General features: G+C 35.5%; 6 protein-coding genes and 1 pseudogene across 14 annotated transcripts in view; 6 read left to right on the top strand and 1 right to left on the bottom strand.

The window, feature by feature from the left end:
• Window positions 1-13,309: 13,309 nt before the first annotated feature.
• LOC103335176 (Dof-type zinc finger DNA-binding family protein) lies at window positions 13,310-16,585 on the top strand. The gene is made up of 2 exons (XM_008238189.3): window positions 13,310-15,088; window positions 15,940-16,585. Exon 1 carries the CDS (start codon window positions 13,875-13,877, stop codon window positions 15,075-15,077), a length of 1,203 nt encoding a protein of 400 aa, XP_008236411.2. The 5' UTR covers window positions 13,310-13,874; the 3' UTR covers window positions 15,078-15,088; window positions 15,940-16,585.
• A 3,123-nt stretch (window positions 16,586-19,708) lies between these two features.
• On the bottom strand, window positions 19,709-26,683 carry LOC103335167 (Di-glucose binding protein with Kinesin motor domain-containing protein). 2 transcript variants are annotated; one of them, XM_089043896.1, is made up of 20 exons: window positions 26,342-26,683; window positions 25,563-25,864; window positions 25,271-25,442; window positions 25,100-25,170; window positions 24,833-25,016; window positions 24,220-24,329; window positions 24,018-24,117; window positions 23,823-23,909; window positions 23,547-23,723; window positions 23,161-23,434; window positions 22,830-22,991; window positions 22,503-22,718; window positions 22,377-22,414; window positions 21,995-22,158; window positions 21,639-21,890; window positions 21,491-21,562; window positions 21,261-21,335; window positions 21,100-21,168; window positions 20,857-20,925; window positions 19,709-20,440 (listed from the first exon to the last, which is right to left on the bottom strand). In XM_089043896.1, the coding sequence occupies exons 1-20, from the start codon at window positions 26,544-26,546 to the stop codon at window positions 20,000-20,002; spliced, it is 3,240 nt and encodes a 1,079-aa protein (XP_088900022.1). In that variant the 5' UTR covers window positions 26,547-26,683; the 3' UTR covers window positions 19,709-19,999. The 2 variants fall into 2 exon arrangements, with proteins under 2 accessions (XP_088900022.1, XP_008236400.2); XM_008238178.3 differs by having other exon boundaries at window positions 25,563-25,861; window positions 26,342-26,667.
• Window positions 26,684-28,667: 1,984 nt separating this feature from the next.
• Window positions 28,668-40,511, top strand: LOC103335150 (methylmalonate-semialdehyde dehydrogenase [acylating], mitochondrial-like). Of its 6 annotated transcripts, XM_089055876.1 has the most exons (22): window positions 28,787-28,924; window positions 29,119-29,199; window positions 30,060-30,097; window positions 30,267-30,823; window positions 31,656-31,750; window positions 31,868-31,942; window positions 32,041-32,202; window positions 32,302-32,380; window positions 32,472-32,626; window positions 32,952-33,015; window positions 33,866-33,945; window positions 34,275-34,340; window positions 35,101-35,151; window positions 35,277-35,428; window positions 36,185-36,275; window positions 36,890-36,970; window positions 37,857-37,934; window positions 38,071-38,106; window positions 38,234-38,277; window positions 38,530-38,608; window positions 38,951-39,041; window positions 39,183-40,511. In XM_089055876.1, exons 4-22 carry the CDS (start codon window positions 30,289-30,291, stop codon window positions 40,421-40,423), a joined length of 3,255 nt encoding a protein of 1,084 aa, XP_088912002.1. In that variant the 5' UTR covers window positions 28,787-28,924; window positions 29,119-29,199; window positions 30,060-30,097; window positions 30,267-30,288; the 3' UTR covers window positions 40,424-40,511. The 6 variants fall into 6 exon arrangements, with proteins under 6 accessions (XP_088911992.1, XP_088912002.1, XP_008236387.2 ...); XM_089055866.1 differs by lacking the exon at window positions 30,060-30,097 and having other exon boundaries at window positions 28,668-28,829; window positions 29,119-29,198; XM_008238165.3 differs by lacking the exon at window positions 30,060-30,097 and having other exon boundaries at window positions 29,119-29,198.
• A 2,871-nt stretch (window positions 40,512-43,382) lies between these two features.
• On the top strand, window positions 43,383-49,482 carry LOC148920986 (uncharacterized; annotated as a pseudogene).
• A 1,130-nt stretch (window positions 49,483-50,612) lies between these two features.
• Window positions 50,613-53,276, top strand: LOC103335141 (tRNA/rRNA methyltransferase (SpoU) family protein). Its single transcript, XM_008238146.3, has 4 exons — window positions 50,613-51,061; window positions 51,411-51,708; window positions 52,460-52,510; window positions 52,848-53,276. The coding sequence occupies exons 1-4, from the start codon at window positions 50,784-50,786 to the stop codon at window positions 53,250-53,252; spliced, it is 1,032 nt and encodes a 343-aa protein (XP_008236368.2). The 5' UTR covers window positions 50,613-50,783; the 3' UTR covers window positions 53,253-53,276.
• A 1,144-nt stretch (window positions 53,277-54,420) lies between these two features.
• On the top strand, window positions 54,421-58,155 carry LOC103335134 (Exostosin family protein). The gene is made up of 5 exons (XM_008238139.2): window positions 54,421-55,023; window positions 55,541-55,827; window positions 56,067-56,299; window positions 57,401-57,558; window positions 57,751-58,155. The coding sequence occupies exons 1-5, from the start codon at window positions 54,589-54,591 to the stop codon at window positions 57,850-57,852; spliced, it is 1,215 nt and encodes a 404-aa protein (XP_008236361.2). The 5' UTR covers window positions 54,421-54,588; the 3' UTR covers window positions 57,853-58,155.
• Window positions 58,156-67,527: 9,372 nt separating this feature from the next.
• Window positions 67,528-70,194, top strand: part of LOC103335117 (1-deoxy-D-xylulose-5-phosphate synthase 2, chloroplastic) — a 3,561-nt gene continuing 894 nt past the window's right edge. The window contains exons 1-8 of one of the 3 annotated variants that reach the window (XM_008238123.3): window positions 67,528-67,698; window positions 67,953-68,120; window positions 68,210-68,374; window positions 68,491-68,641; window positions 68,744-69,015; window positions 69,107-69,380; window positions 69,454-69,761; window positions 69,858-70,139. In XM_008238123.3, coding sequence (XP_008236345.2) covers window positions 67,603-67,698; window positions 67,953-68,120; window positions 68,210-68,374; window positions 68,491-68,641; window positions 68,744-69,015; window positions 69,107-69,380; window positions 69,454-69,761; window positions 69,858-70,139 — 1,716 coding nt within the window. In that variant the 5' untranslated portion in view covers window positions 67,528-67,602. The remainder of the gene's footprint in view (window positions 67,699-67,952; window positions 68,121-68,209; window positions 68,375-68,490; window positions 68,642-68,743; window positions 69,016-69,106; window positions 69,381-69,453; window positions 69,762-69,857; window positions 70,140-70,194) is intronic. The other 2 variants (XM_008238129.3, XM_016797343.2) reach the window with 2 other exon arrangements.

Below are 70,194 nucleotides of genomic sequence, written 5' to 3'. Positions count from 1 at the left end.
CTATTGAGGGTTTAGTGGGACCTACATAGGGTCTCCTCAAATAAACTTTTTTGAGGATCCATCAGTCAAGTGCTCTGTATATATGTGGGTCATATCTAACTATAGGGAAAGTCTTGAATTGGGCAAGTGAGAAATTGGAGAGAGAGAGAGAGAGAGAGGAATCAACTGAGCCGACGTGATTGAAGACTAGGCTTAATTCTCAAAAGTCAACTGAGCTTTATATATTTGTAGCATTTGTAACAACGTAATTAAGCTCAATTAATTCCTTAAAAATACCATATATATTTTGAACGTAATTATATATTTATGACTATATATTTTGACTCTCTATATAAATCACACATCGTCTCAACTTTTTAGCAGAACAAGTGAAGTGAATTCTATAAAAAACGATGGCTAAGTTTACAATCCCTTGTTTCGTCCTCATTTTGGTGCTCTTGTCAACCACCAATGGTTTGTTTCAATGATCTTCAATCATATATATTTTATTTTTTTCCTGCTAGTTAGGCTTTTCAATTAAGTATTACCAATGTCCTATGCATATATGCTCAAACAGATGTCCATGCATGCAAACTATTTGGTTTTTTTCTTTTCCTTGTTGGTTGATCATATCAATGTCTGAGTCGATAGAAAACCCAAATTGGATCAATTTTAATTACTTTTAATTTAAGAATCTAGAGTTTGTTCAAGTGCTTAAACTCACGTCTACACTCGTTTTTTCCGTAAATATTTTGTAATATTGCAGAGTTTGTTCAAGAGGCTTTTGTTTTTTAATTTTTGGTTCATATCACATTAAGACTATAATCTTTCTGGAGAATTAATTAATTGTCTTTTTTATTTATTTTTTTTCTTATATTTCAGTTTGGAAGATTGCAACTGTTGAAGGGTCTAAGTGTTGTACTGATCATCCCGAACTTGGAAAGTGTGTCCCTGGTGCGGATGACAACCCAGACGGGGGAAAATGCTGGACATTTTGCACTTCAGATTGTGAGAAGGGAGGCATCTGCAAACTATTTGGCGACCATCATCATTGCCATTGCTTATGTTGATTTTCTTTCAACCCTATTCCATAATATTATTAATTAGTTAACTGTTTTGTCTAAGATCCTTAAGTTGGCTAGGAAGGGGGGCTCCTCCCCTACTAGACTAGATTGTCATTTCCAATTTCAAGCTTATGTACCCTTTTTTAGTTGAATAAAATTATCTTGGCTTTTTGTCATTTCTGTGTGCTCAGGTTTCCCGTTGCAATGTGCCATCTTGGGTTCTTCATATAGATGTCTTTACAACTTTTATATACTAGACATAAACTCACATAATTTTAACCGTCTAACTAAAACCTAAACTGGTAAGATATATATGCTCTATTATTATTAACAAAATTACAATATGTGCAATCTACCTTCATGTTTTGTATTTAACTTATTTTCAAGCATGTCATAAACTCCCTGATTTCCTATTGATACTCCCTGATTTCTAGCACATTAATGACTCCAATTTTTTAAAAGGAAAGTATCATACCAGGAATAACTAGCATGCATCTTAAAGGAAAGATAATTGATTTCGAAATAGTAATAAAATCCCCAAAAAAGATTAAGACTGGGTTAATTCTCAAACGTTTCAGTAGTCAGCTAAAAAGACTATATATATTTTATATTTTACTGTTTCAACTCCCCATATAAACCGCACATCACCGCAACTTTTTTTGGCAAAAAAAGTGACGTAAGAAGTGAATTACGTAAACTCATGTTCTACTTATCATTACACTATAGAATTTCGCTTTGAAGAATCTATACCCTTCCTTCTTGAAAAAAATCTCTATGTTGGGGTTGATATATATGGACCTAGAATATTGCAAAAGAATATAGGCCACTAAACCCATCTTCTCAACCACCTGGGACCTTCATTGGATTTTTTTCTATTTATGTTGGATCATAACCCAATCATTCATCAGAGTATTAGGGTTGAGTGTTTTAGCAAGTTGAACTCAAAACGTATCATATTAATTCCAGGTATTGTAGATATTGCCTCATTTCCACCCCCGAGCAATTTTGTTAATTTCTCATTTCAAGACAAAAATCCCACTATTTGCCTAAAAATACCATATATATTTTGAACGTAATTATATATTTATGACTATATATTTTAACTATCTATATAAATTGCACATCGTCTCAACTTTTTAGCAGAACAAGTGAAGTGAATTCTAGAAAGAAAAAAAAAACAATGGCTAAGTTTACAATCCCTTGTTTCGTCCTCATTTTGGTGCTCTTGTCAACCCCCAATGGTTTGTTTCAATGATCTTCAGTCATATATATTTTATTCTTTTCCTGTTAGTTAGGCTTTTCAATTAAGTATTTACAATCTCCTATATATGTGGTCAAACAGATGTCTGCATGCAAACTATAAGTTTTTTTTTTCTTTGTCCTTTTTGGTTGATCATATCAGTGTCTGAGTCAATACAAAACCCAAATTGGATCAATTTTAATTACTATTAATCTAATAATCTAAAGTTTGTTCAAGTGTGTAAACCCATATCTACACTTGTTTTTTTTGTAAATATCTTGTAATAGAATTTTATATATTGCAGAAGGCCATGTTACTATATTGGTTACCATTTTCCGCTTAAGAGGATTTTTATTTTTTTATTTTTGGTTGATGTCGAGTTAGGACTATAATCTTTTTGAAGAATTAATTAATAGTTTTTTTTATTTTTTAAATGTAGTTTGGAAGATAGCAACTGTTGAAGGTTCAAGTGTTGTACTGATCATCCTGAACTTGGAAAGTGTATTCCTGGTGCGGATGACAACCCAGACAGTGGAAAATGCTGGAAATTTTGCACTTCAGATTGTGAGAAAGGAGGCATCTGCAAGCTATTTGGCGACCGTCATCATTGCCATTGCTTATGTTGATTTTCTTTCAACCTTATTCCATAATATGATTAATTAGTTAACATTTTTATCTAAGATCCTTAAGTTGGCTGGGTAGGGGGGCTCCTCCCCAACTATCCTAGATCGTCATCTCCAATTTCAAGCATATGTACCCTTCTTTAGTTGAATAAAATTATCTTGGCTTTTTGTGTGCTCAGGCTTCCCATTACAATGTGCCGTCTTGGGTTCTTCACATAGATGTCCTTGTAACTTTTATATCCTAGACATAAACTCACATAATTTTAAACATCTAACTAAAACCCAAACTTGTAAGATAGATATGCCCTATTATTATTAACTAAATTACAATACATGAGATCTACCTTCATGTTTTGTATTTAATTTATTTTAAAGTATTTCATTAAGTCCCTGATTTTTAGCAGACTCCAATTTTTTGTTTGGTGTTCCCTCTAATCCCTAAAATTTCAAGAAAATAAAAACCCTTGAATTTCGACCAAAAAAAATTGCTACAAATTTGACCAAAAAATATCCTTAAATCATTTGATTTAAACATAGTTACATTATTTCTTTTTCTTTTTCTAACCAAGGTACATTATTTCTACATATATATATATATATATATATATAAGAATAATAATAAGTGCGTTACTTTGAAAAAACTATTTACACTTGTTATAAATTAAAGACATGTACATAATATTTTGAATACTACAGATGCTATTTTTATTAACTCACAAGAATAGGTAAATTATAATTCATAAAAGATATATAATAGGTAGATTATTATTGATAAAATTTTATAGATACAATAAATATTTAATAAGTATATTATCATTCGTTAAAAAGAAAATAAATTAATATAAAATATGGACACTATTATTCTCATATTGAAAAAATCATTTAAACAAATGACTTTTTCCTATTTTGAATTTGACAACAAAAAAGGAAGAAATAGAACCTTTCTGGCCAAAACATAGGAATTTTCTTAACAGATAAAACCTAGGGTGTTAAAATGCCAACGAAAATTGTCCTAACAAAGAAAACAATTTGCTTAACAAATTCACACACACTTCCGCGCCTGCGAGAGGTATTTTTTAAAAAAAAATAAATATATTTTAGAATTAAAAAAGAAAATGGGTAGATGTATTCCACAAAAATATGATCCATTATCTTATTTTTCTTTTAATTTTAATTTTTTTAATATGAAAAAGTGTGAATTTACCATATTATCCCTATTTAATTAATAATTTCAATTCTTAATGTTTGCATTAACTAATGGTATTTTTTAGAATTTTGAATGTTTTACCATTCTTTGCCGTTTGCTTTATATATATACTAGCCTTTCTGCAAGCGCTTCCGGGCTTGCAAGAGGCTTTTATTTATTTATTTATTATTTTTTAAATTAAAAAAGATAATGGGTAGTTGTGTTCTATAAAAATAGGATTTTTTCTTCTAATTTTAATTTTTTTAATATGAAAAAGTGTGAATTTACTATATTATCCTCATTTAATTAATAATTTCAATTCTTAATATTTGTATTAACCAAGGGCATTTTTTGGTATTTTGAATGTTTTACCATTATCTGCCTTTTGCTTTATATATATAGATATATACATATATATATATATATATTTCCCCTATTTGAAATTACAACACTATTAAAATGATAGATAATAATGACAATTTCTTAAAGATCACTTAATTCACCTCATATAACACACTATGGGAAACGACCCGACCCAAATTCCACTTTGAAATTCGGGTCGAGTCCTGCTTAAATCGACGCTCCTAACTCGTGATGCCTGATAATCGTAGGTGCCTACGCACTTTGAGGATCAAGCCACACGTAGTTCTTTTCTCTGTTCTTGACCTGAACTAGTTTGTTTTACTATAAACCTTACTCTAGGGCTGACATTTCTGGAGTATCCGGGACTCCGTTTTACGATCCGTCAAATGTTATACGATCCTGAAATTACCTAGATCAACATACTTGAAATTGATGCGATCCAACTGTTCAAACGTATCGAACCCGGAAATCACACACTAGGCGAGATCTGTTCGGGGTTCAAACGTTATCCGAATTAAGATCCGTGAAATCCTACCCGCTCGTGGGGACTAGAAGATTATTCTAGGACTGACTGTGGTGCCCATCCTTGCTCAAGCGCGCAGCGCGCGTGGTGCCTAAGCGATAACGCTTCGCCGGAAAATCTCAACATCTCGGCTCAAGACTCCTATCCTAGGTAAAACACCCTATTTGGAACCACTTTTGTTCCACCTACCCCAAAAACTAGCCGGAAGTAACAGTGACCCAAAGTATGCTGAAACCTAACTTAAAAATCGAACGATCTACGCTTGAAATCTCTGAAATCCTACCCAACCAACAGCTAGAGCATGAAAAATAGCTAGAAATCCATACCTCACTCGACTGATTTGGTGGTCGAAGGGGAGAGAAACGGCCGGTGAAAGTTTAAGAAAAATCTATCCAACAATGCCTGTTTTGTAGCTGATTCCGGCGACCACACCGGCAGATCACGGCTGGGATGGGTTGATACTGAAAGAGGGGAGTGAGGTGGTTCGTTTGGCACTGATCTTGCTCAATTTGGTGGTCGGAGCTGAGAGAAACCCTCTCCTAAAGTCGGCTGGTCGAACTGGAGGAGGAGGAAGAAAACTGGGTTTTAAAAACTGAAGTTTGAAGTATTTACGGTTATGCCACTGAACTTCTTTTGATCGTAACTCCTTCGTTACAACTCCGATTTAAGTCCACTACATGTCTATGGACTCCTTTCATCGCGCTCTACATAAAGGTGCAACTGAAATCTCCAAATTCCTTCCCGATCAAAAAGTCAACTTTTGACCTAATAAAAATTCTAAGGGTATTTTAGTATTTTTCTCAAATAAATTAATAATTAAATATTAATTTTGGGTTTGGGTTATTACAATGTGTTTTACCACATTGGTCAATTTAGTCCTTGTGTTTTTAAATTGGCCAATTCAGTCCTAATGTTTAGCACCGTTAGTCAATATTGACTATTCTGTTAAATTTGTTGTTAAATACACATAATTTACATCTTTGTTCTTTTAAAACCTATAAAACTTTTTTAAATTAATCTAAAAATATTGAAGACAAAAAATGTTGTAGGGGAGGGGAGGGTTTGCCCAGCGAATGGAAAGGTGGGAAGGAGAGTGACGAGCGGAGGGCCAAGACCAAGTGGGAGAGAGACATTAATGAAACTAGAAACTAATACAAGGAAACCCCACAGGGCACTACATACTAAAACATTCAAAAACATGAAGGTAAGGATTGTTCTTGAGAAAGAAAGAAGAAAGAAGGGTGGTGAACGGTGGCTAGGATTAGAGATGATGGCTAGTGGGTGGGATTGAAGGTGGTGGCGGCGGTTGGGATTAGAGTTGGGGGTCTTTCTTTTTTTGATTTTTTTAGTTTCAGATTTTGATTTTTTTTTAGTTTTGGTCTTATTTGTTTAACTTTAAATTGTATTCAAATAGTTATTTTTTTAAAATTTATATTTATGTTTTTTTAAAATGGACAATATTGGCTAACAATACTAAACATAGGGACCGGATTGGCCAAATAGAAAACACAGGCTAAATTGGCCAATGTGGTAAAACACAGGGACCATTTTTGTATTTAAGCCTAAAATGTAATTAGGGGTACATTTGGAATTTGAAAAGTATAATAAATCATATTTTAAGTTTGATTAGGTAACTTAATAAGTTGGATCCTAAGGTTTTACTTAAAAAATCGTGTTTTATTTATAGAAATATAAGGTTAGGGATCCATTGCTTATATATGTTGATTTTCTTTCAACCCTATTCCATAATATTATTAATTAGTTGACAGTTTTGTCTAAGATCCTTAAGTTGGCTAGGTAGGGGGGCTTCTCCCCTACTAGACTAGATCGTCATTTCCAATTTCAAGCTTATATACCCTTCTTTAGTTGAATAAAATTATCTTGGTTTTTTGTCATTTCTGTGTCCTTAGGCTTCCTGTTGCAATCTGCCGTCTTGGGTTCTTCACATAGATGTCTTTACAACTTTTATATCCTAGACATCAACTCACATAATTTTAACCATCTAACTAAAACCTAAACTGGTAAGATATATATGCTCTATTATTATTAACTAAATTACAATATATGTGATCTACCTTCATGTTTTGTATTTAATTTATTTTAAAGAATGTCATAAACTCCTTGATTTCTTATTGATACTCCCTAATTTCTAGCACATCAATGACTCTAATTTTTTAAAAGGAAAGTATCATACGAGGAATAACTAGAATGCATCTTTAGAGGAAAGATAATTGATTTCGAAATAATAATAAAAACCCCATAAAAGATTAAGATTGGGTTAATTCTCAAACGTTTCAATAGTCAACTTAGCTTTATATATTGGTAGCGTTTGTAACAACGTAATTAAGGTCAACTAATTCCCTAAAAAGACCATATATATTTTATATTTTACTGTTTCGAATCTCCATATAAACCGCACATCACCGCAACTTTTTTTGGCAGAAGAAGTGACGTAAGAAGTGAAGTACGTAAACTCGTCTTCTACTTATCATTAGTCACCATAAAATTGCGCTTTGAAGCATCTACACCCTTCTTTACTGGAATAAAAATCTCTATGTTAGGGTTGATCTATATGGGCTTAGAATATTGCAAAAGAATATAGGCCTCTAAACCCATCTTCTCAACCACCTGGGATCTTTATTGGATTTGTTTCTATTGATGTTGGTTAGTTTCAAGTGTGAAAGATCATAACCCAATCATTCATCAGAGTATTAGGGTTCGGTGTTTTAGCAAGTTGAACTCGAAACATATCTGATTAAATCCAGGTATTGTAGATATTGCCTAATTTCCACCCCCAAACAATTTTTTTAATGTCCCATTTCAAGACAAAAATCCCACTATTTGACTAAAAATACCATATATATTTTGAACGTAATTATATATTTATGACTATATATTTTAACTCTTTATATAAATTGCACATCATCTCAACTTTTTAGCAGAACAAGTGAAGTGAATTCTAGAAAAAAAAAAATCCATGGCTAAGTTTACAATCCCTTGTTTCGTCCTCATTTTGGTGCTCTTGTCAGCCACCAATGGTTTGTTTCAATGATCTTCAATCATATATATTTTATTGTTTTCCTGTTAGTTAGGCTTTTCAATTAAGTGTAATCTCCTATATATATGGTCAAACTGATGTCTGCATGCAAACTAGAAGTTTTTTTTTTCTTTTTCCTTTTTGGTTGATCATATCAGTGTATGAATCGTTAGAAACCCAAATTGGATTAATTTTAATTACTATTAATCTAATAATCTAAAGTTTGTTCAAGTGTGTAAACCCATATCTACACTTGTTTTTTTTTTCATAAATATCTTGTAATATAATTTTATATATTGGCTACCATTTTTCGCTTAAGAGGCTTTTTGTTTTTTAATTTTTGGTTGATGTCGCGTTAGAACTATAATCTTTTTGAAGAATTAATTATTAGATTTTATTTTTTAAATGTAGTTTGGAAGATAGTAACTGTTGAAGGTTCGAAGTGTTGTACTGATCATCCTGAACTTGGAAAGTGTGTCCTGGTGCGGATGACAACCCAAACAGTGGAAAATGCTGGAAATTTTGCACTTCAGATTGTGAGAAAGGAGGCATCTGCAAGCTATTTGGCGACCGTCATCATTGCCATTGCTTATGTTGATTTTCTTTCAACCCTATTCCATAATATTATTAATTAGTTAACATTTTTATCTAAGATCCTTAAGTTGGCTGGGTAGGGGGGGCTCCTCCCCTACTAGCCTGGATCGTCATCTCCAATTTCAAGCATATGTACCCTTCTTTAGTTGAATAAAATTATCTTGGCTTTTTGTGTGCTCAGGCTTCCCATTACAATGTGCCGTCTTAGGTTCTTCGCATAGATGTCCATGCAACTTTTATATCCTAGACATACACTCACATAATTTTAAACATCTAACTAAAACCCAAACTTGTAAGATAGATATGCCCTATTATTATTAACTAACTTACAATATATGAGATATACCTTCATGTTTCGTATTTAATTTATTTTAAAGTATTTCATTAACTCCATGATTTTTAGCAGACTCCAATTTTTTGTGTGGTGTTCCCTCTAATCCCTAAAATTTCGAGAAAATAAAAACTGTTGAATTTTGACCCAAAAAAATCCCTACAAATTCGTCCAAAAAAATCCTTAAATCATTTGATTTAAAACATAGTTACATTATTTCTTTTTATTTTTTTACCCGTGGTACGTTATTTCTACATATATATATATATATATATATAAGAATAAAAATAAGTGCGTTACTTTGAAAAAATTATGTACACTTGTTATAAATTAAAGACATGTACATAATATTTTGAATAGTATAGATACTATTTTTATTAACTCACAGTAATAGGTAAATTATAATTCCTAAAAGATAATAGGTAGATTGCAAAAGAAAATCTCTATGTTGGGTTGATATATATGGGCCTAGAATATTGCAAAAGAATATAGGCCTCTAAACCCAACTTCTCAACCACCTGGGATATCTTTATTGGATTTGTTTCTATTTATGTTGGGTCAGTTTCAAGTGTGAAAGATCATAACCTAATCATTCATCAGAGTATAAGAGCATCCACAATGAGAGGTGTAAATTCGAGGATGTAAAGCTATTTTTACATTCCCTTTACACTCCGGGTGTAAATATGTTTTTGCTCTAATAAGAGGGTGTAAATTCGGGGTGTAGTCGTGGGTCCCAGCCTTTTATGTTGACTTTTCTTCATTTTTTTTCTCTTTTCTCGGGTGGGTTTGCATGCAAGGGATGTAAAAATATATGTAAATATACATTTTATTTTACATCCCCATGATGGTGATGTATATTTACATCTATTTACATCTCCCCATTGGAGACGATTCCGGTGACTCGGGGTGAGGGTGTATATTTAACATACACCCCCATATACACCTCTCCACTGTGGATGCTCTAAGGGTTGGGTGTTTTAGCAAGTTGAACTCAGAACATATCTGATTAAATCCAGGTTATTGTAGATATTGCCTCATTTCCACCCCCAAGCAATTTTTTTAATTTCTCATTTCAAGACAAAAATTTCACTATTTGCTCATTCTTCATCGAATCATATGGATCGATCTAGCAATGATGGAATTTATATTCTGTTTATAACTGAATCACATGAAATTTTACCTAACCCCATATAATATATGTAATGTTTGAAATACATATGAATGGAGGAATAAAGAGAAATTTTGTACTCAAATTGAAATTTGCAACATATGGAATGGAACTGATAAATTCTACTTAGACTTATGCAATTTTGTATAGAATATCAAAACGAAAAGCGAGTCAATTTCTACCATTATTATGGTATTCTGTATTCCAAAAATATTTTTGTTTACTGCTTTAATCTAAGGTGTATCATCATCACCTTTCTTAATACTTGACACGTGTCCATAGACATAACAATGATTAACTTTTTACTTCGTATTTATGGAACAATTGTTATGTATGGACATGTGTCAAATGTTGAAAATGGTGGCGATGATACACTTGAATTAAAATAGTGAGCAAAACCTAATTTAGAGTGTTTTGCCACGTGACATGTTTATGATGCAGTTTGCAGGGCATGTTTATTGATATAAAATATAAAATATAATTATGACTTAAAATTAAAAATTAATTTGCCCCAAAAATCAATACGCGAGCATGTCATGCAGTGAAGCTTTGTAGCAGTGAAGTACTAAAAGTCAAACCTTTGAAAGTCGTGACTAATTGAGATTAGGGACTAGAGAGCGACTTCACAGTTCCAAAATATGTGAAATGACCAGAACACCCTGCATGGTCCATGGAGCAGAACAGAGCAGGAGCAGAGTGAAAGCACGCTGATGGAGATATAGGACAAAAATCATATCCTGATTTATTAATTAATAATTTTTACAATCAGTTCATCTGATGTTGTGGATGTTCGCTATTGCATATGTGAGTTAGGTCAGTTGACTAAAACAGTGAGTTCGTTCTCTTGTACTCAAATTTGATCACTCTCTCCGGATATTAGAGTAGTTCGTTTTGTCAAAAAAAAAAAAAAAGTATAACATTATTCTCTAGTAGCCATTCTTGTCATATTTTCGCTATATTTTAAAACATGTGGATGGGTAACATCATGTAGCCATATAGTACTACAAGAATAATTTCTCTTAAAAAAACAAAGAGTAGTTCACATATTTCCTTGTTAGGAAGTCATTTGATTAAGAAAGAAACTTTTGATAATCGTTAAATATGCCATGTCAATCATCTGTCAAGTGTAAACAAAATCAAACATTATCTTAATTGACATTTAAACTAGAGCGCTTTCCGCCATTCTTGAAGGCTTTACGATGATCTGACAAATAACCATCATTACCATATGAAAAACAACACTAATTAATAATTAAGAAAAAAAAAACACAAAACAAATATGGATATAATAAAATGATGGATGGAACTTGGAAGTGGTTAGATGATGGCTATTTGTGGGGGGATGGATGGAAGGCCCGTGAGATATAATTGTAACGTTTGGGTCGTACGTAATAGTGGCAGGGCAGATGGAAACATTGGTTTTATGTGTTGATTTGGGAGGTTATGGACTTAGCTTGGCTTCTGGTTTGGTCTCTCACGGGAATCTGGCCACCTCTATCACGTGTTTCTCTCTCTCTCTCTCTCTCTCTAAATGTGGACATTTTTGGCTTAGCTAGACTAGTTTTACGGCGGTCCACGTTTCTCCACCACCATTTCCTTCCTTAACGTCTTTGGTCGGTAGTGCCTTGCCTGGCTCTATGTCTAAATCAGTAGTACTACTATTAATTTCTATAGCCACACACTGTCAATTTTAACCTAGCTTGCTTGACTTCAACAACACTATGATACTAAATCTTGAACAGCACTATCTACGATTTTGTTAGACAACCGTGCCGGAAGGAGTCAACAATATATGTCCAGCTCTCCACTGGACTCCATCATGCAAGTGGAGAGATACAAATATACGGTAGTGCAGCCTCATCCTACATTAAATAATTAAAAATATGTTGGGACGAAACTTTCATTATCGCGTGTGACCAATTAAATTGCGTGTAAACGATGATCATATTCGTTAGCTTAATTTTTGCTTTTGGATGAGGAACAATATTCGAATGCCAATTATTTACATCTCGCACATCATGTAAGTGATTAGAATGACAAAAGTTTTTGTAACCCTTACAGATATGCAAACAAGCGTTGCTCTTTTCCAACATAGAAGCATTTGTAAGTAATGTGAAGATGGGGAGGTTCAAAACTCAGAGGATTCCTGACTTTACTTTGTGCAAGAAAATCAATGCTCAAGATTTTTCATACTGAGATGGAAAAGTAGCATGAAAATGATATATATTCAATCTCTCTCTCTCTCTCTCTCTCTCTCTCTCTCTCTGTGAGAGTTGTACATCTCTCTTGGTTCCCAGCAGAAAGTAATAAAATTCATCAATATCCAGACCAAGAAGAAGACAAATTTCGAAAGAGAAAAAAAATGTGATCGCGACCGTTAAATTCCTGAGTTATACAGAGAGAGAGAAAGAAAGTCTTTATAAAACTGGCGAGATGGGTATATCTCTGACTCATAATCCCTACAAGCTGGGTCAAGGCCTAGCTAGAGCTAGTTCCAGACAACAAACAAGTTATTATTTAGAGAATGTTAATAATGGACTGATCATCTTTTTAACCTTGTCTTGTGTCTGTTCATAAATGGCCCATAAAATTTGCATAATTGAAAGAAACCCTTCTGTTTTTGGTAGGTTACGGTGCCGAAAAGTTTGCTCTGTGCTTTGAATTAATTTCATAGGTAGAGCAAAAAATAATTGAGAATACTGTTTAGTAGTTTTAACCAAGATAATTAATGGTTAATTATGCTAGAAGCTATAGGTAATTATAATTAGACAGAAAAGGGAACTATGCATGCATGCCTTTTAAACTGATGTATGGTTTTGTTTGGTGTTGAAAAGGGACATTTCATGGGAAAGAATAGACAAAGCTGCTGTGAGTGAGAGAGAGAGACCCCCACTCTTACTGTTGGTGCTGCTGCTGCTGCCTAACTGACTCAGCCTTTAGATGACTTCATCATCCTTGATTTTTTTTAAGAATTATAAACAATTTAATTACTGTTACTAATCACGTTTTAAATTACTTTTTTACTGATCAATAAAAGCGCAAACACGTGTACACACAGCTCCTCCAAAGATTAAAGGGTTTTGATTTTCAGTGCTGCTGGGTATAAGAGTAATCTCACTCAGTATGGCCACATTTTCCATCTCCTCAACCATCAAAGAACTGATTCCATCCAAATTGTTTTGTAGTTGTTTTTGTTGTTTTTGTTGTTGTTGTTGTGAATGCCAATTACCTATGGATCTCTTTGTTCTGCCAGCTGCTGATCGTTTTCAGATCATCTAGTTTACTAGTCTCTTCTCCCTCTTTTTCTCTGTCCTCTTCCTCTCTCTCACTCTAACTCTTTCCCTCTCTCTCTATATATATATATAAACCGACATTTTTTTCTAGTGATCTCTCTCTATCTCTCTCTCTCTCTCTCTCTCTCTCTCTCTCTCTCTCTCTCTCACACACACACACATATTTCAGCTTTATTTATTCTATCAGATCTAAGTTCTAAAACCATCTTATTACTTTTATCACTATTTTTTTTTCTTTCTTCTTTTTTCTGAATAAAATCCCTATTCCCCTCTCTTTGATGAAGATCACAAGCACCCATCGACCTTCAACAACCCTCCTTCCCCTCCTCTCTCTCTTTCCATCCCATGCATGAAACTAATGAATTGACTACATCTTTGCCTCTCCAAAAGGAAACCCAAGCACCACACCACCCCACAAAACTAATCAATCGATTATTCAAGCACCCTCTCCTGCGGCAAAGCAAAACATAAACATGATGTCCTCCGACAACACACCGCCAGGGAAGCCTCCGCCAGGCACAAAAGGCGGTGATAGCCTAGCAGCAGGAGGAGGTGGAGGAGGGGGAGCAAGCAGCCGGGCGAAGCCCACGTCATCATCATCCTCAGGAGCAAAGCAGCAGCATCCGCCACCGGAGCAATCCCTCAAGTGCCCGAGATGCGACTCGCCCAACACCAAATTCTGCTACTACAACAACTACAGCCTCACGCAGCCACGTCACTTCTGCAAGACCTGCCGGAGATACTGGACCAAAGGCGGCGCCTTACGCAATGTCCCCATCGGCGGAGGCTGCCGGAAGAACAAGAGAGTGCGGTCGTCGTCCTCGAATTCCAGGCTCTCCTGCAGCCTCGACTCGAAAGACTCCGCGGGCTCTTCCTCCTCGGAGAATATGATGCTGGGCGGCTTAAAGTTCTTCCATGGCATTTCTCCTGCCATGGATTTTCAGCTCGGCGGCCTATCATCTTTGCCTAGCAGGCTCCACCATAACCCTTCACCTGGAATCAGTTATAATAACAACAACAACCAGTTTTCGGCTTTTGGAGACGTTTCGGGTACTTCTGGATTGACTATAAGCACTCCTCTTGACACATCAGCCTCTTGTAATTCTTTTCTGGGTTTCAATTATCCTCTCACTTTGGGCGGCGGAGGGGGCGGTGGAGCAGGCGGTGGCGGTGATGGGTTTAGTGCTACTCAGAATATGATGAGCTCTATGAATGTTCATAGTAGCCTTGCGTCGTCGATTGAGTCTTTGAGCTCCATTAACCAAGACCTTCACTGGAAATTGCAACAGCAGAGGCTGGCCATGTTGTTTGGGAGTGGCAATGATCATGATCAGTCAACTCAGACAACGCAGTCTCAGCTAGAACAGCAGCAGAAAACGCAGCAGATTGCACCCATAAGCTTGTTTCAGAATCTGGAGGTTTCATCAAAAGCTGATCATCAGCATCAACATCAAGTTGTTGGCACTCATGGAAGAAGAGAAGGTGCAAGTGCGAGCGGAGATACAGCGACGGAGTGGTTCTTTGGGAATTCTTATGCGCCCCCAGTGACTCCAACTCCAACCAACAGCGGAGGTGGAAACGGTGGCGGCGGCGGCAATGAAAACACAAGCAACTGGCAGCATGGAATTCAAGCGTGGAGTAGCCATGATTTGCAGCAATATAATGCTTTGCCCTAGATGATCATGAGGTAGACACAAATCCAAAAGGCATAGGGTGATCATGAAAAAGTGGGGAAGTTATATTATTGTTTATTTTAAGAAATTGTCCAAGACTAAAGACCCATTTTGGCATATGTTTTGTTGTTGGTTTTGTTGGGTTCATATGCAAAAATGTAAAAGTTTAATTGGTAACAAAAAGTAAAGTACTTTTTGCCCTAAATTTATGTTTATATTTTAGTACTATTCAGTAATATGTTGATCAATAGTACTCTCATCTGTTTAATTAGATAACTTGTTGCATTGCTTTTTTACATGATGTTCTTCTTTTTTGTGTGCAGTGTTTTGTATTGATGTTCATCAGTTCATGTAGTTTTCCCCATTTCTTATGCATGTAGATTCAGGAAAAAGTTTGCTGGTTATGGTAGCAAAAAATACACTAGCTTTTCATGAAGTGAAATAATATCCTTGCACCAAAATGCAAGAACATCTCTCTCTCTCTCTCTCTCTCTCTCTCTCTCTCTCTCTCTCTCTCTCCAAAAAGAAATCATTTTGTGGGTATCCAAGTTTCTTCGAGTAGTTAAGAATCTATAACATTGGATTGAATGTAGCAAGTATGATGCTAGTTAAACAATGTAGCATTTAAATCTCAGATCACTACTTAATTCATTCATTCATTCATTCTAGTTTCTTCCCTTGTCTCAAATAAAAATCCCATAGGGATCTGTGTATATAGATTTTGGGCTGTTATTAAATGGGGACTTAATACCATATCTTTGATTTGTTTTATGTTCAGTCAGTATCTACAACTCTCACTGTCTACTAATTAGTGTGTCTTTGTCTCCCCTCTGATCTCTTTCTCTTTCTATACATCTCTATCAAGGAACTGAGTCTCAGGCTCCATCTCTCCTCCTCGGCCTCTGATCACAATGTCATTGTATGAAACAGAAACACACCACAGTAGCTCAGTAGCTCAGTAGCAGTAATGGCCAGCTACTTAAAGCCTCCGTAGCCCTGCAATAGTTGCAATGTTGAGCCAGCCTAGCTAGCCTCTGATCACCCTCAGCTCTCTCTCTCTCTCTCTCTCTCTCTCTCTCTCTCTCTCTCTCTCTCTGTGGCTTGGGCTGTCTTCGTAATAATTAGTGGCAGTGTGGTGTGTACATGATTTGGTGCTGTCTGAAAAAGTGGTGGTTTGAAAGTGTATTGAATGAAGGACTGTCAACATTTGAATCAATGAGAGAGAGAGAGAGAGAGAGAGAGAGAGAAACAAAAATGTGGCATCTTAAAGCTTAGGGTTCGTTTTTTGGTGTATCAAAAAAATGTTGTGTGTTTAGCTTTTTAGAGTCTTGGAGAGCGAGCCCTCCTCCCTCCGTGCTAATTGCTACCACTGAAAACATCTCTCATTGTGATTCTGTTTCATGACAAGTGAGAGGGAAAAGCAAACCCTTTCTCTCCCTCTGCCTTGCCCTACTTTATTCTTTACTTTGCCTGTTTATGTTAAACTAAACAGACCCCACAATAACTTTCAAAAAACACATTAGCAGAAATAATATTGCATAAAGCTCCTCCTATATTTCCCTTTATGTCCATGTATATATATATATAATCAACTATATGTATCCAAAAAGCATGCTTGCCATTAATTCTTTACATAATACACGAATGGCTTGCTTGTCCTTCAATTCTTAAGCAAATCTTCGCATGCATATTAATATCAGTGAATTCTTACTCTTTGCATCAGCAAAACCTCTCTCTCTTAGAGAGAGAGAGAGAGAGAGAGAGAGAGAGAGAGAGCTATCCACTTATTTACTTTGTGTACTGCATAATAAGACCAATCCGTTCTGTCTTTACCTTTGTTTCAATTTGGGCTACATCAAGGCAAAAAGGCTGTATATCTACCAGGTGAGTAAGAAATTACATGTGCCAGGCTTCCTTCCATGAAACCAATTTTTTGGTGTTGCAGGCCTCTACTGGTGCAACATTCTTTTAGGCTTCTATGAATCCAAATATATATATAGTAGGGCACTGTAACACCACCAACTCCCTGCCATGACATGCCAGCCCCCCCCCCAACATCCTTCATAAACATGTTGCAGCTTTTTCATACCATCTCAGACGGATGTACTCAATAAAAACCTATAACCAAATCAATAAATTAATATATATATAATTATATAATTATGCCAGCGGGTCCATAATTCAGTGATAAGAGCATTTATCGACAGATTAATAATCCCAAGTTCGAACCTCAATGGTCCCTCCGTTCTAAACTATGACAACAACAAAAGAACTATTATATATACACCATGCATGCATGTATAATTGTTAATTAACATTTGGCTTTAGAGACAGAGACAGATGAGTGGCTCAACAACGGAAGAACACGAAGAACTGCGAGATTATCGTGAAGGACTGAGTGGGAGAACACTTTTTTTTTTTTTTTTTGTTAGACTGTTTCTGTGCGTTGTATCAACTGTCATTTTACAAGTTACAACCCATATAGATATAGCTGCAAGAAGCTCATGACTTGTTGTTGAGAAACAATCTAGTGTTTCTCATCTTCACCTGGCCTTATCCTGCAGCCCAGCTCTGGCCCCACCACATACTGTCTCTGTGTGTGTGTGTTGCTTGGTAATTTTGTTGGCTTCATCATCATCCACCGTCCAATCATGTATGTGTGGACCCTTCCAAGAAAGAGCACGAAGGTCATGCTTACAAGTAGCCAGACATTTCTTTAATTATTCAACCGCACGTTATTTCAGAAGGGCAATGCTTCATGATGACATGAATCAAAAGGTTTTAGATAATTACCTCTTTTATGCATAATGGGTTTGACTGAGATTATAGCCTCCTCCTTGCTTTTTGCCTAATCCATATAAATATCAAGGCATACTTTTTTAATGCAAAAATGACTTTACATATCTTACCGACATAGGAAAATATTGTGTTGTCCGTTATTAAATTCTTTATCCGAATCGCTAATCATGTAGATTCTTATTTAGATATGTATAATTCAAATTTACAACAACATGTCAAACTAATTGAAAGAATTGCACAAAATTCATATGCAAACTTGGATTTCTTTCTTGTTGCTAGCGCTATCTTTTTCTTTTTTTTTTTTGGTCAATCTAATAGAAAAGAAAAGAAAAGATAGATTGTTTCTCTCCATACAGCAAAGCAAAACAGAGAGATGTGGCAATTAAGCAATCAAACATGTCATCATCATCACATAATAACGTTCGGGGATTTTGTTTTGTTGTGTCTGTGATGACCTGTTGGACAATGGGGACCCCCTTTAGAACGAGAAAATCGCTTTCATATATCGTCACCCTTTTTGGCATTTTCTTTAGGGGTCGGAAAACAACACCGCCCTCACACACCTTCCTTCCTCCCACCAAGCCAACCCTCATCATTTCATCGTTTTTGTCTTCAAATAAGTGCATTTAGCTTCTTCTGTTAGACTGGTTTTTAACTACAAATTCCCCCCTTCTTTCACAATCTGTATCTTTGACTGCAATATTCAAACCAAAGTGCTTGTGTGTGTAATTTTTTTTAGAGAGATTTATGGTTTTCTAAGATTAACTAATGAACACTGCTTCCCTTCTCCTCTAGAAGGAGTTTCGTTAATTAATTGTGAGGAGTGGAGCTAGAGGGTTTCAATATTGGATTTTGTGTGTTTTTTTTTAGGACCTTTCATATTGAGAGGAGCGATATTAATTTAAACTTACACATAATATACGGATGCTAGACTTCGAACTCAGCACCTTTCCTGGAGAATAATTGCTTCAAAACATTACATTAGTGGGTCTTTTGCCAATAAGTTTTTTTTTATAAATAAAACAAAAATGAGGCCATCGTTTTTACCACAAGTAAGAAAATAACAGGCCTCCTCAAACCTTCAAACGGGCCCCTCCGATGGTGAGCATTATTTTAAGTGCATTCCTTTGGGTTTGAAATTGGTTTAAGAAGGTTGCTAAATTGAGGACTTTATTCAAAAAAAGGTGGAGTGCTTGCCTTAGGCTAGGTCTGATTATGCCCGTAAAAATATGAGTAGCAGCCGATGCATTAATGTAAGTGAATGTTGCTAATCCTATATTAATTATGCATATGCTTGTTGGCTGTGCGTGGTGGCTCAACATATGCTACTACCAAAGCTGGTCTCCTAATTCACCACAACCTGAGACCACTATAGGTAAAAATATGAGTAGCAGCCGATGCATTAATGTAAGTGAATGTTGCTAATCCTATATTAATTATGCATATGCTTGTTGGCTGTGCGTGGTGGCTCAACATATGCTACTACCAAAGCTGGTCTCCTAATTCACCACAACCTGAGACCCCCTTAGCTGACAATTGAGCTTGCCCCATAAAGTGACTGCAAGGTAGCAACAAAGGCCCCATAGCAATATAGCCTTTTTAAATTGAACCAAAGCCTAAAACAATTATATTGCAACTTTGAAATCCATCTTCAAATTAAATGCACATTTGCATCCAACCCTAGTCAACACTAGAATCACTGTAAAGTATAGCCCTTGAGTTCCTTCCACTCAAAGCTTATGGACTCAAAATTAGTTCCTCCAAAGGTTGCAATAATTCAATTCACAGCACTTCTTAATAAACTCTGTTGCCATTAAAACATGTACAATTCAACCTACCTAAAATATCAAATATATTCCACTTCACACTCAAAGGTATTACAGAGAGGTCAACAAAGGTATTTGTGACAAACACAAATACATCAGGAAAACCAACAGAAACTTAAGCCGTACACTGAATGAAAAAAGAAAATTCATTAATGAATGAATTTCTAATGTCACGCAAAGATAGTACGAAAAAAGTTATATGTTGAAAACATAATGCAGAAGTACTATATGTGTATGCATATATGTACACATAAATAAAACGAAAACATACAGAAAGTTGATGTTTTTTTTCCTTATTCACTATCTTGACCAGATTTTCTTCGCAGTATCCCTCTCCTTAATTTGAATCTGATCTCTGCTAAACCTCCTATTAACCGATGGCCCTTGAGTAGCAGTGGCTGGCTTTGCTGTTCTTGTAATTCTTGCAATCTTCGGCGGGTCGGATTTCCTAACTTTGTTATCATTAAAAGAATTTGGTAGCCTAATGATGTTCTCCGTCTCACCACTTTTAAACTCTCTTTTCCTTCTCGTCTCACGGACAGAATCATTCCCTCTTAGTGATATAGACCCTTGACTCATTGGACGATTTAGTGAATTCGAACTCCTTAATATGCAAGCCTCAGCATCATTCATGATTTCATCTCTTATGCAGGTCTTTCCTTCATTAGGAGTGGCCCTTACTGCATCAGCAAACTCAGATTGTTTCTCTTGCTCCCTCAACTTGTCTTGAAGTTCCTTAATCTGTGTCACATGTCAAATAAATGTTAGCTAGCACTTTTAGTTTCTCTTCCGTCTTCTCTCAGAGAAAAAACTAAAAAAATTGTGAATGGTAAAAACACAATCTGTTTCAGAATGTTTTTTTAAAAGGAAATGTGGAAAGTTCTAAAATATTATCATTGTGGATCACAATTTCAGAATAATAAAGTATGTAGAATATTATCATTGTAGAATACATTTTCCTTAACAAGACATCTTTTATCATGTGAAGGAAATTTTGTTACAAGTACAAACATATGATACATTTGATACCAACCACTAATTATATTTCCGTTCACTATATTTGAATTTTGCACATTTCCACTGAATAGCTTGCATTAAAACATATAAGAAAGTAACTATTCAATGGAAATATGGACAAAAAGGGGTAGTGCACGAACCTTTTGATGAAGTGCGGAGGAGTCTGATTTTTGTTCCTGGTCTTTCAGTTTTATCTCGAGCTCCTTTACCTAAGTCAATGAAGAAATAAAAATATTTATGACCTAATTCGTTGTCAACATGTATAATAAACTATGCACTGGGAATGCTTGTCTTTAAAAACCTTGCGTGAATAGCTTGCATTAAAACATATAAGAAAGTAACTATTCAATGGAAATAAGGACAAGAAGGGGTAGTGCAGGAACCTTTTGATGAAGTGCGGAGGAGTCTGATTTTTGTTCCTGGTCTTTCAGTTTTATCTCGAGCTCCTTTACCTAAGTCAATGAAGAAACAAAAGCATTTATGACCTAATTCGTTGTCAACATGTATAATAAACTATGCACTGGGAATGCTTGTCTTTAAAAACCTTGTGTTGAAGAATGGTGGATTGAAACTCAGACTCTTGCATTTGATCTTTCAGTTGGTTTTCAAGATCCTTAACCTGCTCCAAAAAGAACAAGGTTAAGCTTTCATCTTTTTAGAACATATCTTGCAGTAACTCACATTTAAAAAATAAAAAGCAATACAAAAAGGGCCTCCGACTTAAAAGAAACATATAAAAATGGGAAAAAAAATCCAAAACGTGATTCTGGCGACCTTTTGTTGCAAAGATGCATATTCTGAGTCTGACTTGTGTCTTTCTCTGAGCTCAACCTCCAACTCTTTGACCTTCAACAGATAAAGTTCCAGTCAACATTAATAAGAGAGAAGCACAGAAATAATAATTATTAAGGTAGAGATCAACCTTTTGTTGGAGACTGCAGCAGATTTCTTCCTTCCCCCTCAGTCTATCTGAAAGTTGCGAAACTTGCTTCTCTAACTGGCTGTGCAAGGCTGTCTTCAATTCAAGTGTCCCTTCAAGTTCTTTGATCTTTTCTTGTTGGTTTTTGTAGATTTGATCTTTTCCTTTGGTCTTACTTTCCAAGTTTTGTAAGCTCTCTTCTAGCTTCCTCAGAGATTCATCTTTGGATCTTGCTTCCTGCCTTGCCTTTTCAAGCTGTTTAACAAAAGAAAAGATGTTTAATATGTAAATCATTAGCGTAATAAAGAAAACATAAGTGAAAATTTATTAAAGATTCAACTGAAAATCAATGTACCAACCATGACTTTTGTTTTCTGGAGCTCACTTGTGTCAACTTGCTTCTTCGCAGGACCCAACTCAATTCCCCGAACCCTTGTTGCAAAATTTAAAGAACTCAGAGTCTCACCCAAATCCTGGTCTGAAGGGCTTATTTGCACAAACATCAAAGTTTTAGAGTCACCTCCTGCAATACATAAATAATAATCTCATAAGTCATAAAGTAAGTGAAAACAAGTTAACAACCACCAGAAATCAATTTTCCTTCCTTTAGAGCTAGATTGACCATTTAATTTAATCAGAGAATTACGCAAGTACTAACCCAAGCCTCAAAATTTTGAACAAACAAATCAAGACATGCAAACACAATCACACACAAACACCGCTAGGACAACTTAGCTTTACCTAATGAATCTTGAAGTAGATGTGTCAACTTAGAGTTCCTGAAACCCAGCAACAAGCATTGTTAAAAACCAGAATATGAAGATTGGTGGAGGAATGCGCTAAATGCGCACAACAGATAAAGCAGACCTGTAAGGAATGTGACTACTTTTATTTGCAAGAGCAGATATCACGTCACCAAGAGCTGAAAGGGATCTATTGATATTTTGAGCTTCCTTTAGTCGCTCTCCTTGTACATCAGTTTTTGCAAGCCTCTCGCTGCCTGCCAAATCCACTAACCAAAGCTTGCTCTTGGTGCACTCTCCATTTATCAAGTTCTTTGATCTTACCATTATGGAAAGCAAGCTAAATAACAGGTACAATATTTATATATATTAGTATAAAAACACAGACTAAAAGAAATTAAATAAATCTCACAAGGAAACAGAATAAGGAGAAAACAATAGAGCATAGTACCAATGAGATCGGCTGCTGTGCTCATTAACATTATTACTTCCTATAGCTCTAGCATTGCTTCCAGCCTGCAGTACACTCCACACTTCCTTAATATTTTCAACTTTGGCTTCAACTATCCCTGGAACGTGATGACACCCTTCAGAAGCCTGTTTTATCTCCAACCTAAAAATTCCATGAAAATTTGTGTAAGCTTTATGTTGCGAGGTGATACCCAAAATGTTAAGAATCTTTTCTCAGCTGAACCAAGTCGAGTTTTGAGCTACAGAATATTCAAACCATCAATTCTATGATGGCTGTGGCTATAAGTTCAAATAAACAACAGTAATCTTACCTCTTTGATGATGGTGATGTAGCTAACAAGTCCCTAATCTGCTCATTGTAAACTTCAAGTACGCTAACAGATATGCTGTATGAAAAAGTTTCACTTCGTTCCTTTGCAATTTCAAACAACTGCTCTAGAGTCCTATAATTGACTCCCCTATTCTGTTCAGTGCCCTCCATTGTGAATGTCTTTCCTGTCCCTGTTTGTCCATAAGCAAATATACATACATTGTAACCATCTAGAACTGAAACCACCATGGGGGAAGCATCCACAAAAACATCCACTGTCAAGACAAAAGCAAAAGCTCTGGCTCAAACTCAATACAGATTTCACCAACTTAAATACTGTTAGGGGGCAATCAATTGAAATATATATATATATACACATGTAGATACCTTGATCATCTTTCGGTGTGTACACTCGATCAAATTTAAAAGACCTTTTAGTGGAGCCTCCTGTCAGGAATCCAAGACATCCATCCTTTGCTGTCTCAAAGTCTACAACTGTTTTACACCCAGCTGCCATCTCCTCCTTACTTAATGGGCGGCAGCGGCAAAATACCCTGATATTCCCTGATAATTTTTAAGCACATACAAAGTTAATAAGTTGAACTTGTCAAATATAACGTATTAATTGCATCACTAATTACTAGGTAGAAAAATGACACATGCCTTTAGCCTCCTGAACCTCATTAAAGAGCTTTTTTCTCTTAGCTTGCTCTTCGTTGTACTTCACTTTAAGATCTTCACACTCCGCAACTGCAAAATAATTTCATGAGTCCATGGAACATCTTGTGGCATAAACTTATTATTTCACCTGTATTTGAAAACCAAAAAATAGAAAAGTGAACTCTAGCAATAGCATACCCAATGCTTGAACTGCAAAAATCATTTTATTCAACTCGGGAATTGAATCTCCACATTCATGTGCTTCGCGAGAAAGATGCAAATGCTCCTCATGCATCAGCTTCATAAGAAACCAGGCACAAAAATCCAAAGTCAGAAACGTGATATTGAGAACAAATTATGAATACTTATACACACCCACAAATAATGCATTTCCAAATACCTTAATCTTTTCTTGTAAGTCATTGACTGCTATTGTCCAGTACTTCTTGTCATGCTCATACCTACTAGAAATGCTCTTTATATCTTCAGCTTGTTTCTGAATGGTTTGATCTAAGGACATGCAATAGAATCAGAAATTATAATATCTCAAAGTGTAAAATCTAAGATAACTTTTAGTTAAATTGAAAATGATTCTGGTATTACTTTGTAGGCAGGCCTTATGGCTTTCTTCTTTCATGTTCAACTCATATGATGAATAATGGAAACTACCATCTTTTATATCTATTTTATTTTATTTTTTTGTAAAAAAAAATAAAAATATGTGGGCCAGCTCTCCCCACTTTTGAACTTTAAAATAGGACAACGTCTAAAGATTTTGTAGTCCTTTAATTCTGAACTCACTGGCATCCATGTATAGCTGATATAACAAAATTTGTATAAGAGAATATAAATCAAAACTAAACTAATAGATATCCTTATTTCATATCAAGGACATTTTTCACTAAAGTCACCCAAAGTAACAAACTATGGACATTTTTCATTATCTGTCATTTGACTAGCTAAAAATTTTCTTAGTTCACTTAATTTAGACACCAGAGAGCCACTCTCCATACCTTGAGACAGTGTCCTAAATGTCACGTTGTCAAAATCCATCATGACCTTGTCCAGCTCCTCATTTGCTGCAGTCAAAGACATCCATGCCTCATAGCATTCTTTTGTTTTAAGTTGGCACTGAGTGGTAAGCTCTTGTATCTTCTTCTCATATTTGGCAGTGGACTTTGTTTGCATTAATTTCATCTGTGAATCAAAAATTATGTCGCTAATTAAGAAAAAGCCTTAAAGTTGTAAGCTCTTTCAACTTCGGGTAATATGTGCCTGACCTGAGCTGAAGGAACTTCTATTTCAGCATCACAGTTGTTACATTTAAAGTGATCCACCACCAGCATTGGAACTATAATAAAATATAAGATAAAACTAACTTTAGAATACTGATATTAACGTACAACACCCAGACAAAACAGTTCAAACAAAACAAATGTATACAAGAATACCTGAAACATTTGGTGCTCTCCTAATTCCGATTCCACTAACTACTGGGCTTCCATTAACCCCTTCAAATCTTATCACAACTACTCCATCCTCCTTCACAGAGACCCTTGAATCAACTAATTGTAAGGGCTTATTGGCTCCAACAACCGAAAAGATATCGAAGTCTGATAGGACCTGCCACATTAGCCAAGAAGAGAAGTTCTAAGGATCAGTCCCTGGATTTACTAATTTCAACAAAAGGAAATGGAAGAAGAAAATAAACCACAAATACGCATTTCCCCTAATTTGACTTACCTTTTCTTCCTGGATGAATACATTAAATACCCTCATTCCTTTAGGCCCATTTGTGTTTATGATTTCAGTGAAATGAATATCAACATAATAGTATCCAGGAGGAAGACAATTGAACCGGTAGTAGAAGTTCCCTACTCGGGCTGACTGATAGATGAATGGATAATCCCCCCCATCATTTATATGTTCATTGGTTCGTAAAACATTCCCTCCCTCAAAGTAAGTGTCGGCGAGAAACTTCACGCTAGAATCTGTTTCATTTGAAGCATCACCTCCAGCATTCACAAACATCACATATTCGTCTGCTGCAAAATCCACCATAATTAGATTCCCCAATTCAGTGAAGAATACTTTCTTGTCTATTTCATCTATAAACAACACTGTGACACTAGAATAGAACAACTCAACAGCTGTAAATTTCTGAAATTTCCAACTCAAACAAAAATCAATTGCAAGTTAATAACATTTACAACATAAAATGATTAGCATGGATTGCAACTCCTAGGGTTTCAAAAATTTGCAAACCAAACCAGACAAAAATGGGCATCAAGTCGCTGAAAAGCCTAGCCCTAATATTCATCCTATGAAATTGAATAAACAAAGGGATGATATTTTTCTTTCAATTTAACAAAGACGCTTATAAGGATGACCTTCTTGTAACTTAGGTCCTAGTTAGTAGGAAAAAGAAAGACCCAGATCTGACTTATTTTCTTTTCTCAGAAACCAAAAAAATACTATCCAGAACAAGAAAAGAAAAACTATATGAGACCAGAGATAGGAACCTGTAGAGTTGGATCTTGATAATCCGGAAGGGATTAGTCTTGAACCCGAGTCACAAAGCATCGACTCCACCAAAGACTCATCAACCTCGCCCAAGGAAGAATCTTTGAGATCTGGGTTTGGCTGTTGAACTCTGTCGGAATCAGGAACCAAAGAAATTGGGGTTTTTGCCTCTTGGAAAACGGGGTCGAATTGCAGATCTTCCATGGAAATGGGAGTTAAAGAAAAGAGTGTCTGGGAACTGAGAAAATTATTGTGGTACGGAGAGCGAAAAGAGCCTTTCTTGCAGCAAAGAAAGTGGGTTTGATGTTTGAATGAGCAGAATGAGGGTTTGCATTTGAGAATTTGAGTGTCTTCAAATTTGAATTTAGTTACCGTTGGAAAGAAAGACCGTTATAGTCCCGCTGTTACTAGAAAGTTGCTCCAACCGTAAAAGGAAAGAAAATATATAGTATGCTATTTAATTTGGTTAATACAGATTAGGGAACGCATTATCGTTGACATGTGAATTAAACCCATCTTGTGCAATTTATTTTCAAGCAATAATTTCTTCAACAAAAAGAAAGTAGGGTTAAATATGAAAATGTTCGGTGTGTTTTATATGATTAGGTAATTAGTCCTTGTGTATTTGGCAAACATAGGGGTGGGCAAAAAAGCTGGTGAACTAGTGACCAGAAAAAAAAAAAAAAAAGGGCTCGATCATTTTCTTTTATACAAATTTATAAATAAACTCAATCCTAGACATGTATTTATAAAAAAACTCAAACACTATTTAAACATAGAAATACACCCAAAATCAACTCCCAAATCAACAATTGTATATTTTTTGGGTGTGTTTATAAATGAGTTTAGAGCGTGTGTAATGATGGGTTTTGGATGTGTTTATAAAGTGTTTTGGGTGTTGGGTTTTTTTTATAATTTTAGCTCTCATTTTTGGTGTTTTAGTGAAACTCTCTTTCTTTTATTTCTCTCTCATTTCACTTGAGTCAAACCAAACTGGCTTGAACTTCTTCGTTTGCAGTTTCAATTATTTGTAGAATATGTATTCATCAAGTCGAGGGTTTCGTATCGGGCGGGGTCGGCCACTAAATAAATAGGCGGCTCGTTTATTCATAAAAATCATTAAGTTTGGCCCATGTTTGCAGTCCTAAACTGGTTTATATGGGCTCATGTTGAGCTCAACTTATGTATTGCATTTTTGGTTTTGAATCTTCCAAATCATTCCCGTAGGAGGTCCGGACCTATTTTTTTCTGATCCTTTGATAAAAAGATTCATTCTCTTCATAAAAAATAGGAGGTCGAACCAATAAAAATTTCTTTTTCGATTCATCCCTGGAGTTGAATACCTCATTCATCCAATCTAATAGAAAAGGCAAATCCCTTATGATACACCAAATTTGTTTGTTATAATTTTTTACAAATTCATTTCAATCCCTTTTACAATTATGTATATACTAACAAGATTTATTATTTGTTCAAAGAAGAGTCCAATGATTTTTTCTGAAGTATATTTAAATAAAAAAGGACTAGATTATTGTTGGGATTTAAAAAATTATTATTTTATTTATAAAGAAAACATTGCATTTTTAAAATTATATTATTAGAGAAAAGCCATGAACTTGAACTTATGATATAAATATAACAATATTATGTAACATTTTTCTCTAAAACAAATATAATTTAATAGCTATGCTTTAAACAGGTTGGCCCATTGGGCTTTGCCCCGCCCCAAGAGAAGCCTCAACCCGGTCTGACTTAACCCATTAGGCTAAATTACCTTGTCTCACTGTTCAAAGATACTAGTCGTGCAGCGTCAAGTCTTACTTAACTTGGCCAAATTCAAGCTATGCTCAAGCCGATCAAATTCATTTGACACCTCTACTTGGGAAATTGAAAACTTAAATAATCTTAATTTACAATATATATTATTTATTTATTTATATAAGAAATAGTCTAAACAACTTTAAATTAATTTGAATATATTCAATTGAGCATATATGGGAAGATTTGAATAAAAAACAAGGTAATTGTTATTTTTTTTTTTCAAACATAGGTAACTGTTTTTAATAACTTAAGCTAAGCTAAAAGCCACATAGCACTTTTTATTTTATTTTATATTTTTTTATTATAAACAACCTTGATTTTGGCTGAAACAAAAACCAAACATCGATGGAAAGTGAGTGAACGACATCCATAACAATGTCGTGCTCTAACTTGAAGTAACAATCCCCGTTTTGATAAACGGGACACCCGTCTCGAGAAGCGTCGAAATGCCAAAACTGCCGTTGAGAAACCATACAAAAAACACAACCCTACTCTTCCCAGGCGAGCGCGTGAAACCACTCAACAATCAACCGAACCCCATCCAACTCACAAGCGCCACTCAAGCGCGTGACGAAGATCGCATCTGAAGGTCTCTGAGGGCACTGTCGTTGAAGCAAGTGAGGCGTCCCTGTTTATCAAAACTAGTGGGCGTCCCGATCCTTTTCTGTAACCTTCAAAATTTTCCCTCACTTTCCATTTCCAAGATCAAAATCTCTATTTTTATTTTCAAATATTTGCGCTTTATTTTTTCCCGTTTATGGGTAGGTAATATATTTTAGAAAAATGAATTTATTGCTGCAAATATGTTTTTGGTATGCATTAACACAATAAGACTCTCCATTAAGGCATTGCTGATCTGTACAACCCCATTATATCTGTTGTTTCTATATTGAGATTCATTTCCTTTGAGATTTGATTCTGGGATTAATTTCTTGGTGTTGAATTTGTTTTCCAGGTATTTTTGTGCTGGCACTTGGGGGTGAAATTTTGGGTCTGTAAGTGCAAGTTTTCACTGACCTAGGAATTTTCAATCAGGTAAGCTTTTCACCTTCACCTTTTTTGTTTTAGGTTACTGTTATGTCTGTAGTTTTTTTTGTTAATTTGTGATAGAAATCATTGCTGGTTATAGAGAGGTATCTGGTGTTTTCAAGAGTCTCACTCTAACATTGTATGTGTGTTGTTTTTTTCTTTTGGGGTTTGTTTGTTTCTATAACTTATGCTTTGCAAAATTGATTTACAGAAAGTTGTCCAATTTGAGTTCTAAACTAAGATTACTGAGTTCAGACAAAAAGAGAAAAAAAGAAAAAAGATTATGAGCTATGCTGGCAACAGAAAGTAGGTTTAAGCAATCGTTTCCATTCCCATGGTTACTCTCTAGAGTTCTATAAAGTAGAAACCATGGTGCACATTGTGGAATTTTAATCTAATTGTGTTCTGATGTGTGAGAATATCCACATTTGTCTCAATGGTTGAAACAAGAGTGATGCTATTGCACTGGAGGGCTTCCACTTTTTATTTTGAGGCCAATCTTAATGAAGACATCACTGAAAAAATTGCATTGTCGGTTAATAACTTATCATGGTATAATGGTATTCATCTTTAATAACTTATAGGATGAGAACGTTGTGATTGAAACAAGTCGCCTATTCTTGCTTGATGTAGAATAATAGTAGAACCCTTGATTTGACTGTCTGTATTCTACAGCACACATGAGTTTTAGGAACAATTGTCTTCGATATGTCTGGAGAGGTTCCCAGGTTTGTTGTATGGGTTGCACATTATGTTGCTACCATGTGCCTAAATAATTTAAATTTGATTGGTGCTGTCAAAATATTTAGGTGTGCTAAAGTTATTGGTTTGTGGGTCTGTGGTTCAACAATTTATTTTTCACTCATGAAATTGACCATATCTTTACAAGATTCAAGACTCAGCAGGTTTGAAGAAATAAGTTTCATGCCTAATTTGTCTATGGACTTATTTATGGTGAAAGCCTTAGGACTTCATTTTTTCAAATATACATACTTTTAAAAAGTGAAGTTCTTATATCCTATTCTTTGTCAAACAATACCATGTTTATATATTCTTTTTTTGTTTATCTATCAGCTTTTTCTTTCTACCATCGGTAATGGAAGCTCAAAGTGAAATTGAGGTTACAAAGCAGAACAAGATGCTTCCACCACAACCGGGTACATTTGAAGATCGTGAAGACCTCATCAAATATGTTCGTGATTTTGGTGCTAGTCAAGGATATGTGGTGACCATCAAGAAGTCGAGGAAAGACAGAAGAGTCATACTTGGTTGTGATAGAGGAGGTGTTTATCGCAATAGGCGTAAAATTGATGAAAGCAAGCGCAAAAGGAAAGCAAGTTCACGCCTTATAAATTGTCCTTTTGAAGCCATTGGGAAAAAGGAAGATGATTTATGGGTACTTACAATAAAAAATGGGGATCACAACCATGATGCGTTAAAGGACATGTCAGAGCATCCGTATAGTCGTCGTTTCACTGAGGAAGAGATCAGACAAATCAAGCAAATGACTGAAGCAGGTGTGAAACCACGTCAAGTTCTTAAGACTCTCAAGCAAATCAATCCTGAACTGCAGTCAACACCAAGGCATCTGTATAACCTCAAAGCCAAGATCCGTCAAGGAAATCTATCAGGTTCCTCTTGTTCCCAAGATTTAAAAAAATTTAGTTCATATTCTAAGTTGCTAGAAAACTGAATCTGTACCATTGTACAGTGTGTTGGTGGGTAGTGGCATGCTACTGTGGCCTTTTTATTAGGCTCTTAATGCGTAGTTAGTATTGGGGTTTGAGGTGGACTTCTTTGCAGTTGAAGAGCAATTATATTTAATATAAAGGGCACATATTCATACAACGGTGCTATTCATTGGAAACAGGAAAAGTCATTTGCTAGTGAAATCCAAATTACAGTTTTGAGAGGCCACTAAGATTGTAAAGGGAAGCTTTCACCATACTTTTGTAAGCTAAATATTAGGTCATATCTACATTGGTAGTAGTTTCTGATACCGCAAGTGTGTTGATTTTTAGTTTTTAATAATTTGGTTAACTGATAGTTATACTTAAAGATTGGGAGAAAGTTGCAGGACTTTGAAGAGTTAGCAGACATGTGCATATGGTACCCTAGTTTTGAGTGGCCACTAAGATCATGTAAGAGGTTTGCTCCCATGTGGTCTGAGATTCGATTCCTCAAGGTATCTAGCTATTTGCCAGAGTTTCCTGCCTCCAAAAGATTGTAGGGTTCGGAGGGGGGCCCCAGTTTCGGAGCCGGCGGATTTCTTTGTAAGAAAAAAGCAAGCTTTTAAGGCCAAAAGAGTGTATAGGTTTTAGCTAGAAAATTTGATAAACTAACTTTTGGATTTCTGGATTGAATAGCTAGAAACTTTTGGATTTCTGGATAGAATAGCTAGAATAGATCAGAAAATTTATCAGTAATCATTAACAACTTTATATTTTTAACTTATTTCATCAGAAAAAAGTTTCAAGTCATGGAGACCTGACAGATCTGCTCTGGTGAGTACAAGTGCTACTACCAGTGGGGGGTCATCAGAACAAAACAACCAACCGGTAAGGTTTGATGTTAAAGGTGGTCGAATGAGGCTGCTTTTCCACTTCTGCTCTGTCTCTCTCTGCTTTTTGCTGAATGAGTTGGGTATTATAAACTTATGTTAGATGCAATTGTAGCTGAAGGTTCCTAATTTTATTGGAGGGAAATTTGTTGATTCTCAAGGGTGTTCAATCATTGATGTAGTAAATCCTGTAAGCTCACAAAATTCAATTAATTATCATCTTATTCTCTTTTCGAAAGACGCATTTATCAGTTATATTATTAAATTTATGCTTGATTTCTTAATTAGGCAACACAAGAGGTTGTTTCTCATGTTCCTTTAACTACCTATGAAGAGTTCAAAGCTGCAGTTAGTTCAGCCAAGCAGGCTTTTCCGTCATGGAAAAACACTCCTATTACCACTCGTCAACGTATCATGTTTAAGCTCCAGGAGCTCATTCGGAGAGATATCGTTAGTAATTGGAGTCTCATAAATTCATTATTGTAATATATGATTTCTATCCTGGACTTATGAATCTCAATGTTGACAACACAACACTACTCTTTTCAGGACAAGCTTGCCATGAATATCACTATAGAACAGGGTAAGACGTTGAAGGGTGCCGAGAATGATGTGCTCCGTGGCTTAGGTCAGTCTTTGCACATGCCTTTTTGCCATTTCTGTTACTGTAACCAGTGTTAACCAAAAGTGAGTTGGTTTTATTCTTTTTTTGCCTTTAGAGGTGGTTGAACATGCTTGTGGGATGGCAACTCTACAAATGGGGGAGTTTGTTCCTAATGCATCTAATGGTATTGATACATACTGCATTAGGGAACCACTAGGTGTTTGTGCCGGGATATGCCCTTTCAACTTTCCAGCAATGATTCCCTTGTGGGTATGGCTACATTACCTCTCAGTTCTTTTCGTTGGTGGTTTGTTTTTCATTGTTTTTAAAAACCTTCTGCAAGACTCAGTTGACAATTTTATATGATTTTACTTCCTATTTTAGTTTAGGTTAATGTGCTTATTTTCTCATGCATTTTGTCATTTCTTTAAACTACGGAAGACAAACTTTTAGATTGTGTAGCTTTTTTGTGCATTTAAGTTTCTATTGTTAATCACGTAACTGTTTTTTTTGGGTACTTAGGAGTCTTTTATTTGTGTGGTTTGTGGAAAAAGATAAGATGAGTTTCCTGAGTAACTGTTCCACGGTTTTGCAGATGTTCCCAATTGCAGTTACATGTGGCAATACATTTGTTCTTAAGCCATGTGAAAATAATCCAGGTGACTTTGAATCCGCTACTATCATGTTCAAGATTAGGACATTTTGTTTCTACTTGGATTGCATGTTGCTGTTGTATGTGAATTGAAAGCATGTATTTGGGTACTGCTTTAAGCAATAATATGGAGGCCGTTGAACATCTACAATTCCATTCATTGTCCATGGATCTACTGGCAGTAGTTTGGAACAAAACTTGCACTGATAAGTGATATCCAATAAAAATAACACCCCCTTCACTTTTCTGATTTTCCATATGAATCAGAGTTTTACATGGAGAATCATCTTTAGAGAAGTTTCCAGATTCAAATTTCTAGCAAGTTTCCAGATATGAAGACAATGATTTAATCAATATAAGTGGTGAAAAGGTTATCCAGTGGGAATTGTGGGTTAATTAATGAATATAATTCATGTTTGTAAGTTGTATGTATTTAAGATTTTAAACAACTAAGTGATGCTAATGCATACATGTGCATATGGGAATGCGTTTAATCAATGGTAACTGTGTTTGTGCCTTAGTGTTAGTTGGAAAGCCATACATTAAAAGAAGGGTGGTAATGCTAAGGTGTGGGGTTGGTGAGGTTCTAGGTTTAGATCTTTCCTACAAATAGGAAACCACAAAAGATCATCAATATTGACGCACTTCTTAAATTTTGTGTATGTCATTCTAATGTTTCTCAATGATATCTGTAGATCGATCATTTGTTATATGGAAGCTGTTGTATGCTACACCTTGTATCATTGGACTTCATTTTTTTTTTATGCATCTTCTTAGAAATGCAATCTTATGTTTCATTTTTCTTTTACTGTGCCCATATTGACAAATTGAAATGGCTGACATTGTTTTTGTTTAAGGGGCTTCAATGATACTTGCAGCACTTGCAAGGGAGGCTGGTTTACCCAATGGTGTCTTAAATATTGTTCATGGCACCCATGTAAGTTCTGTTGATCAGGATCTCCATCTATTTGTACGTATTTGCCACAGTTCTAGTCGTGGAAATCTCCTGCGTTTTAAGTAGAAAAATGAAAGACATTAATATGTAGTTGTACAAATGGCAGTTGCCATTTTTCCGGGGTTAATATATGTTATTAAAACAGGTGGCCAAGCTGTTGGCCACTCCCATTGCACCTTATGTCTTTTCCAATAATTTATGCCGTTCTGTAAATGATTAGGTAATGTCAATTTGAAATCTGGGGTGGGTTGCTAATTAATCTTTTCTAAGCACTGACAAAATTTACTTTTCTTGAAAATCAATTTGAGCAGGACGTTATTAATTATGTATGTGATGATGATGACATAAAAGCTGTATCACTTGTTGGCTCAAATACGGTAAGTTTCTTTCAGTTTGGTGGTTCATGATTATTTATATGTCTATCCGGTGCCTGAAGATATGACTTGAAGTTCAGATTCACTTGACACATCAGCGCACTCACATATAACCTTGTCGGCCTTCTCTACATCTTCACATGGTGAAAAACTCAAAGTCATTGTGAATTGAATTTGTTTACGTGATTGTCCTTGTGAGCTGAAGTGTTCCATTAGTCTATCCACTGCTTTTATCATTGGTGCAACAGAAAAGAAAAATTTCTACTAAGTTTCTAGGGAAAGGAAGCTTTAAGACCATTGCTGGAACGATGATAACTGAATGTCTAGGGAAAGAGTGGCCCAAGAACAATTGTCTAATCTGATTATATATTCTGTCAAATTTTTTTTTCAAAGGCTCATAATGAGAAACACATATATTGGGGACCTTCCAGCCCTAGCCATTGATATGAAAATAACCCTTTAATCCCGGCCCTTAAAAACACTTTAAGCTCACTGCCTTCACAGTTTGTGGACAAGAGAGAGGCTTTAATAAACCTTTTGGAGGCCTCTGCATCAATAGTTCATGGGTATGAAATTAAATCATTAAACTGATAGTAGAGCTCATAAATCTGAGTAAGTGTAGTTAGTTTTTTCCTCTGCAATAGGTTGTCATAGCACATATGTTTAACTTTGGACTTCAAATATATGAGAGTATATGCCATTCTACTCTTACGTGTTTAATTTCCTTTTTATATCTACTCTCTCTTGTTCATATACTGTGAAGGCTTGGATGCACATATATGCGAGGGCAGTTGCTAGGGGAAAACGTGTTCAGGTGAATAGTCTCTCTCTCTCTCTCTCTCTCTCTCTCTCTCACTTACCCACCCAACCGCACACACAATCGGCATTTTCTTTTTAACTAAATTTGCTTTCTAACTGGTGATTCTGTGAACTCCCTAGTCTAATATAGGAGGAAAAAATCATGCAATCATCATGCCTGATGCTAGCATGGATGCTACCTTGAATGCTCTGGTTACTGCTGGCTTTGGTGCTGCAGGACAAAGGTGTATGACTCTCAATACAGCTGTTTTTGTTGGAGGTTCAAGGCCATGGTAATGCATTTTGTTTGTTTGATCTGATAATGTTTCATTCCTTTCTTTTCTTTTTGGTATCTTCCCATCTACTGAGTTCACTGCATCTAATAGTAGGAGTTACATGCCTATATTCTTCTTCGAAGTTTGAATGTTACTGGAACATGTACTGCTCAACTTAGTTGTGTCTTTAGTCCGTAACTACTCGAGTTTGCCTACAACTTTGAGATACTTTCTTGTTTATCCTTTGCAACTTGTGGTTATTATTACTCATTCTTTATCTATTTGTAATTTATATATTAGCTCACATCTAACAGTTGGATCTGATTTTGTATTTACATTAATGCTCGTCCAATGTTGCATTTGGGCTAAATTTGTTAAAAAAGTGACGTGTCCATCTATGGTACTAAAAGAGATGTGATCTGTGGGGTTCTTACTTTTGCCTGTTGGGCTTCCCATATTAGTTAACATATTAATGGGAAGGGTTAAAGTTTCTACCAAGTCTTCTCATGGGTTAGTGTAAATTGGAAAGAGTAGCCAAATTAAGACTGACCAAGTTTAGAATGTCAGTAGTGCAGGGTTGATATTAATTTTCCTTTTATTTTACATGTTAGATTTTTAAACTGTTTTTTATTATGTGAACTATAAAAGTATTTCTATTTTGTCATAAACTTAACAATATTTGTTTTGGCTTAAAAAACTATTATTTGACCTGTGCTTTGCATAGGTAGCAAGTTAGTTTTCAACTAAACTTGGTGGTCTATTTATGTTTTACAGGGAAAGCGAAATTTTGGAGCATGTCAGAGCCCTTAAAGTGAATGTAGGAACAGATCCCAGTGCAGACCTTGGCCCAGTTATTACAAAAGAGGTGAATACATCCTTCTGCGTTGTCTGCCTTTTTTCTTTATAAAAAAGGAACTAATTGGAAAGCTTAGTTTCTGTGTCTTGTAAGGAGCTAGCTTTTGGCCTGAAGTGGGTCTTTCTAGTTCCAAGAGATTGCTATTCTCTGTTGATCGAGGAATTTTTAGGGATGTTTGGGATGGGGGCTAATAAGAGAGTTGCAATCTTTGCTCTATGGAGTACTAGGTTTTATTTGGGTTGTGTATCAGGAGAGGAATAGAAGAATTTTTAGGATGGGGAAGAGGAACTGAATTTTGTTTGAGAACAATTAAATTTCTGGCCTCCTTTTGTTGATGCCTTTGTCTAAGCACTTTAGAGATGTTCTGTTTAGTGTAGTTCACCTTGATTGGGCTCGGGTTTTGTATTGAGTGTGACTTTGCTTGTTTTGTGCCTTTTGTTGTTCTTGCAATAGGTGGAACACATGTCCATATCTTTTTGTAATTTTGTTCTTTCATCTATAAATTAAGTTTCCTACTAAAAGATCCTTCAAATTTCTCATGGAAACATGTTGTATAACCTATTTAGATGATATGCTTAATGCAGTTTTTTTTATAGTTTTTCACAAGGTTTCTAAATTCACAGGTGAAGGATTGCATTTGCAGATTAGTTCAGAGCAGTGTTGAAAGTGGTGCTAGACTTCTGCTTGATGGGAGAAATGTTAGGGTACGTATTTGATATCAGCTAAGATGAGATAAATCAATTCTTGCTATGAAGAAATGCTTTACACATGTGCACATGCATAAACACAAATTGAAAAACATGTTAATTTCAGTATATTACCAAAACTCTGGGAGGTGTTTTTTGAAATTTTCTTTTGGCTGCACTGATTAGGGAATATGACTTAGGTAATTTCTCTTGACGTGACCATATCAAGGAAGGATAATTTTTAGCTCCATGGATGGCATATTCTATCCTCACCTATTTTCTTCTATCCTGATTTTAGAATCCTTAGCTTTGGGTGGTTATTTCTTGTATGCTTGTGTAGTTTGGTTGCTCCCCCGTGGTGGCTTTTAATAATTTTACAGATCAAATTAAGAGAAATATAAGAATATATATTTTTGTTTTTTTAAGGTGCTGGCAATAAAATACATTAATTTGTTCTATTTTATGAGCAAATCATGATTCATGCATAGTTTTGCTGTATCTTGAAAGTTCTTCAAAATATGCATGCAATCATCCAAAGGATGCAAAAAAGGAAAAACTGTGTGAATTTTCACCTTGAGTTTCTATACATTTACAGAAGTTGGTTTCATGCACTCTATGTTTAGTGACAACAATGCTGATTGTTGATGTACTTTACGGATTACTTTCCTTCCCTTTTTGTAGCATGGCTTCTCCGTTAGCAGTTTTCTGCTTTTTTCCATATTCTTATATTCTTTCATGTTAATATGTATCTTATATTATCTTTTGCTGATAAAGTATCATTTTATCACCGATCTCATGGTAACAATGAAGGAGCATGTAGTGTTCTATATGTCACATGCTGAGCGTGTGTAAGGAGCTTGCTTTCTAGAAACATTCTCTGAATTTTTCAAACACGACTTTGTAGGTTCCAGGATATGAGAATGGAAATTTTATAGGTCCTACAATCTTATGTGATGTTACAACCAACATGGATTGCTTTAAGGTAATCTTTTCATGTTCCCAGTTCTTCTATGTCTTCGGAATAAATGGACTTGGTTAATTATGATTCTCAGTGGAAGAAGAGTTGAAACCAAAGAGATTGGCATATTCTTGACAGCATTGTATCTTGTGTTGGGCAGGAAGAAATTTTTGGACCAGTTCTTCTTTGCATGCAGGTACTCTCTCTCTCTCTCTCTCTCTCTCTCTCTCTCTCTCTCTCTCACTTGTCCACTCTCATATTTGTGTGAGTTTGCTACAAGTTGTAGATTGGTTACGAAACTTTCTGTTTTTGATGACCAACAGGCTGCCAGCCTAGAAGAGGCCATATCAATTATAAACAGAAACAGGTACTCGCTCTCCTGCTTTCTTTTGTTTCCAAGATCCATTAAAGTCGTGAAATGAAGACTCTCATTATTTGGTTATGGATGCAACTTATGAGAAACATAGTTACTTCTTGTTTTTTTATTTTAATATAATGTTTTCAATTTTTTTTCCCCGCAAAATTCTGGCATCAATTGCAACTTCTTGAAACAGGCTTTTCGTTTGAAATATAGGCACTTACAATTATCAGTTTTATATCTTGTTTTACGATTCCTTAGGTATGGTAACGGAGCTTCCATATTCACAACATCCGGCATTGCTGCAAGGAAGTTCCAGAATGAAGTTGAGGCAGGGCTGGTAAGCCAACTCTTTCTTCTATCATGCAGGTTATGAGAACTTATGGGGTGATGCTTCATGACGTTCCTCCTATAGTTCTCTGTGGGCTAGATGTTACAATTTTTTATGCCAGCATACATGTGGGGTTTTCATACATATTAATAGAAGTATAGGGAACCATGTTGGCTCCAGGGAGGGTATGAGAAGTTTGAACTGAAAGTATGCTGGTTGAATAAATATGTTTCTTTTAGTAATTTCATGGAATCTTCAGTGGAATTAGAGAATGCTCTCATCTGGTAGACATTTTCTAATTTATGGTGTGACTTGCATTTTACTAACTGACACGGATTTGACATATCTCAGGTTGGAATCAATGTCCCTGTTCCAATTCCATTGCCATTTTCTTCATTTGATGGATCTAAGGCATCTTTTGGTAGTGATCTCAATTTTTGTGGTATAACCTCTCTCTCTCTCTCTCTCTCTCTCTCTCTCTCTCTCACACACACACACACACACACACACACACACACACATACACACAGGTTGAGGATGGTTGAACCTTTTCCATAACTGCAGTTACCATTCAAAATTGTAGGTAGGGCAGGTGTGCAATTTTACACCCAGATCAAGACGGTTGCGCAGCAGTGGAAGGATTTACCTAGCTTAGAAGTGTCGCTACCTCTGCCTCCATCATCTGAGACAGATCTGACTGGTAGAGGCATGTCTTCAGCTTTGCCTTCAACATCTGAGAGAGATTCACCTAGCCAAAGAGTGTCACCAGACATGCACCCAGAATCTGAGAGTGATTCACCAAGTCATGGAGCTCCACTGTCCATCACTCCCACGTCTGAGGCAGATCTACCGAACCCAGGAGTCTTATCCGTGTCTCCAACTGCTTATAGGAATTTGTCTAGTCAAGGAGTGCCCCTTGTCAGGCCAGCAACATCTGAGAGAGATCTATCCAGTGCAGAGATCTCACTAGCTACGCATCCAGAACCAGAAAGAGATATACCAAGTCAAGGTGTGTCAATGAGACTGACCCAGAGTTCAGAGAGGATGTATATGCCTCAAACATCTCGTTGGATGGAAGCGTCAAGACTAACACCTAGAAGGACTGAGAATATGCCTCAAACTTCTCATTGGATGGAAACCTCAATACCAGCATCTCAAAGGACTCAAAATATTCCAAGTTCTGAAAGGAATCGTGTGCCTACATCTCAGAGGAATGGCAACAAGGCACTGACATCTCAAAGGACTGATACTTCTATGGCATTGACTTCTGGGAGGGTATTTGTGCCTGCCTCTCATGAAAACATGGTTCCGATTTCACACAGAAATGACGGGATAAGTGCAACATCTCAAAGAATGGATACAACACTACATCCAGCTTCGGAGAGGGTATACATGCTGGCAGGATCTCACCTGAATGACAGTATGGGCCAAACATTTCAAAGGAATGACACCACCATGTTTTCAACATCTGAGAGGCTATACACGCCTGAAACATCTCATCGGCATGACCACATGGGTTCAACACCTCAGAGAACTGATATTACTCTACATCCAACTTCGGAGAGGATATACATGTCCACAGCATCTCAAAGGAATGACGACTTGGCTGTGGCCTCTCAACGTGCCGATGCTGTTCCTTCCACCTCGGAAAGATTATATATGTCTCCATTGGTTCAGAGAAATCCTGGTATGTCACCAACATCCGAGAGATTATATATTCCGGGTGCACCTCAGAGGATGTTCCCTCAAAACTCGATGGTTTCGATGGATGAATTTCCCAGTCAAGGAGCATCACTGACTTTACCGACCTCTCAGAGGATATAGGATAGACCCTAGTGCTTGTTTTACTTTTTAGGAATCGGTAGACTATAATCCCACTATAATGCAAAATAAGTTTTTCTTTTTTGGCTAAGCAGTTTCTCTTCTATATTATTTCACCCTTGTCCTCTTTCTTGAAGTGAGAGTACAGGCACTGGCCAAGAAAAAAAGGTCGAGTGCCGGGGAAGAAAAGAGATGCTTTAGAAGCGAGTAGCATCACTGACTTCACTCACATCTTATTTACCAGGTTCGACCCAAAAAAAAGAGGACACATTTCATTTGCCATGACAAAAGGCAAAGGCAAGCAAGTGTTGTTACTATTCATGTGAATAGTGCCTGCCATGACATATATATATATATATATATATATATATATATATATACAGTCCCATTCTATTGAGGATCCTCAAATAATTTTATTTGAGGGACGCCCTAGGGTACCCTACAATTTTTTTTCTATAGATCCAAACTATCTATTTTTTAGGTATTCATTCATAGATCATCCTTACAAAAAATTAGACAAATCGGAAACCGTTTCGACATCTAATTGGGTCCTACAAAATCAATGAACACGGTACTTCAAGAAAGTACTAAAATTTCAATAACTCAATTGAATGGTCAAATGATATCGGATTCAAGTGATATTTTGTAGAGATGATCTTTGAATGTGTATCTACAAAATAGACGGTTTGGATTAGTGAAATACAATCCGGAGTGGGCCCTATAAGGTGTCCCTCAAACAAGCTTATTTGAGGATCCTCAATGGAAGCTCTCTATATATATATATATATATATATATATATATGTTTACCCAAAGGCAACACTATTCACATGAGATTAATTTTATTATACTTTTTGATAAGATTTTCGGTTGTCACGTGTCCATATATATTAATTATAAAATTCACATATTATATTTCGGATAAAATTTTCAGGTAAGAGAGAACTTCATGAATTTACACATATAAGAGAACTTCACGGGCAATGACCAACTTGGACTTAACACTCACACAACAAAACATCTTCCATGGTTGTACACGTGCCTTTGACTTCGATATAAGAGGTCATTTGTTTTTTTACACAAATGAAATTTAGTAGTAGAAAACAAAGATAGGAGAATAATTTTTATGAATATTTGGTGTGGAAAGTAAATAATAGTGGTGGGTATTTATAAATCAGAATTTTTTGGTTTTTTTAAAAAAAATTTTTTTTTTTAAATTTTTTATTACATAAAAATTGGCAGCCATTGGATGGAGGAAAGAAATTGATCGGATGCCCCAGGTTGTGCCATGTGGCTTCTTGCCGTTGGAGGAAAACAGGCGTTGATGCCATTGAAAAAAATTCAATTTTTTTTTACCATTAGCGGGTGTGATGCGCTCATGCCTCATGTGTACGTCATGCGCCAACGGTAAAAATTACTTTTGTTTGTTGACGTCATCGCCCTATGGTAGGAGCTCGAACTGATCTTGCCTTGGGCCTTGCTCGGGATTGGTGGACCCTATGTCTTGCTAGGGCCACTTTTGGAGGCCTAGATGGCCTTTTGCCTAGGGTGGACTAACTGATGGAAGTGCTCTAACACTCCGTTTGGATGAGGGAAAATAACTTAGAATTTAGCTAAAAATCGGGAATTTAATATAAGAAATTGACAATTTCCTTTTTTGGCAACTTAAGTGTGGAATTTATTAAATAAGGCGCGGAAAAAATCATGGAAATTGAGGCATCAAATTCCCAAGTTTAATTCATACTTATACTTTTTTATATTTCATGTTTAGAATTGTGTTGGAGCACTTGATGGAACTCACATTCCTATAACAGTATCGGCGGAAGAAAGACCACAATATCGAAATAGGAAGGGCGATCTCTCAACTAATGTTTTAGGGGTTTGTGCTCCTGATTTAATATTTAATTATGTATTAGGTGGATGGGAGGGCTCCGCATCTGATGCTTGTATATTGTGAGATGATTTACATAGGAACAACCAATTTCATGTTGCAAGTGGTAATTTTTAATACTTGTTTTGAATTAGATTGATATTCTTTTCTTCTTCTTTTTTTCCAATATAAGCTCTTTATATCTAATTTGCTTTTTAAAATTCCTTATTGTAGATAAGTACCATCTTGTGGATGATGTTATACTAATGGACCGGACTTTTTAGCACCATATAGAGGAACTAGATACCACTTGAGTGAATGGAGTGGGAATAATCGACCTGAAAATTACAAATAGTTATTTAATCTATGTCATTCAATTGCAAGAAATGTAATTGAAAGAGCATTTGGGCTATTGAAGAAACAATGGAGTATATTACATACACTTTCATTTTTCAACATCAAAACGCAAGTTAGAATCATAAATGCATGCTTTATATTGCATAACTTTATTCGAACTGCTCAAGTTGATGATCCTGTTTTAGAAGTTCAAGATTTGGAATTTTTAGCTTATATGGATCCTGACATATCAAATCATTCAACATTGGAGGGAAATTCAAATAATGCTCATGATAGGATTGCAAGTGTTCAATTTACTGATCAATAGACAAACTTTCGCGACACATTGGCATTAGAGATGTTCCATAATTATCAAGTGCAATGAGGCATCATTAATTCTTGATTTATTGTTCACACTTGGATCTTTGTTTCTCTTGTTTCGTGTATTTTATGGTTGTTTTTTTTTTTGGTTGAAAAAGTTAATCAGAATGATCATTACTTCTTAAGTTATTTGTTTCTATAAGTACTTAACTATTCTATCACATGTTGTCATGCTTACTGATGTCCATAGTTGAGATTCTCTACTTCATTTTCTTTCTAATTGTATTTTAAACGTGCAAAAGTGAACAAGCCGGGGCTAAACTCATGAATGAATTTGGAGGAAAAGAGGTTTGCAAAGGAAAGTCAGGAAAAGGAAAGACAAATAAGGAGTTGAACCTAAAGGAGAAGACAAAAACTATTTTCGGTTGAATATAGCTATGGAACCTGAATTAGCTGATATATTTCGTGAGGAGCACAACTTAGGTCACAAAAACGATGGTGGATGGAAGGCAGTTGCTTACAATACTCCTGCAAATATATTAGCTGCACAATTTAATCTCCAGATAAGTGCTGATAATATTAGAAATAGTGTTAAGTTATGGAAAAAGTTTATGGAGTAGTGAGTGACATATTAAGTCAAAGTGGATTCAGTTGGGATTCAACAAAAAAGATGATAAGTGTAGATGAAGATCATGTCTAGGAAGAATATGTGAAGGTAAATATATTAAAGGTTTTTTTTTATAAAGGAAAATACTAGGTTTATCACATTTTTATACCACATTGTGTACCACATCTTTAATAAAGATGAGGCCCATTGTATTGGTGAGCTCCATCTCTATCAGAGATGTAGTACACAATGTAATATAAAAATGTGATAAGCCTAGAATTACCCTTTTTTTTTTTTTTTATAAAGGCTTATTTATGTACATGCCCCCTATGTTTTCAAATTTTTCTTAGATTACCACATGTGTTTGCAAACGTCTCAAAATACCCCCCAACCTTTTAAAAACGGTCTCACGTTACCCGTTCCGTCAGTTTTATAGACGTTTCGTTATGTGCGTTGGACCCCACTTCATTTTAATCTTTAACCTCTTCGAATAAGGGTTTTTCAGTTCTAAGAAAGGGGGAAATTGGGTGAGAATGGGAAATTTGAGAAAAAGGCTTAGGGTTTGTGAAAATCTGAGGTTGGCTTCGATTTTGGGAGAATCTGGAGAAGAAATCATTGTTTGACATTAGACTTTAAGGCTAGAAAGTGCGAAGATGGTGATGCTTAGAGAATCTAGAGGTTGTCAACCCATATGTAAGTGGACCTATTCTCACTCAATTTTCTTGATTTTGGCATGTGCATTAAATTGTTGTTAGGGTTTTTTTTTTTGTTTTTTGTATACTTTTTGACTCTGTGCTGGTCCTGGTGTGGTCATTGTGTGGTCCTTACGTGTCCTAGTCTGATGTGTTGCTGGAGTTTTTGTTTTTTTTGTTTTTCATATACTTTTTCACTTTGTGCTGGCCCCAATACACCTTATGTGGTTATTGTGTGGCCCTTGTGTGTTACTTGTATAGTCCTTGTGTGGTCCTTGTTTTGTCTTTGTTACCTTTGTCCATTTGTTAAGTGAATCTTCCTCTTACACAGATAAAGATGCTAATAAGGTTGTCACATTTAAGTTTTTCCATGGAGGTAAACTAGTTAAAAATAGACAAGATAGCGAATGGTCTTATTTAGGTGGTGAAGTCAGTTGGTTTGATTATTGTGAGGTTGACTATATGTCCATGTTAGAGCTATTTGGAATGGCTAAAGATTTGGGATATGACGATGGGTATGATGTGAGTTTTTATGGTGAAGAGTTTGGAACTTGTAAACTCATTCAAATAATATCAGATAGTACGCTTTTAGCTTGTATGAGCACGGTACCTAAAAGCAATAGCAAGGTGATAGTTTTGTACTTGAAAGTAGCGAGCCTGACTTTAAGCCAAGTGGAGAATGATAGCAGTGATTAAGAATATTCTTGTTCTGAGGATGATGATATCAATGATCCAGACTTTGAAGACAGTGACTATGCATAGAGTGATGAAAAGATTGATTTATTGAAGAAGGATGATAAGTGGTTTGAAGGTTATGTAGATCATAGTTGCATTGACAATGATCCTAATGCAGAGGAAAATGATGAGTCAGACAATGGAGAAGAGTCACCTACACTTACCTGCCCAAATAGCTCTTCAAGTGAAGATGATGCAGTAGGTGAACTAAGAAGGAAGAAGAATAGAATGCCAAAAGGTGAAGATTTCAAACCTAAAATTGATATGGCAAACCCAGGTTTCAAAATATGTTTAAAGTTTGTAACTGCTGAGTTGTTTAGAAAAGCTGTGAGGATATACTCCATTAATTGTGGAAGGGAGTTGATATTTATGAATAATGACCATAACAAAATAAGAGTAGTATGTGAAGAGGGTTGTTCTTTTGTTATCCATGCTTCAAGTGTTAGTGGTAGCACTTACCTGCAGGTGAAAACCTTTAATCCTACACATGTTTATAGTAATGAGACTAAAAATATACATGCCACTGCTGGTTGGTTGGCTGAAAGATATTTTGGGCAGTTAAGGCTTAATCCAAATTGGACTGCTTCTTCTTTTACAGAGCAAGTTTACCAAGAATATGATTATAGACTATCTAGAGCAATTGTGTACAGAGCAAGAGCCATGACATTTGACATTGTAGAGGGGTCTTACATTAAATAATATGAAGTATTGTGGGATTATTGTCATGAGTTAAGAACCAGAAATGTAGGAAGTACAGTTATCATTAAATCTGAAATGGTAGGAGATAGGCCACGGTTTCAAAGGATTTACATCTGTCTTGCAGCCTGCAAGAAGGGGTTTTTAGATGGTTGTAGGCATGTGGTTTGCTTGGATGAGTGTTATGTCAAAGGGCCTTAGCCTAGGCAAGTGCTTTCTGCAATGGGAGTTGATGCAAACAACAGAATGTTTCCACTTGCCTATGCATATGTAGAGATTGAGAGCAATTCAACGTGGCTGTGGTTTTTAGAATTATTGAGTGGTGATCTTAATATTATGAATAGTCATGGCTATGTATTTTTGACTGACAAACAAAAAGGGTTAATAGATGCTGTGAATGCTTTATTCCCTCATGCAGAGCATAGACATTGTTTAAAACATCTATATGGAAACTTCTATTTAGAACATAGAGGTCTTGCTTTGAAACATCAAATAGAAGCAATTGCTAGGGCCATAACAGTGCCATGAGAAATGAGAAAGATGTTGGAGTTGTCTAAACCTACACATGATTGGCTTGCAGAGAAAGATCCTAGGCATTGGAGTAAGGCGTATTTCAAGAGTGATTCCAAGTGTGACATGCTTATGAACAACCTATGTGAGGCATTCAACTGTAGCATAATGGATGCTAGAGACAAGTCTGTTTTGACTATGCTAGAAAGAATTCGGTTATATATAATGTTGTTAATGGCTGGAAGAAGGGTTTTCTATGAGAAATGACATAGACAAGTTGGGCCAAGAATTAGAAAGATATTAGAGAAAAACAAAGAAAAAGCTCAGTGGTGCATTCCTAAGGCTGCTGGACAGAATAAGCTTGAAGTAATGCATCATAGTGGCCACAACTTTGCTGTTGATTTGAATGCTCACTCTTGTTCATGTCATGCTTAGGATTTGAATGAAATATCATGTTTGGATGCTTGTGCTGCAATAAGTTGGTTTCATGGGAATCCAGAGGACTTTTGTGATGCAGTGTACAAGAAAGAGGCTTATTTGAGAGCTTATGAACCAATGATTATGCCTATGACAAGATCAGTGAATGAAGATCAATTTACCTCTATTAATCCCTCCGAAATACCATAAGGCCTAAGAAGACAAGAAAAAAGGTTGTTGATGAACCTAAACAACCTACTAATCTATATAAGCTTCCTAGGTATGGCATCCCTTTAAAGTGTGGCAATTGCGGTGGAGAGTGGCATAATTGAATTAGTTGTAAGGTATGTGTCATTATAGGCTTATTGCTTTACATTTAAATGTATTTAATTTGGTTTCTGACTTGTTGACTTTGCTTATTAGGAACCTAGAAATCCTAATATAAAGCCTACTAGGAAGAGGAAAGTTGCCAAAGAAAAACTTGCAGTAAGTGCCACAGTTTCAACTATGTTTTCACCAATTAAAATTTCATATCATGGAAACTTCTAATTATTATTTGTTTTAGGTAAGAATGAGAGATGGTAGAGACCAAAATAGCGAACAACAGAGTATGCAATTAAGGCAAGGAAACAAACAAGTGGTTCCCATGGGCCTTCTCAATCCTAGGCATCTGAAGTAGCCCAGGCTTCTCAATCTCAACCATCTCAAGCAGCTGATGCTTCTCAATTCCAAACATCTCAAGCATCTGAACCTGCCAAACTATCTCGATTATAACAACATAGGAGGAGGATGAAAGATCAACAGAGGAGCCATTTTGTCAAAGATCATTTTTTTCATCATTGAATGTTGTGGAAGACTTTAATGATCCAGACATGGTTGTTGGTTTGTGGGATTATTGATGTCTGTTATGATTGGAACCTATTTTCGTTTATGCATATATTTGATGTTTGTTATGGTTGGAACCTGTTTTAGTTTGTTCTTATATTTGGTTTGTGGGATTATTCATGTCTGTTATGGATAATTGACCATTCAGTATGTCACCATTTGTAACCTCTAAATAAGTTACCATTCATAGATCATAGATCAAAGTTATGGTTTGAATTGTAAACAAATTACAATGAACAAACTTAACTATTGAACATTACCTTACATTACATTAGCTAATCATTACATTTCACCAAATTACATTATATTACACCAACTTAACTACTGCCAAAGTGTCTTAGATTACATTAGCATTTGTTCTCAAATTAAATTGCCCACTGAACTATTGCCAAAGTGTCTTACATTACATTAGCATTTGTTCTCAAATTACACTGCTCATTGAACTACTGCCAAAGTGCCTAATTCATCTTCATGGCAAACACCACCAACCAGGAAAGCAACATAGCAGCCCACAATATTTTTGATTTTGCTAGAATGTTTGCATTTTCCTTATCCACCCTATCAATTTTCCTCAGCAAACCAGGTATCAAAGACTTTGAACGCTCACACATTTCTGCATCAAACCACTGAAAAAACCTACATCATTTTTCTCCACTTCCTTGTATCAACCAAGAACAATGACTGAAAATTTCCTCAATTTTATCAATGACTGAAAATTTCATCAATTACTGACAATTTCATGACTAAGAACTCTATCAATTTGTGATGCCCAAAACAATGACTGAAAATTTGATCTTAAACATGCTTACCTTTGACTTTGGGCAGATTAGAAATCTCCGCCCTAGGTTTGAATTGGTCCAAGAAGTCTGCATTCGTGCTAACTTCCCACAATGACACCATTAGGCATGCCTTGCTTCTCTTTGCTTCTCTCATGTTTCCATAAACCCAAATCTTATACTCCACAATCTCCCAATTTCAAACTCCACCTCAAAGTTTTATAAACCCCTAATTTCTTCTCCAGATTCTCCCAAAATCGAAGCCAACCTCAGACTTTCACAAACCCTAAGCCCTCTTCTCCAATTTCCCCTTCTCACCCAATTTCCCCCTTTCTTAGAACTGAAAAACCTTTATTTGAAGAGGTTAAAAATTAAAACGAAGTGTGGCCCAATGCACGTAATGGAACGTCTATAAAACTGATGGAACGGGTAACGTGAGACCGTTTTTAAAAAGTTGGGGGGGTATTTTGAAACGTTTGCAAACACAGGTGGTAATATAAAACAAGTTTGAAAGCATAGAGGGCATGTACATAAATAAGCCTTTTTTAAATAATGTGCTTTCCTTTTTCTTTATGTTTTTAACAAATACTTGTAAGATTCTTATTTGAGTTTGATTATTTATTTGGTAGTCTCATGACGATGCTAGAGGTTTTCAATTTAAAGTTATAGGAAATTGGGATGATATAGTAGATTTGTGTGGCAAAGATAGAGCTACTGGAGAGGACGATGAAACATGTGTAGATGCAACTGAGGTTATGACTCCTACTAATGAAGTTGATCATGTTGATTAGATGGTGATACACAAGATTTATAAGATATTCATGTTATTGATGATATTTCACCAACCTCAGCAAATGATCAAAAGAGAAGAAATCGTGCATCAAATTCTTCTGATATTCTTCCTATAAAGAAAAGAGGTGCTGTCAAAGATGTTATTGCTGATTCAATTGTTAGAATGACTTTATCATTTGAAGAGTTTATCCGTGTTGATACTATAAAAACCTTGATCCAGTAGAGGTATATGCTGAATTACAAGTACTACTAGGTCTTAGTGAAAATGAACAACTCAAAGCATGTGCTTGGCTAATAGAAAATGACAAACAATTTCAGATGCTGAAGGCACACCCAATTGAGAAAAAAAAAAAAGAGTATGTTGATGATGTTTATTGCACGTGGGGAGTGATTTGGTTTGCTAATATGCTCTGTTTGTTTAAGTTGAGTTATTTAGTTCATCAAACAATTTTATTTATTTATTTATTTTTTTATACTTTGAGGAATACTTTCTATGTCTATTATCAGTTTTTTTTTTCTTTTGAAATATTTAATTTATGTCATTTATAATTTACATGAGCTATCAAAGCATTGAAATTTTCAATTTCTTTATTTACAAAATTCGAAATACATAAATCCAAAGGTTGAAATCTTCAATTGTCAGAAATTGAAACGACAGAAATCTAAATTCCTTTATTTTAGAATTCTATGTAATTTGCAATTCCTTCATCTAAACGGAGCATAAGATCCGTCACATAACCATCAGTCAGAAAGTCATAATCCTTTAAAAGTGAAACATTCAAAATTTCAAAAATAATATACTTTGGGTATATTTGTTTGGAAAAATAAAATAAGAGTGCTGCTATTTCTAGTCATTGTCCTATTTCCCAACTTACTATGTAAATTTGAAAAAACACAAACCTATCTTTCCACCTATCATTATTTGTAAAATGCCTTTTAATTATTGATTCAAGCAAACTCTCTATTCTCTTTCTTTTTCATTTTTTCATTTATTTTTTCCTTTCCTTTCCTTCTCTCTTCTCTCTCTATTTCTTTTTTTTCTTCTTCATGCTTTTATCCTCTCTCTCTCTCTCCTTTTTCTTGTTTTTTTTTCTTCTTTCTTTGCTCTAGTTTTCTTCTTCCTCCTTATTTCCTTGTCTTTTATCTCTATGTTTCTCTTTGTTTTCCCGTGTTTAAAATGTCACATGGATTATTTTCAAATGGCTTAAGAACAAATGTACTGCCACATTTAAAAGTTAACCAAAAAACAGAAAAAAAGAATTAATATTAGAGAATCAAATTTACATCTTCAGATTGCATCTCCCACATTGGACCAAAAATCACATTTACATACTCGAATTTACATCACCCCATTGAAGTGGAGATGCTCTAACGTCCCTAAGAATAAAAGAATACATTTATGTGTTTAAAGTGAAATAAATAAATAAATAACAACATGTGCTACAGTTATTCACAAAATTAGCCGCCAATCATCCTCAAAATCTTTTGAATATTTATTTTTTCAGAGGTTATAAAACACTTTTATTTTTTGTTGAAGTTTAATTGTAGATTTCTTCACAGAAAAAAAACAAAAAAAATTTCGTTTATAGAAGTTCGAATTACTATCTTTTGTAAACACTTCTTCAAAAACATCAAGAGACCCGGCCTCTACCATCATAGCCCAAAAGAAATCTTCAGCTGAATTCGAAAGGAATTTTTTAAGTGAGTAAACTTGCAAGGAGAAAAAAAATGCAATGCTCTAACATCATCTCACTGTCAACCATTCACCCCAGAAAGCTCAAAGTTTGGGACTTGCACTCAGAGTTATCAGTTGGTCCAAGCCAAATCCATACCCAGAGGCAGAGCAACTTTGAAGACTATGATGTAAAGCTTCATCTGCCTTCCCATGTCAACTCCATAACAAGCACCTCTAACCCATTCGTGAAACACTGCCACAAGCTTCGACAGAGTTCATCTTATCGCCACAGTCATGGTTCAGCTCTCGTTGTGGGTGCTACGCCTATCAGGTTTCATCTTTATCCTTCTCTTTTCCACTTGAATCTATGTGGGTTCTTTGCAATAATCAGTTTACTTGCACAAAACTCAGATGGGTATATGCTATTTTTCTTGTCCTGTTTGATTGCTGAGAAATTGGAGAAAGATGAAAAAGATAAAATTCCAATGTTGAAATCTTTATTCAGTGCATATGGAACTGGAGGGAAGGTTTAATTTTAATGTTCTATAGTTCTGTCCTGTTTTTGTGTGTTACTGCTACTGTATTGCCGTCTAACTGTGTTCCTTGCATTTGATTTTGATTTTGTTTTTCCTAAACATAATAAAACCTGGTATTATGTATGATGAAGTTTTCATTTTCAGGGAAATATACAGGTTCCAAAGGTCATCGCAAGAGAAACCTGTTATAATAGATTGCTTGCTTCTACTTGAAAAAGCTGAGGTCCCTGAGTGGATTGATGATTTCTCTGTTCGTATTGTGGAAGTGAGCTCTGTTGTGATGAAAAAACTTTCGGGGATGCAATCAACTGAATCTATTGAAGCAATTGCCCTAATGAGAATGCCTACCAGTTTTTCAGATATAGATTCTGAAGAAAATGACGTAAACTGTAAGGCATGGTTTCCATCACTCCATCGAGTTCTAGTCCTTGATGGTGTCCAGGTGACTCTTTCACTGACCTAACATTATTACGTCCTATCAATTTTTCAAGTGTGGTAATCTCGCACCTTTGATTTTAAAGATGGCATCATGTGCCTCTTGGCTGTGTGGATACTGATTTAGTCTTCTGCCATGTAAAGCTTTCCTAGTGTTGAAGCAAACTGTCAGAAACAATGGCATTTTGCGAAAGTTTTTCCTGTGCCCAAAAATGAAATTTCAAACAAAATTCAGCATCGTTTTTCTCTGAAACTTGTACTTGTCAGCTAAAAGTTAAATATTGGGCTGTAATTGTTTGGTCTTTGGGTGGAAGTTCCCTGATTGGTTTGGCGTATTCTGTCGTTTCTTTATGTTCTTGTTATAAAATTAAAGCCCAGCGCCACATTTCTATTCGGCTTTATCCAAGCATTTGGTAATGGCCATTCTGGTGATACAGCTTTTTTCTTGTCACAAATTCTGCAACTCAATCACTTGATATTTCTTTCTATCATAAAGAAAATATGTGCTTGTATTTTTGCAGCAAACTTTATCTCTTCGATCTAATTGTTGCAAGGAGAATGAATTTCTTTTTAAGTTTCTCTCATCTCTGTACTTTATTAATTGCTGAGGTTGTGGTAAATTTTGTTTTCCCGTGCTGCTTGATTTTTTCTTTATAAGAAAATGTAAATGTGATGTCTTAGTTCTGAGATCAGGCATTTGATTTCATTAACTTTATGGGCAATTGTATCAGTGATCAATAAAAAATCATTCACTGCAGGATCCGGGTAACCTTGGTACGCTGCTCAGATCAGCTATGGCTTTTGGATGGGTAAGGCATTTGATTTCACTCTCTTCTTTCCTGTTTATTTATTGGTTGTTTTATTTTTAAAGTTTTTATTTATTCTTTTATTTTGAGATGCTATGTTTTTGCTTTTCCCAACCTCTCATATGTATATGCTTTAATGCTTATGTGCCTGTTATCTTAATCCGACGTCATATTTTAACTAGATCCATTGAATAAACAGCTGGGGCAAGGATGAATCATACATTACTCCTTGGTGCTCCCTTTTTCTGATGCTATCTTAAAATGCATCTATTGCACTTTCTTGTGTACTTTGATAACTTTTTCTTAATTTATGTTTTTAAAGATGTCTAATATTCAACAGAATGGTGTTTTTCTTCTTCCTGGATGCTGTGATCCATTCAATGAGAAGGCACTTAGAGCTAGCCGAGGAGCCTCGTTTCAGCTCCCTATTGTTTCTGGTACCTGGAATCATCTTGAATCCCTGAAAAATGAATTCCAAATAAAGATGCTGGCTGGCCATCCAGGGACCGATGAAAAACTGAAGCCAGTGTCTCACCTTTCTCAAAAGTTTGCAGATTCTTTTGCAGATGTGCCGCTGAGCTTGGTTTTGGGCAGTGAAGGGAGTGGGCTGTCTGAGAAATCTCAACGGCTATGTGAGCTTGTAAGCATTCCAATGGCAGGAGAGTTTGAGTCACTCAATGTTTCAGTTGCAGGTGGGATTTTCTTGTATGTGTTACAGCCTAAAAACCATAAATCTTTAATGTGATTCTGTACACTTTGGGATGGTCAATATCTGTGCAAGTCTCCCTTTCAAAACCGTGCGGTTTCCTTTTCTGAAGGGGTCATGCGTATTCAGAGATTAGGAGGGTTTTAGACCTCCATCTACTGGGTGTTGTGATCATGCTTTGGGGTGTATATAACATAACTAATAATTTGAAGCCATAGGCCAACAAGCCCATAACATAAATGAATCACTTTATAATGGGTTGCATAGTTGCATAGTCCATTCAACATGACAACTTGGAACCTGGTTCTTTCCATCTTGGATTGTCTTTTCAGGCTCCAACCAAACTCGATGTTTTCTGATTGGGTCTTGACCCAACTCAATTATAAATATGAATATTTATACTATATTTTATCAACATAATGGACCAAGAAAAAGAGCACATATTCTCCATGGAAATATTTGTGCTCATCACTTTAACCCAATATATATTCTCACCAACCTTCTCAACATAACAAGTGTTCACAAGCATACTATAGTTAACTCTTTGCTTTGTATTTGTAGAACCATACTTATGTCCATAGACACTTGTTAAGTGTTGAGAAATGTGGTAATGATACACCTTAGATGAATGTGAGCAAAAATACTCCCTCGTCAAATATGTCATAACCCAAAATTTGCACCTTCTCTCACAGACCAAATGCCACTTAGATGTGTTAAAAATTAATTTAACTTCCCTTGGTAGATTTTCAGAATGGTAGGCACATTTTCCACTATGATTCACGTTTTTTTTTTTTTTGGGTTAACAAAACACATCAAAAAAGCTTATCACGAGAGTAACCAGTATCAAAAAGTGAATCATGCAATTTTACAACCCCAAAAGATAGCAAACACCAAAACTTTTGTTTTGCCAAAAAAATACCAAACCTCAAATTGAGAATTAGTGGGCCCTAAACTGAGTACCAGTGTTGCCTAAACCGCCAATTTACTAAAGAGTATTTCTTACTTTCCCAAAAAAAAAAAAAAAAAAAAAAAAAAAAAAAAACAGAGAGAAAAAAAGATTTTTCTAATTTCCCTTTTTTCTGTTTTTTTTTTTTTTCCTTTAGGTCCAACCGTTTCTTTTTCTAATTCCCCACGAAAAAGCAAAAAAACAAACAAAAGTTTTTCCCATTTTTAAAAATATTTATATTAGTCAGGAACTTATAACTTCAATTTGGTTGATGGACTCACTTGACAATGAAATCTTGATTGATTTTACTCAAAAGGAAAAAAGAAAAAAGAAAAAATCAATCTCCAAAGTCCAAATCGAAGCAGCAGCGAAGGCAGGCGTTCGCTTAGCTGAGCTTCTTGTTCCCACTTGAGAGTGGAGAGAGAGCAAATGAGTTTGGGCAAGCAATCGCAACCGCACTCACAGTCGTCTTCTCCGATGTTGTTCTCTTTACAGGGATCGCTATTGACTCTCGCCATCTTCACTTTGCTTTCCTTCACCTACTTCTCTCTCAATTCCGTCCATTTCTCCTCCTCCCCCACCATTCACATCTCGGCCGATACAAATGAGCAGTTTTCCAATATCTACCACTCGCCGGAGGTGTTTCGGTTGAATTTTGCCGAGATGGAAGCGAAATTCAAGGTCTACATATACCCCGACGGCGATCCAAAGACGTATTACCAGACGCCCAGGAAGCTCACTGGCAAGTACGCCAGCGAGGGCTACTTCTTCCAGAACATCAGAGAGAGTCGGTTCCGTACGGACGATCCAGATCAAGCTCACCTCTTCTTCATCCCTATCTCCTGCCACAAGATGCGAGGCAAGGTATTAAGTTTATCTGATTCTGTTTGATTTTGTTTGAACTGTTTGGTTGCTGAGAAAATTGTGGGAAAGTAGAGCTTTATACATGGGGCTTTTCATTGTTGCTGTTGCTGTGGATCTGACATATCTCAAAGTCTAAATTTTTGTGTGGATGAGTTTTGAATTTTACTAGAGACATATAACTACAACTAGTGCAACTGTGGAGATGAACTATGCAGTGACCCATGGTTTTATTTGTTGCTAATTTCCATTAGTTTCATCTGTTCTTATTGGTTTTTCTAGTCTCTATGTACCAATGCTTCGAAGCATTTGGTGGTTTGTGACTACTAACACATAATACACGTAAACTCCATTGGTGGATTTTGTTTATGTTCCGATGCCACCTTATTTTAACAGATGTAATTGTTTGAGAGTCTAAGTTTGCTTCACCTCGAATGGGAATGGTAATGCCTAAATGCAGAAGACAAACTTCTTACTCTGAATTTGACCTTTCCTATGTTGGTATATAATGATTTTTCAGAATACAACTTATGACGAAATGACCGTGATTGTTCGGGACTACGTGGAGAGCTTGATATTCAAGTATCCTTACTGGAACCGAACCCTAGGTGCGGACCACTTCTTTGTCACATGTCATGATGTTGGGGTGAGGGCAACGGAAGGATTTCCACTTCTTGTAAAGAATTCGATTCGAGTTGTGTGCTCCCCTAGCTATGACGTTGGGTTCATTCCACACAAAGATGTTGCCCTTCCTCAAGTACTCCAGCCATTTGCTCTTCCAGCAGGAGGAAACGATGTGGAAAACAGGTAATATAGAAGGATATCAGTTTCTTGTATATATTCTGTTATCGCTTAATGAACTACACATCCACTATGTATTGCTCCCTTTTTGGATTAATTTCCATAGTTCATGGTGGTTGACCTATTGGATGATTTGTTTTATAAGTTAAGACATGTGTCCAAATGGAAGGTAATTATCACTTTGTTGCAACTAGATTTAGCCTAATAATATAAGTTCATTAATTAATAGGAGGCATGCTTTACAGGACAACCCTCGGTTTTTGGGCCGGTCATCGGAACTCCAAAATTAGAGTTATACTGGCACGAGTATGGGAGAATGACACAGAACTTTACATATTGAACAACAGAATAAATAGGGCTGAAGGGAATTTGTTATATCAAAAGAAATTTTACAACACCAAGTTCTGCATATGTCCTGGCGGTTCCCAGGTCAACAGCGCTCGTATAACTGACTCGATCCATTATGGATGTATTCCTGGTAAGAATTCAAATCTTATTGTTTCTTGCAAATTGCAATGAGAGGTATGCAATGATTTTATCTTCTATCCTTGCTTGAATGGTAAAAATCAATGATCAAGCCATGTGACCATATTATTTTTTGAAAAAAGAGAGAAATAGAGATGGAAAAAAGAATCAGAAAAGACAATTTTTCCCATACTATGGGGAAGAAAGACTGCCTTCGCCTGAGGAATCTTTCATCTTTTCTTTCCCCTTCTTTGTTTCTTTGGTTACAAACTTCTGTTCTGGCTGCTGCTTTTATGTCCAGCAATCTCTCTCTCAGCCTCTCTCTCTCTCTCTCTCTCTCTCTCTCTCTCTGTGTATGTGTGTATATATATATATATATATATATATAACTTTTATTCTTCAAATATTTTTAATTTTGACCAGAGATTTCAAGCTAAGTCAGCCTCTCCTTGCAGATGTCTCTTTATTTTTGTTTCTATCCTTCATCTTTGCTTTCCCCTTCTTTGTTTCTTTGGTTACAAACTTCTGTTCTGGCTGCTGCTTTTATGTCCAGCAATCTCTCTCTCAGCCTCTCTCTCTCTCTCTCTCTCTCTCTCTCTCTCTCTCTCTCTCTCTCTCTCTCTGTATATGTATATATATATGTGTCTGTGTGTGTGTGTATTTATATATAACTTTTTTTCTTCAAATATTTTTAATTTTGACCAGAGATTTCAAGCTAAGTCAGCATCTCCTTGCAGATATCTCTTTATTTTTGTTTCTATTTCATTTTTATTCAATGGGTACGTGCCTCAAGTCTGTGTTCAATGTAGTACCGATCAAGTAATTAGTGCTGCTTTGCTTATCTAATGGGTGTATGCCTCGAGTCTAATCTTTAATGCCACTCATCAATGACTACTGTTCAACCAGTATTTGGGGTGCAGTTGCACTTTCTCTTAGGACTGTACATATTGACAGTAACTTGAGGGGATTCTTAGTGATTAATTTTTCTATTGACAAAACATGGAAGTTCAATTTCCTATCTGACTTTGTCCTTTTGATTTTAGCTTGAGATGTAATGTATACCTTTCAAAGTCCTTATAATTGTTTATCAGCTGATTGGTTTGATTTCTTGCAGTAATATTATCAAATTACTATGACCTGCCGTTCAATGACATTCTCGATTGGCGAAAATTTGCTGTCATACTTACTGAGAAGGATGTGTATAACCTTAAACAAAGTCTTAAGGATATACCGTATTCAGAGTTTCTTACACTTCACAAAAACTTGGTTAAGGTAAAACTTTCATTTACAATTAAAAAAATCTTATGCACTTCAATTTTTATGTAATAAATCTGTTTCCATCATATGTCGTTTGTGGGTGTCTGTGATTGTTAGTGAAGGCGTGTTTTTAAGCGTTGCTTATACCAAAAGTATAAAAGTTGGAGGTTAGTAAGAAATTCTTTTTGTGGCTTGTTCTTTTATCAGGTCCAGCAGCACTTCCAGTGGAATTCACCGCCCGTCAAATATGATGCATTCCACATGGTCATGTACGATCTTTGGTTGCGCCACCATGTTATCAAATACTGATCTTGCCTGTTAACATTTTGTACACTTTCTGGCTAGCAAATCGAAGGCTTGTAAATCACATACAGTAGTCTCATCCTTCTCCATGATCTTTGATGAAGGAATTAAAAATACAGGTAACCAAACGATCTTACTATTTGTTCGTTCTTTATATGGGGAATATTCCCTCTTTGTACCTGTCATCATTGTTTGGTTCTGTACTTTCTTGTTTTAATAGAAAACCAAGAGGAATATTCTTTGTTATTGGACTAGGTATTGTACCACTTTTTGCCTCTAGAATTGGATGAAGCAATTAGGGTTGCGTAAGTTGCAGTTCTTGTTACATTTTTTGATGACTTGACCAAATGGGAGCGTGATTTATAATGATTATTGCATTATCTTGACATAGTCTATTGGAAGATGGCCTACAAGCCAATCTAAAACATACTCAGTTTTCCATTCATTCCTTTCATTAATTATTTGATGAAGGAAAGAAGAGAATCCAGCCATCTCCTACTCTTTTTCCAGGCCACTTTTAGGGGTGACAGTCGAGCCGGGTCGTACCATGTCGTGTTTAGGTCATGTGTACCCTTTCAAGTTTGTGTCAAGTACTAGGGAACCTAAATGAATCAATTCAATTAATCGTGCAGATAACTTAACGTTGACTCAACCAATTAGCTAGTCATGAGTCGAGACACATTTATCTTGAACCCAATCCTCAAGATCAGAAATTTCCCAATTTCATGGCTTGACTGGGGTACCATGACCAGTTCTTCTATCTGTGCTAGTAGGAGTAGCCGTCTCCAATTGTGGAGAACCTATGGAGTGTAAAGCATCACTAATGCCAAATCAGAAACCCTGCAAGGACCCAGACCCTGTTACCCTTGTTATCCAGGCCATCAAACTTATATGTTGACCTTAGTTGAGCAATACGTTGATCCCAGTCGAGCAATACCCAAGAGGACAAGAACCATAATGAAACTAGACCCAAGAAGGTAATGTCAAAAATACAAAAAACCAAAAACAAACCAACCAAAGAGTAAACGTCAGGACTTGTTTTAAGCCGATTTGGATCTGGCATTGGTGGTTATAGAAGCAAACACCAAAGATTGCAGGCCATTGAACTCAGACCAGCTTGTAAATAAGTCTCAAACCCATTGGTGCTTTTCATTTTGAATTATTCTGTTTGGACACAATACAAAAGGTACTACCAGGTAGCTTAGGTTCCTGTAATAGTTGAGCTCTCACCTGACGAGATATCGGCATATATTTTACGCGAAATTAAACTTAGCAAGTTGTAGAATTTATCTAGCAGAGCAGACTAAATATAAAAGTAAAACCATTCACACTTGAAACACTCATTTCCTCTTGCAATGTCAAGCTCCAGTGTCCTTTGGGACATCAAATATACAGCTAACAGAAGCATGGACTTTAAATGGAGGAAGCAGAATGGGCCTTTCTTTTTTCTTTTCTTTTTTTGTAACAAAGAGGGCTAAGCCCAGACAACAACTAAACATAAATCAGTCTAGACCTTAAAAGGCCATCCCTGTCTTCTTGGAGAACACTGGTAATACCACTAGGAGGCAAAACAAAGCAGTGAATACCCATTTCCATTGCATGCCCTATCTTTGCCAGAGTCAGCAGCAAAGTTAACCTCCCTGAAAACATGAAAGATTCTGCAGTCCTAGGAACTCTTCCAATAGACTCTGCACATGTTCAGCAAAGTAAAGAGGGGGTGATTCGGCTCCAACTTAGCATTCAAAATAGGATAAAAATGAGTTCCAAATTCGAACTACATGAAGAAATATATATATATATAGACAGGCCCATTGTCAAACTATTTAGAAATGGACTGCCGAAAATACCCATTGATCAGAACATGAAATTCATAGTTACAAAATAATAATAATAATAACAAAAAACCAAAAGACAAATAATGGCATATGGCAATATGTATCCATCATAAACCTGGTCAAATGAATGGATGAAATTATGACATGTGGCAATATGCATCCATCCGTGACATGTGAGATGCATGGCAAAAATGGGAAAGTTTAATCCTGTGTGTTCTTTTTGAGGTGAGAGATTCCTCTGTACGTCATTAGGTTTTGACTGTTGAGAAATTGAGTCCGAAGTCTTGTGTTTGTATCTGTAAGCTTGAGTTCAACAAACCCAGTTTTGTCTCCTATGTCTCGTGCATCTCGTTTCCACGAACTCAAAGATTCCTTCCAAACCCAATCCCATGCCAACCTCACAAAACCCTAATAAAATTCAAACATTAAAATATGTCACATTTGAGACAACGTTATCCAATTACAGTTTGAAAATGATGGCTCTAGTTGCTTGTGCATTTCGGCACAGCTGCTCTCTTTCTCATCTTGACAGTTCGTAATTATGAATTTGTTTTAGAATTAAAATAAAGATTTTTGTTGTTGTTGTTTTTTTTTTTGAGAGGAAAGGTGAGGAGAAAACAATGAGAATAGAACAAACTAAAATTAAAATCCGTTACATGTGTCATTCCTTCTCCTCGGTTCACATCTTTCATCTGATTTCCAACATGTAGAGGTTAAATGACCAAGATCCCTTGCAGTTTGTGGTCTCTTATCATTTAATTTTTCTTTTAACCACCCTAAAATTACAAATTGGTACACCATTAGTTTATCCGTCCTTTTTTTGATGTGACATTTGGTGGGTCAATTTTTTGCTTACATAGATGTCAGAGTTATACCACATGAAAAACTACATGACCGCTCAAGATATAAGGCTTATAGAACACTTACTACCGGTTGCACGAAGAAAATATGTTTCTAAAATCTCGTATACCGCAGAGGTTCCAAGTTTAAATTTCTTGCATTAATAAAGACAAAATGAGTCTTTGCTAAAGTTTTTTTGAAAGCTTGCAATTGAATGACGTTTAACTTTTTCTAAAGTTCCTTTTATAAAATATCCAAATATGCCCAACAATAACTTCGATTCTTTCAAAAATTGCACCACTGCCAACTTTCTTAGATTTTTTTTGTAAAGTCTAATGGGAATTCATCGTTCACTTTTCTTTTATATTAATTAGTTTCGAATATATTTACTTTGGTCTTTTCATATTTCAGTTATGAATAAATTATGTTAAATTTGGCTGTAAGCTGATGAAGCTGTCTCTTGAAAAATTAAAGCCTTGTACGCACCTTTTTTCTCAGATTCCATTTGGTTGTATTCTTGTTGTTCCATTCTCTTGATCCGTCTCTTGTATCACGCATCACAAAATGCTCATGAACCATTGGTTAGGCCAACTGTCTAAGCATAGAGGCGGCCAAATCAATCAAATCTACATTTTTCAAACTAAGATGGTGATTGGTGAATGTATGCTAGCATGGAAATATAACATCATATCCGAGCAATGCATCAAGAAAGTCTTAAGTGAGGCGGTCTGATCATGTATCACGTGTACAACCATTCTCACAAAAATAGACTTCCTGCATATTATTGGGGGTGAGACCACCATAGGGCCTTATGAAAGTGATCGTACAAGTGATGTGGACAGACCTCCTCATCCAACACTTTCTTTCTCCATTGATTGTAGGTTGTTTCGTGCTGTTAGATAATAAAGTATCTGAAACCAGTAGAAGAGTTAGGAGATGCGACATAATCGTAGGAGGAGGAGGAGCTAATAATAATATCGACGTTTACATCATGTCATAAGCACCAAATTTGAATAGTTCCAAAGCAAAGCATAATGAAGCACCGACATTAAATACCATAAAACGACATATCAACAACGAAATTCAAAGTATCTATCCTTGTCATGTGCTATTTATATTTTAGTTAAAATTTTGTTAAAACACACGCAAAAGTTATTTTAGGAAGTCTTTAGGAGTCTTTTATCTCTCTTCAAATTTAGGAGCTCTTATAGAGATCTTCCTATTTTAGAGAACCCATTACGGATACTCAAAGCTCACGTTTTAGTTCTTTTTTGTTTCCTTGGATGACCACAAGTAAATGGCCCAAGTTACAAACATGATTGGTAAATAATTTGTTCTACTCTCTAAATATATACTAACTTCTCAATCAGCGTTCATGCACGTAGCAATAGGCTTTTTATTTTTTGTATTCATTCTTTTCTTTTAATAAAAGATATTTTTGTTGGACATAGACTCTTATTTCCTTTTTATCTTTAATTATTTACTAGCTTTTGTGAGAGGCTTTTTAAAAAAATAAATAAATATATTTTAGAATTAAAAAAGATAATGGGTAGTTGTGTTCCATAAAAATAGGATTCATTATTTGATTTTTCTTTTAATTTTAATTTTTTATATATGAAAAAGTGTGAATTTATCATATTATCCTCATTTAATTATAATTTCAATTCTTAATATTTGCATTAACCAAGGGTATTTTCCAATATTTTGAATGTTCTACTATTCTCTGCCTTTTGCCTTATATATATAGATATTTTAAAATATAGACTATCGTTTTATTTATTTTTTATTTGAAAATTTAACCATAGCTCTATATTTGCATTAGGAAGTAATCACATTTGTTCTATATTGTTCAAAGATATATATGAAATCAACTAAATATAAAATTCCATGAAAAATATTTGCATTTTGCAGTGGAATATGTAAATGCAAACCTATATATTTCCATCCCCTAAATTATGAATTTAAAATATTATATTGCCGTATAAGTCGATGACGAAGAATATTAAAATTTGAGTGGGTTTTCTTAGGAGAGGTAGAAATTATGGATCCAAATTAATCCAAGGGTGGATGCAGAAGGAGACAAGTCATACGTGTTGGCATCTGGGCATAAACACCGGCTTGTTGATGCTCTTATTATTCAGACAAATCGATGGGTTAATAAGGCTATTTCAACATGTATTATTATTTTATTGGGAGCCCACTAACCTATGATAGAAGAAAAATAAATATTCCCCATGATTATTCTTTTAATACACACAAAAAATATTAATCTTTGTGTTAAGGTTAGATTATTACAATTAAGTTAAACGACAGTTCAAAATACATTCGGCCTAAAATAATATTTTCTCTCATTTTCATGTTTGATTTGTGTAGTAGTATTAGGAATAAAAAAATTATTCAGTTTTGCAAAATACCCTTTATTATTCTTTATTTAAAGTTATTAATAGAAATTGGTATTTGAAACTTAGAATAAAGATAAGTTAGTTCAAAAAAATTGAATTAAATGCTTTCTCAGGTGAGGGGGAAAAAGATTCCCAAGAAAGGCCCATTTGATTCAAGGTTTAGGAGTTTGTGAATAAGTTTGAAATTGCATTCTATGTTTGGTAAGTGCACTATTGAGAATGCAATTATGGACTTATGGGTATATGGACTTTCCATATAAGGGGAGTTTCATACCCTTGGATGAGCCTGGGAAAATTTTCTCCTCACTTGGGAAAGCATTTAAAGCAAATTTTTAAGACTAACTTATCCCTATTCTATTTTTAAAATACTATATTTTACCCTTGAAAAACTCTTCATATTTCTTTCTTTTTAATAAAAAAAAGTTAAAAATATTATTGGAAAATTGAAAAATTTTCATTCCTAATACTGCATAAATGGAACATGAAAATGTGATAAAATGGTCTTTCCTAATTATCATTTCCCAATGTTTCCAAACATAACATCCTTCATTCCCATCTCATGGGATTATACATGAGAAGTTCATTCTCAAGAAGTTTAAAGCGCGAACCAAACGAGCAAGGGTATGAAATAAAAATTTCCCCATACATGAAAAGTCCATACCCATAAGTCAGGTATTACATTAATGGTGTATTTACTAATCATGAATTTGAATTCTCACAAGGAATTGAATTCCGCTTATGGAGAATTCCTTTGTTTACTTCACATCAATGAATTAAAAAGTAAGCGGGGCTCACACAAAATTATGAATTGAATTCCTAATTTTGGAGAAATTCAATTACGGAATGGGAGATGGTATTCTAATTCCTGGAGAATTCACCCATTAAGAATTCATCTTTTTTACCCATTATATCCTCACACAATTTTCAAAATTCCAAATATGCCATCTACTTTAACCCAAAAATGAGGACATTTTAGTAATTAATACCACTCATACCCCAATTCCATATAGTTTAGTAAACAACTTCAATAGGAATTCGGAATCTAACTCCCCTCAATCCATATGGTTTAGTAAACAACTTCATTAAGAATCTGGAATCTAATTTTCCTCAATCCAACTCCTCATCAATTCAATTCCTCATAATCCAATTACGGATTAGTAACATGCCATAAGAAGAATAGATTTACCAAACATAATAATGTAGTTTCATACTCATTTCCAAACTTATGATTCATACAAACCCTCAAATTTGACGTACCTAATTTGAAAACTTTAGCATCATAAAAGTATATTTCTTTTCCTATTAATAGGTTTAATAGTTGTACTTTGGATGATATGACAGGGGTTAGCCATTTTCTTCTCAATTGTCAATTCCTTCCCAACCTTAGGATTGATCATCTATTAAGAGTTGTGGTCAATGATGAACTCCTCAAACAAGAGAGAGAACGAGAGCAAGTAGATTCGTATTTAATGTATCATTAATATGAATAAGACTATACACTGATTTAAATACATCAACTTTGGTCTACCTAGTAATAGTGGTAGGACAATTCAGTTGAACAATGTAATGAGCATTTTTTAAGTACATGTATTTTAAATTGGCTCTTCTGTGATAGAGCACTGATATGGCAAGGGGAGTCCTACAAAAGTTTTTCTAGCTAGATGCGGTTTAATGATCAAAATTGTCTATTATATCTGTTGAAAAATAAAATAAAAACAAATCGAGAGCCATTTAGTCATTTGATTGGTATAACAAATAAGAAAACTTAATGTTTTTATTAAACACTGAATCATCACACTTTAGTGTTAACAAATTTCAATTTGATTATTTTTTGCAAGAATGATCATTGAAGGCGACCTAAAAAATAAACTCTTTTGATTATTGCATAACATTGCAAAATAAAAAGTAGAACGTACAAGGTAGGAGAAGTTATAAAGGAAAATATCCCTTTACTCAAGATTTTTTAATATATTTTTAATACAAGCGATAGCTACAATGGAGAGAGGGAGTTTCTCACACGTACACACACTACTAAGGTGCCAAGTATGTTTGAACTTAAGAGCATCTCCAAGGGATATGTCAAATACCAAACATCAAATTTAAATTTAATGGCTGATGTGACAATTTGACATTTACACAGTTTTACACTCCATCCTATATGTGAAATAAATAATTATTGTAACGGTCATCATTTAAGATAAAGAAGAAAAAAATAAAAAAGGAAAATAATAAATGAAAGTAACAGCCAGTTGTCTTTAAAAAATAATAAAAATATTCATTTCACATCTTGCTTTTGGGATGTCAAAAGTAACGGTTGAACCTCTAGCATTCATTCCACATCAGCTTTGACAATTCGGTTGGAGTGATGTGAGATATTATTTCTAGCCGTTAAATGTTTATGTAGCACTTTTGACATATCGGTTAGAGATGCTCTAGGACTACTGATCTACAAATCAGGACCTTCTTTTTTACTGGACTAGAAACTGTTCGAACACAATTTTTTATTTATTTATTTATAGTAATTGTAGAGAGATATATCATCTCATTATTAACCTCACTTCACTTTTGCTCTATTTTTATTTTAATGTTTTTTGAATGAAAGTTGATGCCCAATTAAATTTTCTTTAATATTTCCCCAGCTATATTTGTACTGTTAAATACTTCAAGATTCTTTCCCTTATTGGTCTTTTGAAGAAGAGCATCTAATCCTTGAGCTTCTTATCACTTTCCTGTATATAACAGGAGGCCAATCATATCATATATGCATGTAATTTAGTTCAGTGAATTGGTATTTCTTTGACCAAAAGGAAAATAAAAATAAAAAAATTGCTATCTTAACAAGAGAATATTAAGAAACTTTCAAAATACTAAAAGGGTGAAAAGAAAGGGCTAGCAACTAGCAAGTGGTCAATGTGTATAGAATATCTATATATGTTATTACAATTTACAGATCAGAATATTAAATAGTATTTATAAGACTACTTGTCGGGTTTAAATGTATAATTATATATATGCATGTACTTGTTCATATATGGGTTACATTAATGCAGTGCAGCCCTGCCAGTTAAAAAAAATATATATGAATTTGTTTTGTTTGAACTTAAAAAAAAAAAAAAAAATATATATATATATATAAAGCAAAAGGCAGAGAATGATGAAATATTCAAAATACCAGAAAATGCTCTTGGTTAATGCACATTGAGAACTGAAATTATTAATTAAATGAGGAGAATACAGTAAATTCACACCTTTTCAAATTTAAAAAAATTAAAATTAAAAGAAAAATAAGATAATGGATCCTATTTTTATGAAACACAACTACCCATTATCTTTTTTAATTCTAAAATAAATTTAATTTTTTTTAAAAAAGCCTCTTCAGATGCAGAAGCGCATGCAAAGAGGCGTAATTATGAAAACAAAAGTAAGCAAAGCAATATTGTTGATTTGTCGGGTGTTGGAAATTCAAACCTAACAGAGCAAACCAACCTATGTAATTTAATTACTTTTTTTTTTACTTAATTGGATTAAATTATATGTGAAATCTGGAAAACCAGCTTGGGCTCATTTTTTGCTTCTCTAGAAAACACATTTGCTCATAAGAGCTTCTTGCAAGCGCTTTTATCATGAATATATTGAAATTTTCATAAGAAATTAGAGTGTTGCTTAGAAAAGCACTTGTGAATGCTTTATCAACAAGTGCTTCTTCAGGAAGTGCTTCCACGACCTAGAAGCACTTCTAACCTTTTATGCCAAACATTGTGAGAAGTGCTTTTGGTTGTCAGAAAGCATTTTTAACCCTTCCAAAAGCACTCTCAAATGTGCCCTCCCAGAAACGGTTTTAACAAGCTAATCATGTAGGTTCTCGTTTTCTAAAGATAAAAAACTGAAGGAAATCGAAACAATCTGAAATGTCATATATGTCACATGTTTAGCTTGATTAAACTCGTTAGTTTTTGGACTCAGTAGTTTCTTTTTAAAATATATCAAAATCGAGTCTAGGTTCACGAATATTAAACTCATGAATTATTTCTATAAAAACATTAACTCAAAAATGATTATCATTATTAATTGAATAAATGATGATTATTATTAATTGAATCTAACGCCTAAATAATCCACACAAAAAAACCCTTAACAAAAGGGGTCTTCACTAAATATTCACTAGGCATGCATGAATCAAGCTTTTTTTTTACCATTTCTTTTTATAATATTGCTAACAACATTATTTCTAAATCAAGCATAACAAAGCAATAATTGATTTGGTTCAATAACTAAAAAAATGTACTTACTCAAAACCCATGCATTGTATAAAAACAAGAATGCAAAGCATGAGGTTGGATTACTTCCTATTTAATTATTGAAATGGAAATTGTTTTTTTTTATTTATTATTTTGGCTTAAAAGGAATAATTTTCTTATTTAGAAGAAATTTGGATTGTTTTTTTTTCTTATTTTGACCATTTTCCCAAAAAGATATTATAATCATTGATAGCTTCTCATATTTTAAATATGTACGCAGAGTAATTAGACACATTATATATTTTTTTGCCACATAGGCTCCCTCTTTCGTGGCATCACCAACGATATAAATAAACTCGGTTTTTGTCCCAAACTTCAAAATTCTCACACCCTTCTCTTCTCCTCCCCATTAATTTGTCTCTAAACTGGATTTGCTTAGCCATGGCGGTCTCTGGCTTATTTGTTAGACCAAACCCATACCTCTCTCCATGCCTCAACACTCCAAATCCAAGGCTAAATCATAGTTGCAGAAAACAGGTTTAGTAGATTACATGTCCATTTGCTCCTCTCTGTTTTGCTGCTCTTCTTGCAAATGGGCTCCATGATTTCCATGTTATTATTATGATGTTCTGAAAACCAAAGCAGATGCTTCTCATTTTCCTCACTTTCATTTTTGGCTTTCCTTTTTGGGTTGCTGATATATTCTTTGTACTTTTATTTGTCTTCTGATGTGGGTTGTGTCGAAAGACTATGTATATTGATGTTCCAATGGTTGCTTTGATCATCTGTAGCAGCTGTGTTTAAAGGCTTCTGCTGGTAACGCAGATGGCGAGGAGGACCGAAAGCTGATCAGAAAAGGAAAAGAAGGATGGAATATCGATTACTCCGGTGAAAAACCAGGCACGCCATTGCTGGACACAATCAATTACCCAGCTCACATGAAGAATCTATCCACAGAGGTAGGTACGCAGCAGTTTTTTTGTGTTGGTGTTTCTGTCATTTTTGCTCCTTTATGTTATGATAATTGTGGGTTTTTGTTGTTGTTCAGGATCTCGAACAACTAGCAGCAGAGCTCAGAGTAGATATTGTTTACAGTGTTTCACAGTCAGGAGGACATCTGAGCTCAAGCTTAGGTGTGGTGGAGCTGGCAGTGGCACTGCATCATGTGTTCAACACCCCTGACGACAAGATCATATGGGATGTTGGTCATCAGGTGCAAGAAACATTCATTTCTAGTTTAATCGAAAAGAAAAATTCTGTTTTTATTTCGAATAAATTTATCGAAAGACATTAAACTATGTACTGATCTATTCACAATAACTTGTGCAGGCATATCCTCATAAAATTCTTACAGGAAGGAGATCCAAGATGCACACAATCAGGAAAACTTCAGGCCTTGCAGGTTTTCCTAAAAGGGATGAGAGTGTTTACGATGCTTTCGGTGCAGGGCATAGTTCTACAAGCATATCTGCTGGTTTAGGTACTATTTTCAATCTCAATTTTAACATACATGTCCAACATAATAGATTATCACTTTTCTAATTTCATCCAACTTTGTGTTTCTCTCCAAAAATATTGGTAGGCATGGCAGTCGCAAGAGACCTACTTGGGAAGAATAACAATATCATTTCAGTGATTGGCGATGGAGCCATGACTGCAGGGCAAGCATATGAAGCCATGAACAATGCAGGATTCCTTGATTCGAACTTGATCGTTATACTGAATGACAATAAGCAGGTCTCTTTACCGACCGCCACACTTGATGGCCCTGCAATGCCAGTTGGAGCCCTCAGCGGTGCTCTAACCAAGCTCCAATCAAGCACCCAGTTTCGCAAACTTCGTGAGGCTGCAAAGGTAAACCTCTAAGCTTACAAATAATGATTCCTTCCTATCCTGACCTGTTAGCCTTATTTCAAGATCTGACTTTGAAAATATCTTTTCAAAGAGCATCACGAAGCAAATTGGAGGCCAAACGCATCAGGTTGCAGCAAAAGTAGATGAGTATGCAAGGGGGATGATCAGTGCTTCTGGGTCCACTCTCTTTGAGGAGCTTGGGTTATATTATATTGGTCCAGTGGATGGGCACAATGTTTCAGACTTAGTTACCATATTCCAGAGAGTGAAAGCCATGCCTGCCCCAGGTCCTGTTTTAATCCACATCATGACAGAGAAAGGAAAAGGCTATCCCCCAGCCGAGGCAGCAGCTGACAAAATGCATGGTGAGACTTGAACTTTATGATCCCATACTCGCTAAGAATTCTTATACTGACCCTTATTTCGTTATACTTTCAGGTGTCGTTAAATTTGACCCCAGAACAGGCCAGCAATTTAAGACCAAATCCTCTACACTTTCATATACTCAGTACTTTGCTGAATCTTTAATAAAGGAAGCGGAAATAGATGAAAAAGTTGTAGCCATCCACGCAGCAATGGGTGGTGGCACTGGTCTCAATTATTTCCAGAAGAGGTTTCCAGATCGTTGCTTCGATGTGGGGATTGCTGAGCAACATGCTGTTACATTTGCAGCTGGATTAGCTGCAGAAGGTCTCAAGCCATTCTGTGCTATCTACTCATCATTCCTGCAACGAGGATATGATCAGGTGAGCAGATAAAAGAGGATAGGTGATTGTGGTTTGTTTTTCAAAGTTAGTTTTTTCTATAAAATCAGTGCTTGATGACTTGTAATGGGTATACAGGTGGTTCATGATGTAGATCTTCAAAAACTACCTGTCCGCTTTGCAATGGATCGAGCTGGCTTGGTTGGTGCAGATGGGCCCACCCACTGCGGAGCATTTGATATCACGTACATGGCTTGCTTGCCCAACATGGTGGTTATGGCTCCATCTGATGAAGCTGAACTAATGCACATGGTCGCCACAGCAGCAGCCATAGATGATAGACCTAGCTGCTTCAGGTTTCCAAGAGGCAATGGTATTGGATCACTTCTTCCTGCTAATAACAAAGGAACCCCACTTGAGGTTAGTATAAATGTACTGAAACTCAAATTTATTAAGTGAGGATATGGAACAGATA

Source organism: Prunus mume, linkage group LG1, assembly GCF_029339155.1.
Source record: "Prunus mume cultivar Tortuosa linkage group LG1, ASM2933915v1, whole genome shotgun sequence".
Taxonomy (NCBI): Eukaryota; Viridiplantae; Streptophyta; class Magnoliopsida; order Rosales; family Rosaceae; genus Prunus; species Prunus mume.
Note: the sequence above shows the minus strand (reverse complement) of the source record. Positions and strands in the feature narration are given on the sequence as shown.

What these genes read in the sequence shown, in the direction of transcription:
- LOC103335176 (XM_008238189.3), top strand. Translation starts at nt 13,875, where the DNA reads ATGATGTCCTCCGACAACACACCGCCAGGGAAGCCTCCGCCAGGCACA.
- LOC103335167 (XM_089043896.1), bottom strand. Translation starts at nt 26,546, where the DNA reads ATGGAAGATCTGCAATTCGACCCCGTTTTCCAAGAGGCAAAAACCCCA. An exon ending in AGTAGTCACATTCCTTACAG is followed by an intron (nt 22,415 to 22,502) that starts GTCTGCTTTATC and finishes GCTGGGTTTCAG; the next exon opens with GAACTCTAAGTTGACACATC. An exon ending in TCCAGAAAACAAAAGTCATG is followed by an intron (nt 21,891 to 21,994) that starts GTTGGTACATTG and finishes TTTGTTAAACAG; the next exon opens with CTTGAAAAGGCAAGGCAGGA.
- LOC103335150 (XM_089055866.1), top strand. Translation starts at nt 30,289, where the DNA reads ATGGAAGCTCAAAGTGAAATTGAGGTTACAAAGCAGAACAAGATGCTT. An exon ending in CAGTTCTTCTTTGCATGCAG is followed by an intron (nt 38,107 to 38,233) that starts GTACTCTCTCTC and finishes GATGACCAACAG; the next exon opens with GCTGCCAGCCTAGAAGAGGC. An exon ending in TCAATTATAAACAGAAACAG is followed by an intron (nt 38,278 to 38,529) that starts GTACTCGCTCTC and finishes ACGATTCCTTAG; the next exon opens with GTATGGTAACGGAGCTTCCA.
- LOC103335141 (XM_008238146.3), top strand. Translation starts at nt 50,784, where the DNA reads ATGCAATGCTCTAACATCATCTCACTGTCAACCATTCACCCCAGAAAG. An exon ending in GTGGGTGCTACGCCTATCAG is followed by an intron (nt 51,062 to 51,410) that starts GTTTCATCTTTA and finishes TTTCATTTTCAG; the next exon opens with GGAAATATACAGGTTCCAAA. An exon ending in CAGCTATGGCTTTTGGATGG is followed by an intron (nt 52,511 to 52,847) that starts GTAAGGCATTTG and finishes AATATTCAACAG; the next exon opens with AATGGTGTTTTTCTTCTTCC.
- LOC103335134 (XM_008238139.2), top strand. Translation starts at nt 54,589, where the DNA reads ATGAGTTTGGGCAAGCAATCGCAACCGCACTCACAGTCGTCTTCTCCG. An exon ending in GCCACAAGATGCGAGGCAAG is followed by an intron (nt 55,024 to 55,540) that starts GTATTAAGTTTA and finishes ATGATTTTTCAG; the next exon opens with AATACAACTTATGACGAAAT. An exon ending in CCATTATGGATGTATTCCTG is followed by an intron (nt 56,300 to 57,400) that starts GTAAGAATTCAA and finishes GATTTCTTGCAG; the next exon opens with TAATATTATCAAATTACTAT.